The sequence below is a fragment of the Triticum urartu genome, chromosome 2A (assembly GCF_056163025.1).
Source record: "Triticum urartu cultivar PI428250 chromosome 2A, HENAU_Tu73, whole genome shotgun sequence".
NCBI classification, from domain to species: domain Eukaryota; kingdom Viridiplantae; phylum Streptophyta; class Magnoliopsida; order Poales; family Poaceae; genus Triticum; species Triticum urartu.
Genome location: NC_141874.1, coordinates 59,110,356 through 59,175,076, shown reverse-complemented (window position 1 = coordinate 59,175,076; position 64,721 = coordinate 59,110,356). Strand labels below are relative to the sequence as shown.

The following is a 64,721-nucleotide window of genomic DNA, read 5'->3' as shown; positions in this document are numbered from 1 at the left end:
AAAGAAGGGAAATAGATGAAGTATTCTTTAAACAAGAACCCATCATGAAACACAATTTGCCTATTGAAATCCTAGGGGATCCTCCTCCACCCAAGGGTGATCCCGTGTGTGAGCTCAAACCGTTACCTAATACTCTTAAATATGCTTATCTTGATGAGAAAAAGATATATCTTGTTATTATTAGTGCTAACCTTTCAGAGCATGAAGAAGAGAGATTATTGAAAACTCTGAAGAAGCACCATGCTGCTATTGGATATACTCTCGATGATCTTAAGGGCATTAGTCCCACACTATGTCAACACAAAATAAATTTGGAGAAAGATGTCAAACCAGTTCGTGATCACCAACGACGACTGAATCCTAAGATGAAAGAAGTGGTAAGAAAGGAAATACTAAAGCTCCTTGAGGCAGATATAATTTATCCCGTTGCTGATAGTCAGTGGGTAAGTCATGTCCATTGTGTCCCTAAAAAGGGAGGTATTACTGTCATTCCTAATGATAAAGATGAATTGATTCCGCAAAGAATTATTACAGGTTATAGGATGGTAATTGATTTCCACAAATTAAATAAGGCTACTAAAAAGATCATTACCCCTTACCTTTTATTGATCAAACGCTAGAAAGATTATCCAAACATACACATTTTTTTCTTTCTAGATGGTTATTCTGGTTTCTCTCAAATAACCGTGTCAGCTGATGATCAATCTAAGACCACTTTTACTTGCCCGTTCGGTACTTTTGCTTATAGACGTATGCCTTTTGGTTTATGTAATGCACCTGCTACCTTCCAAAGATGCATGATGGCTATATTCTCTGACTTTTGTGAAAAGATTTGTGAGGTTTTCATGGACGATTTCTCCGTTTATGGATCCTCTTTTGATGATTGCTTAAGCAACCTTGATCGACTTTTGCAGAGATGTGAAGAAACTAACCTTGTCTTGAATTGGGAGAATGATACGTCTCCGTCATACCTACTTTTCCAAACACTTTTGCCCTTGTTTTGGACTCTAACTTGTATGATTTGAATGGAACTAACCCGGACTGACGCTGTTTTCAGCAGAATTGCCATGGTGTTGTTTTATGTGCAGAAAACAAATATTCTCGGAATGACTTGAAACTCCATGGAAAATCTTAGAAAAACAATAAAAAAATCCTCGCCAAAGATGAAGACCGGGGGCCCACACCCTTCTCACGAGGGTGGGGGCGCGCCCCCCTACCTCGTGGGCCCCCTGTTGCGTCTCCGACTCCAACTCCACCTCCATATATTGAGTTTCGATGAGAAAAAAATCAGACAGAAGAAATCATCGCATTTTACGATACGAAGCCGCCGCCAAGCCCTAAAACCTCTCGGGAGGCCTGACCTGGAGTCCGTTCGGGGCTCCGGAGAGGGGGATTCGTCGCCGTTGTCATCATCAACCATCCTCCATCACCAGTTTCATAATGCTCACCGCCGTGCGTGAGTAATTCCATCGTAGGTTTGCTGTACGGTGATGGGTTGGATGAGATTTATCATGTAATCGAGTTAGTTTTGTTAGGGTTTGATCCCTAGTATCCATTATGTTCTGAGATTGATGTTGCTATGACTTTGCTATGCTTAATGCTTGTCACTAGGGCCCGAGTGCCATGATTTCAGATCCGAACCTATTATGTTTTCATGAATATATGTGAGTTCTAGATCCTATCTTGCAAGTCTATAGTCACCTACTATGTGTTATGATCCGGCAACCCCGAAGTGACAATAATCAGGACCACTCCCGGGGATGACCATAGTTTGAGGAGTTCATGTATTCACTATGTGCTAATGCTTTGTTCCGGTTCTCTATTAAAAGGAGGCCTTAATATCCCTTAGTTTCCAATAGGACCCCGCTGCCACGGGAGGGTAGGACAAAAGATGCCATGCAAGTTCTTTTCCATAAGCACATATGACTATATACGGAATACATGCCTACATTACATTGATGAATTGGAGCTAGTTCTGTGTCACCCTATGTTATGACTGTTACATGATGAACCGCATCCGACATAATTATCCATCACTGATCCGGTGCCTACGAGTTTTCCATATACTGGTTCTTGCTTATTTACTTTCCCGCTGCTACTGTTACAATCACTACAAAATACCAAAAACATTACTTTTGATGTCTTTACTTTTGTTGCCGCTACCACCACTATCATATTACTTTGCTACTAAACACTTTGCTGCAGATACTAAGTTTCCAAGTGTGGTTGAATTGACAACTCAGCTGCAAATACTTGAGAATATTCTTTGGCTCCCCTTGTGTCGAATCAATAAATTTGGGTTGAATACTCTACCCTCGAAAGCTGTTGCGATCCCCTATACTTGTGGGTTATCAAGACCAATTTTTGGCGCCGTTGCCGGGGAGCATAGCTCTATTCTTTGAGTCACTTGGGATTTATATCTGCTGGACACTATGAAGAACTTGAGAGATCCAAAAACCAAGATTTATCCCTCAACTACGAGGGGGGGTAAGGAACTGCCATCTAGCTCTGCACTTGATTCACCTTCTATTATGAGTAAGTTAGCGACACCTACACCTGCTTCTGCTATTCGTTCTAATATGTCGCATGTTATTGATGATGCCACTTCTGCTATGCATGATACTTATGATGAAACTGCTTCTATGCCTGATACTACTGTACCCCTTGGTGAATTTCTTGCTGAACAAATTGCTAGGGCTAGAGAAAAAGAAATTATTGAATCTGAATACGATGATGATAGTGATGATGAAAATATCCCTGTTATTCCTGAGATTTATCTTTTTGATATGGAATCTTCTGCCGCCATTTTTGCTTGCAAAGATAGATATGAGCTTAAGAGGTTATTAATTAAATGGAACAAAGAATCACTTAGAGATAAAATGAGACCCGACCCTGCCTTTGCTACTTCACCTATATGTGTTCCTGATAAGGATTATGAATTCTCTGTTGATCCTGATATAATTACTTTGGTTGGATCTGATCTGTTTTATGGCGCTATGAATCTGAAACTGTTGTGGCACATATTACTATGTTAAATGATATAGTTGCCCTGTTCACTAATGATGAGAGATCGCATTACCTTTATATACTCAAAATATTTCCGTTCTCATTAAAGCGTGATGTTCAGATATGGTTTAATTTTCTTGATCCTGGTTGTGTGCGTAGTCCCCAGGATATGATTTATTACTTCTCTGCTAAATATTTCCGCTCATAAGAAACAAGCTGCCTTGAGGGAAATATACAACTTCGTGCAAATTAAAGAAGAGAGTCTCCCACAAGCTTGGGGGAGGCTTCTCAAATTACTTAATGCTTTGCCTGATCATCCTCTTAAGAAACCTGAAATACTTGATATCTTTTATAATGGACTAACCGAAGCTTCCAGAGATTACCTGGATAGTTGTGCTGGTTCTCTTTTCAGGGAAAGAACACCGGATGAAGCTGAAATTCTATTGAATAATATGTTGACAAATGAAAATAATTGGGCACCTCCTGAGCCAGCTCCTGAGCCAACTCCTGCTCCAATTACTGAACCTATTCCTAAACCAACTTTGAAGAAGAGAGGTGTTCTATTTCTCAGTCCCGAAGATATGCAAGAGGCAAAGAAATCTATGAAAGAAAAAGGTATTAAAGCTGAAGACGTTAAGAATTTACCTCCTATTGAAGAAATACATGGTCTTAATTCACCGCCTATTGAAGAAACATATGATCTTAATTATTTATTTACTAAAGAACCTCCTGATCCCGATATCCTGACATAGGTAGTAAAGGTAAATTCTCTCTATAGATATGATAAAGCTGAAGTCCCTCCTACTAAAATTGCTAGTCAATGCTTGGATGAGTTTGATAACTTTATGTATAAGCAATATGACGTCAATGCTTATTTTGGTAGACAATTAAAAGAAAATGCTTATATGATTAGACGCTTGGGTGATTATATGGCTGATATTAAAGGTGAACTTAAACTTGTTAGCAAACATGCTTCTATGGTTACCACTCAAGTAGAACAAGTACTTAAGGCTCAAAAAGAAGTGCTTGATGAAATGAATAGTAAGAAAAATGATTATGCTGTTAAAGTGGCTACTAGAACTGGTAGAATGACTCAGGAACCTTTGTATCCTGAAGGCCACCCTAAGAGAATCGAGCAAGATTCTCAAAGAAATAATATTGATGTTCCTAGTTCTTCTAAAAAGAAGAAGAAGAAAAATGATAGAACTGTGCAAACTTCTAGTGAACCTATTGCTGAACCACCTTATAATCCAAATGATATTTCTATGTCTGATGCTGAAACACAATCTGGTAATGAACATGAACCTAGAAAAAATATTAATGATGATGTTCATGATGATGCTCAACCTAGTAATGATAATGATGTAGAAGTTGAACCTGATGTTGATCTTGATAACCCACAATCAAAGAATCAACGTTATGATAAAAGAGACTTTGTTTCTAGGAAACATGGTAAAGAAAGGGAACCTTGGGTTCAGAAACCCATGCCTTTTCCTCCGAAACCATCCAAGAAAAAGGATGATGAGGATTTTGAGTGCTTTGCTGAAATGATTAGGCCTATCTTTTTGCGTATGAGATTAACTGATGTGCTTAAAACAAATCCTTATGCTAAATATATGAAGGATATCATTACTAATGAAAGAAAGATATCGGAAGCTGAAATTTCCGCCATGCTTGCTAATTACACTTTTAAGGGTGGAATACCAAAGAAACTTGGAGACCCCGGAGTACCTACTATACTTTGCTCCATTAAAAGAAATTATATTAAAACTGCTTTATGTGATCTTGGAGCTGGTGTTAGTGTTATGCCTCTCTCTTTATATCATAGACTTGACTTGAATAAGCTGACACCTACTGAAATATCTTTGCAAATGACTGATAAATCAACTGCTATACCTGTCGGTATTTGTGAGGATGTGCCTGTTGTGGTTGCAAACGTTACTATCTTAACGGACTTTGTTATACTTGATATTCCCGAGGATGATAGTATGTCTATTATTCTTGGAAGACCTTTTCTTAATACTGTAGGGGCTCTTATTGATTGCAACAAAGGCAATGTCACTTTTCATGTTAATGGTAATGAGCATACGGTACACTTTCCGAGGAAACAACCTCAAGTTCAGAGTATCAATTCTATTGGAAAAATTCCATTGATTATATTTGGTGGTTTTGAATTTCCTCTTCCTACTGTCAAGAAGAAATATGATATTCTTATTGGGGATGTGCATATCCCCGTTGAGGTAAATTAGTGTTATTCGAAATTTCTCCGGTTTCATGATTATCGGAATGAGTTTGTTAACAAGACTTGATCAACCTTGTTAGTGGATTCCTTTTGATGAGGATGTGATGGATGAAACTAGAAGCACAAACTTCTGTACCCTCTTTATACTTTCTGTTATTTATATTAAATAAAGTAAAAATAGTATTTTATGTCTGTTTCCTGACTTCTACGTGCAATGTAAAAATATCCCGAAAATAAAAGTCCTCAGAATGCCATGCCAATTTAATATGATTTTTTCGGGAATATTTGAGGATTTATTGTGCAAAAATAACCGCGGGAGGAGCTGCCACCTGGTCACGAGGGTGGTGGGTGCCCCCCCTATAGGGCGCGCCCCCTGTCTCGTGGGCCCACGGTGGCCCTCCTCCACTTATCCCAACACCCATCTTCTTCCTCTATCTCACACAAACCCGAAAAACCAACTTAAGCACGAGTTCGAGCCACTTTTGCTGCGATTTTCGATCTCCTTGCTCAAAGCACCTCTCACAAAACTGCTTGGGGAGATTGTTCCTTGGTATGTGACTCATCCATTGGTCCAATTAGTTTTTGTTCTAGTGCTTTATTCTTTGCAAATTTGTGCTGCATAAGTGACCATGTTCTTGAGCTTGCATGTCAAATTTATATGGTTCTAAGTAGTTCTAATACTTCATATAGGCTCTAGGCACTTGTAGGAGTAGTTGCTATCAGTTTTATTGAAGTTGGTTCATTTTTGTTTGAAGTTACTAAAAATTTCAGAATTTTTCAGAGAAAAACAATATGTTTAGGAAGATGTTCCAAGGTGGTTCCTCTAAGAAGCAAGGACCCAGGATTGCTATGCGCGATGCTGACGAGGATCCACCAAGAGACGCTCCAGTACGGCCTTGCGAATGGCCGTCGGAAAATTTTATGGACCGTGCGGGAATTAAAGAAGAATTCAAAGCATATTTGCTAATGCCGGTCTTGAGGATTTTGAGGGTAACAAATGCCCCCAGTATCATGATCTCACAAGTTCATTTGTGAGGAGGTTTGAGTATTCATCTTCGCGTAATTCTCCTTCAGTCATGTTTGATCTCTATGACAAATCTTATACCATGGACCTAGAGGATTTCACTTCTGCTTGCGAACTTCCATCATGGGGTAGTCTTAGGGATCCCCCTAAATCTGAATTTAGAAACTTTCTTGCTAGTATAACTGTGGGGGAATCTAGATATATAACGCAGGCTACCATAGGGAGCATTCACTTTCCTGCTATACATTATTTTGCTCTCTACATTGGTAGATGCATAAATGCTAAGGATGAAGCATGCCACATGTGTGTCCCTGATCTTAGCATTCTCAGGAGTGCTGTGTTAGGAGACCAATCTTATCATATGGGAGCCATTGTAGCTCGTAGGTTGCATCATAATAGACATAATGAAGATTTCTTTGGAGGAATTTATGCAACCCGCTTAGCTCATTTTCTTGAAATAGACATTCGTGAGGGTGATATGGAGTTGCCTCCTTTATATTTAGATTATAACTCTATGGCTTCGCACCAGTTTGTCGAGAGGCCTGAATCACCTCTCTTATATCGCTTAATTTTTGATAAACGACGTGTTTTCCGTATTACTCTCCCTGCTCCTGCCTTCTTTGATTCACAGACAAAAGGAAGATATGTTATTACCAGAGAGGAGGCAGAAGAGTACGAGAGGAGAGCGGAGGCAGCTCGACTCCACGCTGCAGCTCAGCAGGCGATAACCGCTGCACATCAGTATGATCCCAACTATTCCTCCTCATCACAGTATGACCCCAACAACTATTATTATGGATATCCGCCAGGCCAGCCATGGCCATAGACCAACTTAGGCCAAAAGCCTAAGCTTGGGGGAGTACGTATCTCTCACCGACATTACATTTATGTTCACACACACTCATTGCTAGATGTCGGTGCTCATACTTTTTCACAGTAATATCCATGCTAGTTTATTTTCTTTTTTCTTTTTTCTTCTTGTGTGTATGTTAAACCTTAAGAAAACCAAAAAAATTATTAGTAATTTATTTTTCTGCTGTAGTAGTAATAATTAAAAAGAAAACTCAAAAATATTTCCCGTTCTTCTTTTGCTTGTTGGGAGCTTTCCCGTGTAAATAGTTTTATTTCTTTTCTTTGGGGGTCAGTAAATTGTTGAAGTGGCTCTTATATGCATTATTGTTGATTTAACCAAGAGCCCATATTGCCTTGTCTTTTCCTGTTTATTGAATGCTCGTAGATTCCAGCTTAGTCCAATGCACGTACACTCTTATTATTATTCACACCGTTTGGTCGTGCAAGTGAAAGGCAATTATGATGATATATGATGGACTGATTGAGATGAGAAAAGCCGGTATGAACTCGACCTCTTTTGTTTTTGTAAATATGATGAGTCCCTCGTTCTTGATTCAGCTTATTATGAATAAACATGTTTGCAATGACAATTAGAGATCATAGTTGCTTGTGCCATGCTTGTTTAGCTATGAGTTATAATGATTTACCTTGTGTGACAACATGCTATTGAGATGATTATGATGTGGTATGATGGGGTGGTATCCTCTTTTGAATGATTTAAGTGACTTGACTTGGCACATGTTCACGCATGTAGTTGAAACAAAATCAACATAGCCTTCATGATATTTATGTTCATGGTGGATTATATCCTACTCATGCTTGCATCCAATGTTTATTAATTTTAATGCATGTACATGGCTATTGTCGCTCTCTAGTTGGTCGCTTCCCAGTCTTTTGCTAGCCTTCACTTGTACTAAGCGGGAATACTGCTTGTGCATCCAATCCCTTAAACCCCAAAGTTATTCCAGATGAGTCCACCATACCTTCCTATATGCGGTATCTACCTGCCATTCCAAGTAAATTTGTATGTGCCAAACTATAAACATTCTGTTTTGTATGCTCGAATAGCTCATGTATCAACAAAGGATGTCCTTATCTTCCGTGTTAGGCAGGTTATTCTCAAGAGGAGTGGACTCCGCTCCTCACTCACGAGAAAATGCCTGGTCACCGGGATGCCCAGTCCCATGCTTTATGCAAACTAAATCAAAATTAATTGCAAACAAAACTCCCCCTAGGACCCGATGTATGTTGGAGGCACTCGTTGTTTCGAGCAAGCCATGGATTGATGCTTGTTGGTGGAGGGGGAGTATAAACTTTACCATTCTGTTTGGGAACCCCCTATAATGTGTTTAGCATGGAAGATATCACCATCTCTTAGTTGTTACGTTGACAATGAAAGTATACCGCTCAAAATACAATTTATCTCTATTTCAAAACCGAGCTCTGGCACCTCTACAAATCCCTGCTTCCCTCTACGAAGGGCCTACCCATTTACGTTTATGTTGAGTCATCACCCTCTTATTAAAAAGCACTAGCTGGAGAGCGCAGCCGTCATTTGCATTCATCACTGTTAATTTATATTGGGTATGACTATGATTGGATCTCTTTTACCATGAATTACAATGTCTAGTCAGTCCTTGATCTTTAAAGGTGCTCTGCATTTATGTTTTGCGGTCTCAGAATGGGCTAGCGAGATACCATCTTGTTATATCATATTATGATTGTTTTGAGGAAGTGTTATCATCCGAGATTTATTATTATGACTTGCTAGTTGATTATGCTATTGATATGAGTAATCATGAGACCTGAGAATTATTGCAAATGTGGTTAGTTATGATCTATGCTGAAAACATGAATGCTGGCTTGACATAGTTACAACAACAAGAGCAAATAGAGTTTGTAAAAGTTTTTCTTTCTTTTAGTTTGTCAACTGAATTGCTTGAGGACAAGCAAGGGTTTAAGCTTGGGGGAGTTGATATGTCTCCATCGTATCTACTTTTCCAAACATGTTTGCCCTTGTTTTGGACTCTAACTTGTATGATTTGAATGGAACTAACCCGGACTGACGCAGTTTTCAGCAGAATTGCCATGGTGTTGTTTTATGTGCAGAAAACAAATATTCTAAGAATGACCTGAAACTCCACGAAACATCTTAGAAAAAACAATAAAAAATCCTCGCCAAAGATGAAGACCGGGGGGCCCACACCCTTCTCACGAGGGTGGGGGCGCCCCCCCTTGGGCGCGCCCTCCTACCTCATGGGCCCCCTGTTGCATCTCCGACTCCAACTCCACCTCCATATATTGAGTTTCGATGAGAAAAAAATCAAGGAGAAGAAATCATCACGTTTTACGATACGGAGCCACCGCCAAGCCCTAAAACGTCTCGGGAGGGCTGATCTGGAGTCCGTTCGGGGCTCCAGAGATGGGGATTCGTCGCTGTCGTCATCATCAACCATCCTCCATCACTAATTTCATGATGCTCACCGCCGTGCGTGAGTAATTCCATCGTAGGCTTGCTGGACGGTGATGGGTTGGATGAGATTTATCATGTAGTCGAGTTAGTTTTGTTAGGGTTTGATCCCTAGTATCCATTATGTTCTGAGATTGATGTTGCTATGACTTTGCTATGCTTAATGCTTGTCACTAGGGCCCGAGTGCCATGATTATGTTTTCATGAACATATGTGAGTTCTAGATCCTATCTTGCAAGTCTATAGTCACCTACTATGTGTTATGATCCGGCAACCCCGAAGTGACAATAATCAGGACCACTCCCGGTGATGACCATAGTTTGAGGAGTTCATGTATTCACTATGTGCTAATGCTTTCTTCCGGTTCTCTATTAAAAGGAGGCCTTAATATCCCTTAGTTTCCAATAGGACCCCGCTGCCACGAGAGGGTAGGACAAAAGATTTCATGCAAGTTCTTTTCCATAAGCACGTATGACTATATACGGAATACATGCCTACATTACATTGATGAATTGGAGCTAGTTCTGTGTCACCCTATGTTATGACTGTTACATGATGAACCGCATCCGGCATAATTATCCATCACTGATCCGGTGCCTACGAGTTTTCCATATACTGGTTCTCGCTTATTTACTTTCCTGCTGCTACTATTACAATCACTACAAAATACCAAAAACATTACTTTTGATGTCTTTACTTTTGTTGCCTCTACCACCACTATCATATTACTTTGCTACTAAACACTTTGCTACAGATACTAAGTTTCCAGGTGTGGTTGAATTGACAACTCAGCTGCTAATACTTGAGAATATTCTTTGGCTCCCCTTGTGTCGAATCAATAAATTTGGGTTGAATACTCTACCCTCGAAAGCTGTTGCGATCCCCTATACTTGTGGGTTATCAGAGAAGTGCCACTTTATGGTTAATGAAGGTATTGTCTTGGGGCATAAAGTTTCTGAAAGAGGTATTGAAGTTGATAAAGCTAAGGTTGATGCTATTGAAAAGATGCCATGTCCCGAGGACATCAAAGGTATAAGAAGTTTCCTTGGTCACGCCGGTTTTTATAGGAGGTTCATTAAGGACTTCTCAAAAATTTCTCGACCTCTAACTAATTTATTACAAAAAGATATACCATTTGTTTTTGATGATGATTGCGTAGAAGCATTTGAAATACTTAAGAAAGCATTGATCTCTGCACCTATTGTTCAGCCGCCTGATTGGAATTTACCTTTTGAAATTATGTGTGATGCTAGTGATTATGTTGTAGATGCTGTTCTAGGGCAAAGAGTTGATAAGAAATTAAATGTTATTCAATATGCTAGTAAAACTCTGGACAATGCTTAGAGAAATTGTGCTACTACTGAAAAAGAATTCTTAGCAGTTGTATTTGCTTGTGATAAGTTCAGACCTTATATTGTTGATTCTAAAGTAACTATTCACACGGATCATGCTGCTATTAAATATCTTATGGAAAATAAAGATGCTAAACCTAGACTTATTAGATGGGTTCTCTTGCTACAAGAATTTGGTTTGCATATTATTGATAGAAAGGGAGCTGAGAACCCCGTTGCAGACAACTTGGCTAGGCTAGAGAATGTTCTTGATGACCCACTACCTATTGATGATAGCTTTCCTGATGAACAATTAAATGTCATAAATGCTTCTCGTACTGCTCCATGGTATGCTGATTATGCTAATTATATTGTTGCTAAATTTATACCACCTAGTTTCACATACCAGCAAAAGAAAAAGTTTTTCTATGATTTGAGACATTAATTTTGGGATGACCCACATCTTTATAAAGAAGGAGTTGATGGTGTTATTAGACGTTGTGTACCTGAGCATTAACAAGAACAGATCCTACACAAGTGTCACTCCGAAGCTTATGGAGGACACCACGCTGGAGATAGAACTGCACACAAGGTATTGCAATCCGGTTTTTATTGGCCTACTCTCTTCAAGGATGCCCATAAGTTTGTTGTATCTTGTGATGAATGTCAAAGAATTGGTAATATTAGTAGACGTCAAGAAATGCCTATGAATTATTCACTTGTTATTGAACCATTTGATGTTTGGGGCTTTGATTATATGGGACCTTTTCTTGCCTCCAATGGATACACACATATTTTAGTTGCTGTTGATTATGTTACTAAGTGGGTAGAAGCTATTCCAACTAGTAGTGTTGATCATAACACATCTATTAAGATGCTTAAAGAAGTTATTTTTCCAAGGTTTGGAGTCCCTTGATATTTAATGACTGATGGTGGTTCACATTTTATTCATGGTGCTTTCCGAAAAATTCTTGCTAAATATGATGTTAATCATAGAATTGCATCTCCTTATCACCCACAGTCTAGTGGTCAAGTAGAATTGAGAAATAGAGAGCTCAAATTAATTTTGTAAAAGACTGTTAATAGATCTAGAAAGAATTGGTCCAAGAAACTTGATGATGCATTATGGGCTTATAGAACCGCATATAAAAATCCTATGGTATGTCTCCGTATAAAATGGTCTATGGAAAAGCATGCCACTTACCTCTCGAACTAGAACATAAGGCTTATTGGGCTATTAATGAGCTCAATTATGATTTCAAAATTGCCGGTGAGAAGAGGTTATTTGACATAAGCTCACTTGATGAATGGAGAACCCAAGCCTACGAGAATGCCAAATTATTTAAAGAAAAAGTTAAAAGATGGCATGACAAAAGAATACAAAAACATGAGTTTAATGTAGGTGATTATGTATTGCTATACAACTCTCGTTTAAGATTTTTTCAGGAAAACTTCTCTCTAATGGGAAGGTCCTTACATTATCGAGGAGGTCTATCATTTCGGTGCCATAAAAATCAACAACTTCGAAGGCACAAATCCGAAGGTGGTAAACGGTCAAAGAATTGAACATTATATCTCATTTAATCCTATAAATGTTGAAACAAATGTTATTGAAACCGTAACCCCGGAGGAATACATAAGGGACACTTTCCGGAACGTTTTAGACTCCGAAAAGGAATAGGTATGTGGTACGGTAAGTAAACCGACTTCAAAACAGTTCTAATGGCAATTTTCTTCTGTTTTGGAATATTTAGAAAAATAGAAAAATAAGAAGCAGTCTGGGAAGGACACGAGAGCTCCACGAGGGTGGAGGGCACGCCCTACCCCCTGGGCGCGCCCCTACCTCGTGGGCACCTCGTGTGCTCTACAGACTCCATTTTCTTGCACGTTACGTATTTTGGTCGGTAAAAATTCATTATATAATCTCCTGAAGGTTTTGACCACCGTATCACGCAAATATCTCTTGTCTTTGTTTCGAGCTGTCCTGCTGCAAATTAGAGCAACATGTCATCCCAGGATTCAGAAGGAGAGAGCTATGTGGCTGATTACCTTGCAGATCCTAAGGTCTATGGGGATGTGGAGCATTGTGGTTGGACTACGAAAGAAGAAGAGGACTATGAACCCAAGGGAAGGGAAGAGACGAGCTCAGAAGAAGATGAAGTCCCATTACCTCAACATGGGGATATGCATGTGGAGTTCAAAAATTCAAGCCTCCCGGATAGAGTAAAGAAACCTAATATCAAGTTTACCCCTTTTCGCCTCTTGCAGGAAAACAAGCAGGAACTATGCAAAAAGATACTGAGCCTGGAGCAGGAGATCTATGACCTGAGGGACCAAAATTCTATCCTCAAGCACAAAAGGAAGAAGCCTACATCATCAACAACTCCACCCTCTCCACCAACAAAGAATAATTGAGTATCTGGTATGGGCACTCCCCTTGGCAACTGCCAAGCTTGGGGGAGTGCCCTGATATCGTATCACCATCACTTTTATCTTTACCGTTTTTCTTAGTTCGATCCTTTTGATAATATATTGATCTAGTAGAATAAAGTTTTTGTATGATCTAATTGTGAGTTTTGCTTTATGATCCTTCTATGGAATCGAGTCCGTGAGCTATATATAATAAAGATTAGTGTTGAGTAAAGGGCTTGATTATTTTGCCATGATCTTGAATAAAAGAAAAGAGAAAGAATAAAAAGAATAAAAGAGATCATAGTGATCTTATGGAGAGTAATGACTTCGCATATAAAGAGTATGATAAATAAAAGTTGTTGAGAGTTGACAAACATAGTTTTGGTCATCATTGCAATTAATAGGAAGTAATAAAGAAAGAGAGGTCTTCACATATAAATATACTATCTTGGACATCTTTTATGATTGTGAGCACTCATTAAAATATGACATGCTAAAGAGTTGACGTGGGACAAGGAAGACAACGTAATGGGTTATGTTTTCTTACATCTGAGATAAATTATATTGTCATGGATCATCCAACATGATTGAGCATGCCTTTCCCCCTCATGCTAGCCAAATTCTTGGCACCAAGTAGAGATATTACTTGTGCTTCCAAACACCCTTAAACCAGTTTTGCCATGAGAGTCCACCATACCTACCTATGGATTGAGTAAGATCCTCCAAGTAAGTTGTCATCGGTGCAAGCAATAAAAATTGCTCTCTAAATATGTATGACTTATTAGTGTGGGAGAAAATAAGCTTTATACGATCGTGCGATATGAAAGAAATAAAAGCGACGGACTGCATAATAAAGGTCCATATCACAAGTGGCAATATAAAGTGACATTCTTTTGCATTAAGATTTTGTGCATCCATCCATAAAAGTGCATGACAACCTCTGCTTCCCTCTGTGAAGGGCCTATCTTTTACTTTTATCTCCTACCTTACATAAGAGTCTTGGTGATCCTCACCTTTCCTTTTTACATTTTATCCTTTGGCAAGCACAATATGTTGGAAAGATCCTGGTATATATGGCTAATTGGATGTGAGTTTTCATGAACTATTATTGTTGACATTACCCTTGAGGTAAAACATTGGGAGGCAAAACTATAAGCCCCTATCTTTCTCTGTGTCCGATTAAAACTCCATACCCATGAGTATAGCATGAGTGTTAGCAATTGTGAAATACTATATGATAGTTGAGTATGTGGACCTGCTGAAAAGCTCTTATATTGACTCTTTCCTATGTTATGATAAATTGCAATTGCTCCAATGACTGAGATTATAGTTTTTTAGTTTTCAATAAAGCTTATGATTCATACTTGAAATTGTGATTTAATTGTTACTCTAGCATAAGAGATCATATGACAAGAATTATATAAGTTGTTGTTCTAAGATTGATCATGATGCCCTCATGTCCGTATTTATTTTTTATCGACACCTCTATCTCTAAACATGTGGACATATTTTTCGATTTCAGCTTTCGCTTGAGGACAAGCGAGGTCTAAGCTTGGGGGAGTTGATACGTCCATTTTGCATCATCCTTTTATATCGATATTTATTGCATTATGGTCTGTTATTACACATTATGTCACAATACTTATGCCTATTCTCTCTTATTTTACAAGGTTTACATAAAGAGGGAGAATGCCGGCAGCTGGGATTCTGGGCTGGAAAAGGAGCAAATATTAGAGACCTATTCTGCACAGTTCCAAAAGTCCTGAAACTTCACAGAAGTCATTTTCAGAATATATAATAAATACTGAGCGCAAGAAGTTCCTGAGGGGAGCCACACCCTGCCCACGAGGGTGGGGGCGCGCCCTACCCCCCTGGGCGCGCCCCCCTACCTCGTGGCCCCCCTGGTGGCCCTCCGATGCCCATCTTCTACTATATGGAGTCTTTCTTGAGGAAAAAATCATAAGCCAGCTTTCGGGACGAGACTCCGCCGCCACGAGGCGGAACCTTGGCGGAACCAATCTAGGGCTCTGGCGGAGCTGTTCTGCCGGGGAAACTTCCCTCCGGGAGGGGGAAATCATCGCCATAGTCATCACCAATGATCCTCTCATCGGGAGGGGGTCAATCTCCATCAACATCTTCACCAGCACCATCTCCTCTCAATCCCTAGTTCATCTCTTGTATCCAATTATTGTCTCCAAGTCTGGGATTGGTACCTGTGGGTTGCTAGTAGTGTTGTTTACTCCTTGTAGTTGATGCTAGTTGGTTTATTTGGTGGAAGATCATATGTTCAGATCCTATATGCATATTAATACCCCTCTAATTATGAACATTAATATGCTTTGTGAGTAGTTACGTTTGTTCCTGAGGACATGGGAGAAGTCTTGCTATTAGTAGTCATGTGAATTTGGTATTCGTTCGATATTTTGATGAGATGTATGTTGTCTCTCCTCTAGTGGTGTTATGTGAACGTCGACTACATGACACTTCACCATTATTTGGGCCTAGAGGAAGGCATTGGGAAGTAATAAGTAGATGATGGGTTGCTAGAGTGACAGAAGCTTAAACCCTAGTTTATGCGTTGCTTCATAAGGGGCTGATTTGGATCCATATGTTTCATGCTATGGTTAGGTTTACCTTAATACTTTTGTTGTAGTTGCGGATGCTTGCAATAGAGGTTAATAATAAGTGGGATGCTTGTCCAAGTAAGGGCAGTACCCAAGCACCGGTCCACCCACATACCAAATTATCAAAGTACCGAACGTGAATCATACGATCGTGATGAAACCTAGCTTGACGATAATTCCCATGTGTCCTCGGGAACGCTTTTCTTTATATAAGAATTTGTCCGGGCTTGTCCTTTACTACAAAAAGGATTGGGCCACCTTGCTGCACTTTATTTACTTTTGTTACTTGTTGCTCGTTACCAATTATCTTATCACAAAACTATCCGTTACCTATAATTTCAGTGCTTGCAGAGAATACCTTGCTGAAAACTGCTTATCATTTCCTTCTGCTCCTCGTTGGGTTCGACACTCTTACTTATCGAAAGGACTACGATAGATCACCTATACTTGTGGGTCATCATTCATCACTAAGTTCTATTAACTTGGTGATAGTGACTAGAGAACTTTGTCAATTACTATCTTATCTGGAAGATTAACTCCACTTGATTCAAGCAATTGTAGTACCGAGACAATATGAGCTTATGCTCACTAGTTGAGCTATTCTCCTCCATCTTTGTAGGCAAAGTACTGTCAGAGGTCTCCTACCTCTCGACACGGGCATGAGTATGAAATACTAATTTCAACTCTTGGAACATCTTATATGCTCCGTGGCGTTCAAAGCATTTTTGAAGTCCCGGTTCTAAGCCGTAAAGCATGGTGCACTAAACTATCAAGTAGTCATAATACCGAGCTTTGCCAAACGTTCATAACGTCTGCATATGCTCCTGCAATAGGTCCGTCACCTAGCGGTGCATCAAGGACATAATTCTTCTGTGCAGCAATGAGGATAATCCTCAGATCACGGATCCAATCCGCATCATTGCTACTAACATCTTTCAATTTATTTTTCTCTAGGAACATATAAAAAATAAACGGGGAAGCTATGTGCGAGCTATTGATCTACAACATAGATATGCAAATAATATCAGGACTAAGTTCATGATAAATTTAAGTTCAATTAATCATATTACTTAAGAACTCCCACTTAGATAGACATCCCTCTAGTCATCTAAATGATCAGGTGATCCAAATCAACTAAACCATGTCCGATCATCACGTGAGATGGAGTAGTTTTCAATGGTGAACATCATTATGTTGATCATATCTACTATATGATTCATGCTCGACCTTTTGGTCTCCAGTGTTCCGAGGCCATATCTGCATATGCTAGGCTCGTCAAGTTTAACCCGAGTATTTCTGCGTGTGCAAAACTATCTTACACCCATTGTAGATGAACGTTGAGCTTATCACACCCGATCATCACGTGGTGTCTCGTCACGATGAACTTTGGCAACGGTGCATACTCAGGGAGAACACTTTTACCTTGAAATATATTGAGAGATCATCTTATAATGCTATCGCTGAACAAAGCAAAATAAGATGCATAAAGGATAAACATCATATGCAATCAAAATATGTGACATGATATGGCCATGATCGTCTTGCGCCTTTGATCTCCATCTCCAAAGTACTGTCATGATCTCTATCGTCACCGGCATGACACCATGATCTCCATCATCTTGATCTCTATCAATGCGTCGTCACATGGTCGTCTCGCCAACTATTGCTATCGCATAGCGATAAAGTAAAGCAATTACATGGTATTTGCATCTTATGCAATAAAGAGACAACCATAAGGCTTCTGCCAGTTGTCGATAACTCCGTTACAAAACATGATCATCTCATACAATAAATATAGCATCTTGTCTTGACTATATCACATCACAACATGCACTGCAAAAACAAGTTAGAAGTCCTCTACTTTGTTGTTTCAAGTTTTACGTGGCTGCTACGGGCTGAGCAAGAACCGTTCTTACCTACGCATCAAAACCACAACGATAGTTCGTCAAGTTAGTGATGTTTTAACCTTCTCAAGGATCGGGCGTAGCCACACTCGGTTCAACTAAAGTTGGAGAAACTGACACCCGCCAGCCACCTGTGTGCAAAGCACGTCGGTAGAACCAGTCTCGCGTAAGCGTACGCGTAATGTCAGTCCGGGCCGCTTCATCCAACAATACCGTCGAACCAAAAGTATGACATGCTGGTAAGCAGTATGACTTGTATCGCCCACAACTCACTTGTGTTCTACTCGTGCATATAACATCTACGCATAAACCTGGCTCGGATGCCACTGTTGGGGAACGTAGTAATTTCAAAAAATTCCCTACGCACACACAAGATCATGGTGATGCATAGCAACGAGAGGGGAGAGGTTGTCCACGTACCCTCGTAGACCGAATGCGGAAGCGTTAGCACAACGCGGTTGATGTAGTCGTACGTCTTCACGATCCGACCGATCCAAGTACCGAACGCACGGCACCTCCGAGTTATGCAAACGTTCAACTCGATGACGTCCCGCGAGCTCCGATCCAGCAAAGCTTCACAGGAGAGTTTCGTCAGCACAACGGCGTGGTGAAGGTGATGATGATGCTACCGACGCAGGGCTTCGCCTAAGCACCGCTACGATATGATCGAGGTGGATTATGGTGGAGGGGGGCACCGCACACGGTTAAGAGATCAATGATCAATTGTTTTGTCTATGGGGTGCCCCCTGCCCCCGTATATAAAGGGGCAAGGGGAGGAGGCGGCCGGCCAGGGAGAGGCGCGCCAAGATGGGGAAGTAGGACTCCTCCTTTTCCTAGTAGGAGTAGGAGAGGGGGAAGGAAAAGGAGAGGAGGAGAAGGAAAGAGGGGGTCGGCCCCCTTGCCCTAAACCAATTCGGTTTGGGCCTTGGGGGGCGCCCCACACTCCCCTTGCTGCCCTCTATTTCCACTAAGGCCCATGTAGGCCCATTAAGTCCCCCGGGGGGTTCCGGTAACCCCCCGGTACTCCGGTATATGTCTGAAACCTTCCGAAACCTTTCTGGTGTCCGAACATAGTCGTCCAATATATCGATATTTACGTCTCGACCATTTTGAGACTCCTCATCATGTCCGTGATCATATCCGGGACTCCGAACTACCTTCGGTACATCAAAACACAAAAACTCATCATACCGATCGTCACTGAACTTTAAGCGTGCGGACCCTACGGGTTCGAGAACTATGTAGACATGACCGAGACACGTCTCCGGTCAATAACCAATAGCGGAACCTGGATGCTTATATTGGCTCCCACATATACTACAAAGATCTTTAGCGGTCAAACCGCATAACAACATACGTTGTTCCCTTTGTCATTGGTATTTTACTTGCCCGATATTTGATCGTCGGTATCTCAATACCTAGTTCAATCTCATTACCGACAAGTCTCTTTACTCATCCTGTAATACATCATCCCGCAACTAACTCATTAGTTACAATGCTTGCAAGGCTTATAGTGATCTGCATTACCGAGTGGGCCCAGAGATACCTCTTTGACAATCAGAGTGACAAATCCTAATCTCGAAATATGCCAACTCAACAAGTACCTTCAGAGACACCTGTAGAGCACCTTTATAATCACCCAGTTACGTTGTGACGTTTGGTAGAACACAAAGTGTTCCTCCAGTAAACGGGAGTTGCATAATCTCATAGTCATAGGAACATGTATAAGTCATGAAGAAAGCAATAGCAACATACTAAACGATCAAGTGCTAAGCTAACGGAATGGGTCAAGTCAATCACATCATTCTCCTAATGATGTGATCCCGTTAATCAAATGACAACTCATGTCTATGGCTAGGAAACATAACCATCTTTGATCAACGAGCTAGTCAAGTGGAGGCATACTAGTGACACTCTGTTTGTCTATGTATTCACACATGTATCATGTTTCCGGTTAATACAATTCTAGCATGAATAATAAACTTTTATCATGACATAAGGAAATAAATAATAACTTTATTATTGCCTCTAGGGCATATTTCCTTTAGATCATGCCTAGATATTCTCATAATTATTTGCTTTTCTATCGATTGCTCGACAGTAATTTTTTTACCCACCGTAATACTTATGCTATCTTGAGAGAAGCCACTAGTGAAACCTATGGCCCCCGGGTCTATTTTCCATCATACAAGTTTCCAATATAATTTATTTTGCAATCTTTACTTTCAATCTATATCATAAAAATACCAAAAATATTTATCTTATTATTATTATCTCTATCAGATCTCACTCTTGCAAGTGGCCGTGAAGGGATTGACAAGCCCTTTATCGCGTTGGTTGCGAGGTTCTTATTTGTTTGTCTAGGTATGACGTGACTCGCGCGTGGTCTCCTATTGGATTGATACCTTGGTTCTCAAAAACTGAGGGAAATACTTACGCTACTTTACTACATCACCCTTTCCTCTTCAAGGGAAAACCAACGCAGTGCTCAAGAGGTAGCAGGGCGCGCCTAGGAGGCCAGCCCCTCCCCCTCCTCCACTCCTTTATATACGGGGGAGAGGGGCACCCCATAGACACACAAGTTGATCATTGATCTTTTAGCTGTGTGCGGTGCTCCCCTCCACCATAATCCACCTCGGTAATATCGTCCACCATAATCCACCTCGGTAATATCGTAGCGGTGCTTAGGCGAAGCCTTGTTCCGGTAGCAACATCATCATCATCATCACGCCGTCGTGCTGACGAAGCTCTCCCTCGAAGCTCCACTAGATCGTGAGTTCGCGGGACGTCACCGAGCCGAACGTGTGCAGATCGTGGAGGTGTCGTACCTTCGGTGCAAGATCGGTCGATCGTGAAGACGTACAACTACATCAACCGTGTTGTCATAACGCCTCCGCTTATGGTCTACAAGGGTACATAGACGATACTCTCCCCTCTCGTTGTTATGCATCACCATGATCTTGCGTGTGCGTAGGAATTTTTTTAAATTACCGTGTTCCCCTTCAGCCACTTCATCCAACAATACTACTGAATCAAGAATCAACTAGTGACGGCAAGTAATATGTATATACCCACGCACACAACTCCTTTGTGTTCTACTCGTGCATATAGCATCTACGCATAGACCTGGCTCAGATGCCATTGTTGGGGATGCCACTCGCACAGGTAAGATCCATCTAGGTAATGCATAGCAACGAGAGGGGATAGAGTTGTCTGCGTACCCTCGTAGACTGTAAGCGTTATGACAAGGCGGTTAATGTAGTCATACGTCTTCACGATCCGACCGATCATAGCACCGAAAGTACGACACCTCTGCGATCTGCACACGTTCAGCTCGGTGACGTCCCACGAACTCTAGATCCAGTTGAGTGTCGAGGGAGAGCTTCGTCAGCACGACGGCGTCATGACGGTGATGATGAAGTTACCGACGCAGGGCTTCGCCTAAGCACTACAATGATATGACCGAGGTGGAAATCTGTGGAGGGGGCACCGCATACGGCTAAACAATCAACTTGTGTGTCTATGGGGTGCCCCCTCCCCGTATATAAAGGAGTGGAGGAGGGGGGGCCGGCCCTCTATGGCGCGCCTCAAGGGGGGAGTCCTACTCCCGGTGGGACTAGGATTCCCCTTCCCTTGTTGGAGTAGGAGAGAAAGGAAGGGGGAGATAGAGGGAAGGAAGGGGGGCCCCACCCAATTCGGATTGGGCTAGGGGGGCGCGCCCTCCACCTTGGCCACCTCCTCCTCTCTCCCACTAAGGCACATTAATGCCCATACACTCCCCAGGGGGTTCCGGTAACCCCCCGGTACTCCGGTAATTGTCCAAACTCACCCGGAACCATTCCGATGTCCAAACATAGCCTTTCAATATATTGATCTTTATGTATCGACCATTTCGAGACTCCTCGTCATGTCTGTGATCATATCCGGGACTCCGAACTACCTTCGGTACATCAAAACACATAAACTCATAATACCGATCGTCACCGAACGTTAAGCGTGCGGACCCTACGGGTTCGAGAACTATGTAGACATGACAGAGAATCATCTTCGGTCAATAACCAATAGCGGAACCTGGATGCTCATATTGGTTCCTACATATTCTATGAAGATCTTTATCGGTCAAACCGCATAACAACATATGTTGTTCCCTTTGTCATCGGTATGTTACTTGGCCGAGATTCGATCGTCGGTATCTCAATACCTAGTTCAATCTCGTTACCGGCAAGTCTCTTTACTCGTTCCGTAATGCAACATCCCGTAACTAACTCATTAGTCACATTGCTTGCAAGGCTTATAGTGATGTGCATTACTGAGAGGGCCCAGAGACACCTCTCCGATACACAGAGTGAAAAATCCTAATCTCGATCTATGCCAACTCAACAAACACCATCAGAGACACCTGTAGAGCATCTTTATAGTCACCCAGTTATGTTGTGACGTTTGATAGCACACTAAGTGTTCCTCCGGTATTCGGGAGTTGCATAATCTCATAGTCATAGGAACATGTATAAGTTATGGAGAAAGCAATAGCAGTAAACTAAACGATCATCGTGCTAAGCTAACGGATGTGTCAAGTCAATCACATCATTCTCTAATGATGTGATCCTGTTCATCAAATGACAACTCTTGTCCATGGCTAGGAAACTTAACCATCTTTGATTAACGAGCTAGTCAAGTAGAGGCATACTAGTGACACTCAGTTTGTCTATGTATTCACACATGTACTAAGTTTCCAGTTAATACAATTCTAGCATGAATAATAAACATTTATCATGATATAAGGAAATATAAATAACAACTTTATTATTGCCTCAAGGGCATATTTCCTTCAAGCGGGTACTCTCAACCTCCCGTCTTTCTTACGGTCTTCTTTGTGCCATCGCAGCAAGTTGGCATGCTCTTTTGTTTTGAAACAAACATTTTCAACCGTGGTATTATAGGAGCATACCACATCACCTTGGCAGGAATCCTCTTCCTGAGGCACTCGCCCTCAACATCATCAGGGTCATCGCGGCTGATCTTATAGCGCAATGCACCGCATACTGGACATGCATTCAAATTCTCGTACTCCTCACTGCGGTAGAGGATGCAGTCATTCGGGCATGCATGTATCTTCTGCACCTCTAATTCTAGAGGGAAGACAACCTTCTTTGCTTCGTACGTACTGTCGGAAAATTCATTGTCCTTTGGAAGTATCTTCTTTAACATTTTCAGCAACTTTTCAAATCCCTTGTCAGATGCACCATTCTTTGCCTTCCATTGCAGCAATTCCAGTGTGGTACCCAGCTTTTTCTTGTCATCTTCGCAATTTGGGTACAACAATTTTTTGTGATCCTATAACATGCGCTGCAAATTCAACTTCTCATTTTTCACTTGCGCAGTTTTTTTTTTGCATCAGCAATGGCCCGACCAAGATCATCAGCGGGCTCATCTGATGCCTCTTCTTCAGCTTCTTCCCCATTGTAGTACGATCGTATTCAGGGAACCCAGGATAGTTGTCATCATCCTCTTCTTCTTCATTCTCTTCCATTGGACCCCTCTTTCTCCGTGCTTGGTCCAACAGTTATAGTCGGACATGAAACCGGACGTAAACAGATGGACGTGAAGGACTTTTGAGCTAGAGTAATTCCTATCATTCTTACAGACACCACATGGACAACACATAAAACCATCCCGCTTGTTTGCCTCAGCCGCACACAGAAAACTATGCACGCCATTAATGAATTGGGGTGAGCGTCGGTCATCCTACATCCATTGTCGGCTCATCTTCATTACGCAACACCGAAAAGATCAAATTAATACAAGTTCATACATAAAGTTCATACACACTTATTCTCATAAAATAACATACAACTATCTAGATAAAGCATTTAAATACAACAACAAATACGATCAAAATTGCAACTAAGGTCATAATTGATCCAACAACATAATGATACCAAACCTCTTTATTAACGACATGTTTTCTAATCTTTCTAATCTTCAAGCGTATTACATCCATCTTGATCTTGTGATCATCGACGACATCGACAACATACAACTCCAATTTCATCTTCTCTTCTTCAATTCTTTTTAATTTTTCTTTCAAATACTCGTTTTATTTTTCAACTAAATTTAACTTCTCAACAAGAGGGTCGGTTGCAATTCTCGATTCACATACCTCCTAGATAAAAATATCTATGTCAACTTAATGGGCATAATTGTCATAAACACGAAATGCAACAAATAATTATAAAAGATATTATACTGCATCTGAATCATAAACTGGTTGAGGGCCGACGGGGATGGATATCAAAACCATGGCACTACGTATAACAAACAATCATACAAGTAAGAAAATTATACAAGCAACTATATAAATCATACAAATAAGATTTTTTTTCACAAAAAGGATAAGAACAAGAGCCTCACCAAGGTGGTGCCGGCGACGGGACGGCACGGGCGATCGACGACGCTGAGGACGGGGACGGGAAGGCACTAAGTAAACCACACGTACACATATGAACTAAGAAGTTAATTTGAGCTCAAATTGCATATAAATAAATAAACTCTCACATAATTACTCCAAACTAAAACCCACAAATGACCATTCTTATAGAGCATTACACGAGCTAAACTAGCAATGAGAGATGAAAGGACAAATTTGCTAACCTTTTAGGACACTTGGATAGATGGGGTGCCTCATATCTTGGCAAAAATGAAGGATGAGCTTGAGCTAAGGGGAAGAATAGAGAGGAGAAAGGAGAAAACAGAGAGGATGAGCTTGAGCTCGGGCTGGACGAAGCAGGGGTTTATATAGGAACATATTTAGTCCAGGTTGGTGATACAAACCGGGACTAAAGGTCCACATATAGTCTCGGTTTGTGATACCAGCCGGGACTAAAGAGGCTCGTGGGGGCCCCAGCCTGACGCCAGCCTGCCACCACCCATTTAGTTATGGTTGGTATCACCAACCAGGACTGTATGTCAAAAATGAACCGGGACTCATGATGGCCGTGCCCCCGTCCGCTCCTAGTCGTTGGGACCGAGACTAATGATCACATTAGTACAGGGCAAGCTTTCAAAAAAAAAACATTAGTGCAGGGCCCAAACTAGGCCAGGAATAATGCTCCGGACGAAAGGTCTATTTTCTACTAGTGTATATACACAAGAACGTATCTCCAGAGAACAGGACTAAGGCTTTTATCTCCACCGTAGATGATTGAACCTATATACATCTTGTGTCACCCTCCTGCGCCTCACTAGATCAAGCCTCGTTTCCTTCCCTCTTTTACTGCCAGATTTCACACCACCACAGTTGACGCCCAGCTTAGGGCTGCATATCTTGCGATCCATAGCGCAGGTGGTTTCTTCTTCACTTTCCGACGTTGAGATTATCCCAGGGAGCGTCGTCCGCTTCGGACTCAGCGAGGCATCTCGCTGAAGTGCGACGCGTTGCCTGCTCGCTATAGTCTGCAGTTATGTAACACAAGGTTCATCTAACCTATTTGGTGCGCTCAACGCCAGTTATTGGCTAGTACATAAACCGGCACACCCCCATTTTGTACTGGACTTGGCCTATTAACTTTTTAAAACCTTTTAAAAAAAATTGATGCACGGCATGAGTTTCAAACTCCCGACCTCACGGTTTAGTACCACACACAGTAATCCACTAGGAAGCTTACCCAATGTGCCTACTTATTCTTTTTTTATTTCTTGTTTTTCCTCAAATATAATGCTAAAAAACACAACGCTTCCCCTTTATGGTTTCCTTTTTTCGGTTTGTTTGGCCGGTTTGTTTGGCTTCTTTTTTATTTTTCTTTTATTCTAAATGCGTAGGCAATTTATATCTTTCCTTTTCATTTTCCTTTTCTTTTTGTAAATTCATGTAACTTTTTAACCGCGAACTCTCAAATTCATAACCGCGAACTTTGTTTTATTTGTGATTTTTTTCTTCATATTTTCTGAACCTTTTGAAATTCAGAAACATTTTGCAAAATTTGCAAACTTTTCTCCGATGCATGGGCTTTTTTAAAAATCTAAATATTTTTTGAATTTCCAAAGAAAATAAAAATGTGAAGAAAAAAAAGGAAAAGTAGGGGTGGCATCAGTTTGATGTTAATAGTTGCCTTCACTATGCTGGCCCATTTGCGGTCCCAGGTTCTCCCATAAGACGTCTCTCTCATTATTTGGGGATTATAAACTACTCCCTCCGTCCCATAATATAAGAACGTTTTTCAAACTAACAAACTTTGAAAAATGTTCTTATATTCTAGGACAGAGGGAATAATTACTAGTAGCCTACAAAAAAAAATTTGGGGGGGGGGTCTTATTTTTTAAATTGAGGAGGGGCAGCTTATTTTGTTAAGCCACTCAAAAGAACCGGCCCCAGGAATCAGTATGGGCGATTTAAATTACTGACGTCGACAGCACACAGGCCGGCAGACCCCCAAAGAACGGCCCGAAGCCAATACAAACCAGCCCAACATCTTATTCGTTTCCTTGCTTAAAATCTCCTGTCTTCCCGCCATCTCCATCAGATTCTTCAGGACCAGCGTAAAGCAGCAGGGATGCTTTGCTTGCAGAGATCGATTATTTTACGGTTCGTCAAGTGCATGGGTCAGTGAAGCAAAGTACTAGCTACCACGCGCGCACGGCTTGCAAACCTAATTATCCGAGGCGTGTGCATGGGTCAGAGAATTCATGCAGCTAGGGCCAGCCAATGTATATTGGTTCCGAAGGAATTAGACTTTTTAGAGAATTCTTTTTTGAACTGGACTTTTTAGAGATTTTGATGGGTTCCACAGCTAATGCAACCTGCATGCATGGATCTGGTGCTTTGCTTGCAGATTTATTCAGAGGGCGGAAGCTTCGGGCCAGGGATCATTCTTAGCTGAAACGGCGGCTCTGGAATAAGCTCGCTGGCGGCAAGCTTTTGAGGTCGACCATATGCATGCACGTCAGGCGCAAGCAATGAAATTCCATTCCAGCCAAAGATGAACTCGGCGCCATCGGCTATATACATGATGTACTTCTCCATCTCCACGCACTACATCGTCGCAGCATTGCCCCGTCAGCCATGGCTGCGCCCGGCGGCCCGGCCGCATCCCCTCCACCTCCACCCCCACCTCCACCGAAACCTGACCAGGCCGTCGGCGATGCGTCGGCGTCACCCCCTCCACCCCCACCAGCAGAGACAGAAATGGTCGCCCCAGCACCACCACCGCCACCGCCACCGAAACCTGACCAGGCCGTCGGCGACGCGTCAGTGACACCCCCTCCACCACCAGAGACAGACACGGCCGGCCAAACACCACCCCCGCCGCCGCAAAACAAAACACCAGCGGGAGAAACGGTCAGCCCGCCACAGGCTGACACGCAGAGGCAAACCGGGACCGGCGACATCGCCGGCATGTCTGAGAAAACACAGGCTCCGTCGCAGGAGACGGCGGCCACCACCAGTGCCGAGGACCACCTTCCTGCACCACCACCGCCGCCGCCGCCTCCTGAGGAGCAGAAGCAAGGCGGTACTGCCAAAGACGGGAAGGACTCTGCCACGGCAAACTCGCCCCGAGCAGAGGAGAGGAAGCCGGGCACAAGTCGCTGGACCCGCGTTCGGTCGCCGGTGCTGTTGCTTCTCTCCCTCTTCCGCCTCCGCCTCGGGAAGCCGAGCCAGGCGATCGAGCAGCCTAAGGTGGAGGACGAGCTGGCCGCACAGAAGGAGGAAAGTGAAGGGAGCAAGCGCCGTCGCCATGAAGCCGAGGCCTCATTGTCGCCGGCGGGGCGGAAGGAGGCGCCGCCCGGGGAACCGCACCAAACCAAGCGCCGCAAGAGCCTGCAGCGCACCGAGAGCGTCCGGCCTCCCGAAGGTGTCGTCGCCTCTGCAGGCGAAGCTGACGCCAACCGAACTCCCATGAAAAAGAAACTTCATAATGCGTTCGTGCTCGTGAAGGACACCTTGGCCTGGTACGGCCGGCATCGCTCCCCGAAGAATGCGGAGAAGCCGGAGGAGGACCAGTCGGCTGCGGAGAAGGAGAAAGGTGGGGAAACCAAGGCGTCGACGTCGTCACCGCCGGAGGAGGAGGCGGGGACGAAGTCGAAGCAGGACGACAAAACTGAAGAGACCACCAAAACCAAAGAGCCGTCGACGGCAGCGCAAGAGGAGGATAAGGAGAAGGCGCGCCGGCGGTGGGAACGGGCGGAGGTGCGTCTGGAGAAGATCCTGGAGGACGCGTGCACGAGGCTGACGCTCGCCGAGTTCAGGAAGCTCCCGAACCACAAGCAGCAGCCGCACCAGCAGTGCCTCCTCACCTTCTCGGTGTTCCCGCTCGGCGAGCAGGTGAAGAAGCAGGCCGTGACGTACTGGTGGTCCACGCGGTTCAACCTTCCGTCGGAGAGGGCGGGAGGCGCGGACGGGATCTTCTCGAAGCTCTCCGGCGGCGGCTTCCTGGAGCCGATCAACAACGGCAGCACCAGGGTCATCTACGGCTGCCGGGTGAACCCGCTGGTGCACTGGATGGCGAAGCGGCTGGCGAGGGAGAAGGAGTGCGCCGACCTTGACGACCCCGGTGGCCCGGCTTTCAGCCAGCCCAAGTCGGAGGTCCTCTGCCTCACGGCGGCCAACCGTGCCCGGATGCAGAAACTGCGCGAGGAGGACGGCTTGCGGCCCCGGACCCGGCCCAAGCCCAGCCAAACAAAGGAGCCTCCTCCGGCCACGCAAGCAGTCGGGGGCCCATCACAGGTACTCCACCTCCTTTCTCCGGACATGGCTAATACTCTCTCCGTTCCAAGTCATCTATTTTAGAACAGAAGGAGTACTAGTGTATTGGAATCGTTACATCTCAGTGGATGCTATATTGGACAACGCTACACCTACGGAAGTTTTGCACGGGAGTGAGGTTACGAGATGAGCTGTCAATATGTGATTAGAAAATCAGAAGAAGAGGGGGCCACCACTAGGAATCGGGGGGAGATAATTTGTGGGGAAACAAGTCCGTAAGTAAAATCCGCAGATGCCACCCGTAAGTCTAGCATTTTTGATGCTATATTCGTAGGATCTTACATGAAGATTCATGCAAACTTTTCTTTTTTCTTTTTACATATTATGTCACTTGACTTAGTCTTGGTTAAGTCTTAGTCGACTAAGACCTAGCTAGCCACATCTCTCAAAGAAAAGTAGCACTAGACCATTTCCCTTCGGCAATCACTCTTATAATTAGTTAGCTATAAAATCGGCTGTTACTACATTGGTCATCTTTTTACAATTTTCTCCTTTTCTTTCCTTTATATATCATTCTACTTGTTTTGAAGCACTTGTTGTGGTGGTCTTTTGCATGAGAGTCCGCTTTTTTGCATTTCTCTCCTCCACATGGACCAAAGTGACATGTAAACATGTTATAGACCTTTTATTATACGTATTCTCAGTATCAATAGCTAGTCCAACTTGACTAGGAAATGGGACCATAATTATTGCAGGGTACAACCCTTTAGGATCCCCTTCAGAAAACATTTCCTTGCAATATATTTCCTAAATGCAAAATAAAGTATTCCCTTGATTATTGTTTGAGAAACTTCCCCTAAATAATAAATACTACCAATCTCCCGACTGCAGAAGCTCCAGGAGGACAATGATTCGCAGACCCAGTTGAAACCCAGTCCATCAAAGGTGCCTCCAGGTGGGCTCCCATCCCAGGTTAGCTCCCTTGTGTACCCGTAATTTCAGTCTTGCCCACCTAACTAGAAAATTTGTCTCAAAAAAAAAACTAACTAGAAAATTACATGATCTAAAAGAGTGTCGCTAAAAAATGCTCTCAGAACTAGAAATTACCAAAATTATCATGGGTAACTTGGTATGCCCTTAAGATGTTTAAAGAACACTTGGTATGTCCTTAGAGAAAATTCTTGTGTATACTTGGTCAGTACATCAGCTAAAATCACTTCATATAACTAGAACACAATTTCAAATTCTAAAAAATGAATGATATACATTGCGTAATGCAGTAGCGAACTATACATTATGGGCTACAAGAAGTTGACGATCCTGGGAAGGGGGTGGGGAAGGGGGGTGTCTAGTATTTTCTTTTTGTACATATATTCCTAAAATTATATATAAAATTTCAATGCATGCACCCTTTGACTTTTAAGACATATAATGCACATTTTAACTAAGACAAAAGATTTACCTTTTACTAATTAATAAAATAATTGTCTAGTTACTTAAATAAAATTGGGGTGCCTAATATGCATACGTTTCTTATAACTCAAGAGACTAGAGCTTTTCTCAAATAGGAAAATCCAACTTATGGATTCGACATCAGGAATATAGTCATGAACTCAAACAAATTGACGACACCCCAAGCTTTTTGCGGGAATTGATTACAATGTAATCCAATGAATTTTGATTGTATGAAATGTAAAATTTTGGATTAATAATATGAGAACTGAAACAAAGAAGACATATTATTTTCTGTACATTATTGTTATATAGTTGTAATACATACTTAATATAAGTAACATAGTACTATGCGTTGCATGGTGGGGTGGACATTTCCCACGTAAGGTTGCATGTTATGAAAAATAAATTTCGTGTGGACAAAACATAAATTTGATTTGAGTTTCCCACTTAATTAATTTTGAGCACCCCATAAAAATGTGTTTGCAATGTTGCAAGAGAGGAGGGAGGAGGGAGACTATACATGGCTGCAACTTCACTGGGGACAAACAGAAAAGTCTATTTTAACTACAAGACAATTGTTAGTTCCAAGGACTTTTTTAAAGATTAGTTCCAAGGATTAGTGGGCAGATTTAAGACTCACAGATAAATGAATAACCATATTAGTACAATGTCTAGGAGAGATATGAAATATTTGACTAAGACTGGATTTCATTCCACTTTCCTATTTCTGAACAACAACTTATGTCATCAACTATTTCGTGTTTTCAAAGTTATTAATTGTCTCATACCCTATTTTTGATTTCGATGGTATGGTGTAGCGTATCTTATGCAAACGGAATTCTAAGGATTCTTTATTTTATTATGCAATAAGCCAATAAGAAGAACTCTTCCAATTTTCTTTTTCTTTAGTTGCGGGAAAACGCAAATTAAAACTTTTATTTTATGCGAGCACAATTTCTAGTAAAAAAAATCATGTATCCTTCCACTTAGATATATAATATCTGGTTATTTTCTAATAATATAATGGGGCCAGGTTCTATTTGATAAAAATCATCTTGAGTGCAACTCTACATTGCAATTTAATTCTTGTTAGTTTTATTTTTGTACATTGAGTTCCCATTACTTAAGTTTTTTATGTATTAATGTATAGTTCATATTAGTTCTCATTTTTCTTAAGCAAGATACAAGCCATCTTTTTTTTTTGGAAAAGGAGGCATAAACTTTGCCTCATCCTTAAAGAGTGTTATGGTTATAGGCCGACGCCCAAGCGTCCAAACACACAAAATGATCACTACTCTCCCTGCATGGTTTCGCCCAATCATTTTGCACCCACAATATGACAGTTCTCTAGCCTATAAAGAAATGTGAAGTTCAAGATGATTGGCCAAGACTTAAGATTTTTTTTTTTCAAACAATCGTACATGCATTAGCAATCTTTCTTTAAATGAAACATTATCCCCTTTATATAAGTAAGGTTAGCTACCCAACCGTGAAAATATGTTTAGCTGTATTAATCTTTTGTTGTACTATTAAATATTGTTACATCATGATTTTAAACAATAAACTCTAGTTATTTGTTAATATCAAATGATAGAAAATATTCCTTGGCAAATTGTCAAAAGAAAGAGTCTTGCATTAATCAATAAGTCTCCATCTAAAAATTAACAACTTAGGATATAGCTAAGTTCTTGGTCAACATCAACAACTTGGTGGGTTGCGTGGGCACAACTTCACTGACTCTTGTTTAAACTTCGGTATATATTTACACACAACATAAGAGTCCTTACTTCTAAACATATGCTCACTCAAGAAACAATAGGTTTAGTGACTTAACATGCCATTTAAAATCTATACATTGTCATTTGTTATTATCGTTGTCTTACATCAGTTAAATGTTTTCCCGATAGGTGTACACACTAGGATAATGGCGACTATAGATGAAAAAGGCAATGACACCCAAGTTAAAAATCATTACTCAATCTTCATGCCATGATTTGAAGAGGGGGAAAACATTGAAATATACCAGATTTGTTTTTTTTTTTCTTGCCTTGAATTATAATCATAAGCTACATTATAGAAGTCTTGGCTCTTGTTTTGACTGCGATAATTATTTCTGTTACAATATTATTCGTAAATAAAAATCATTGTGAACATACTTTTCAAGACAAATTCGCATGTATGATTATCACCCCCCCCCCCCTCTCTCTCTCTCTATTTTTTTTCATAGATGTAGCATTTGTCCAATCTAATTCTTACATGATTTTAAATAGGATCAACAAGATGAGACCAAACGGGATGATGAAATGTTGGAGACTGCGATACTACTCATCGAGTTTGAAAGGAAGAAAGTCATCCTCAACATTGATGCACACGTGTACCGACTCCCGGAGCCCTTGCTCACAAAGCTCGCCGACGGCCTGGAGGTGCTGCAGCTCGGCCGGTGGGGGAACACCGACGACGAGACATACATGGAGGTGGAAGCTCTTGAGTCGCTGAGCGCCATCGGCAAGCTGAAGAACCTCCGGTACCTGAGCGTGCGCGGGTTGTCGCGGCTGACGGAGCTCCCAAGTGAGGTCCGGAGGCTCCGGAAGCTGGCCATCTTGGACGTGCGCGGGTGCCAGAACCTGGTCAAGCTGCCGTCGTCCACCGTGAAGAAGCTTGTGGGGCTGACCCACCTGGACCTCACCGAGTGCTACATGCTGGAGCACATCGGGCGGGGGGTCGCCGCCCTGCCGGAGCTGCGCGTGTTCAAGGGCTTCGTGTTCGGCGTCGGCAAGCGGCGGCGCGACGCGTGCAGGCTACAGCACCTCGCCAAGCTGAAGAAGCTCTGGAAGCTCAGCGTCAACGTCACCACCGACGCCAACGTGGAGCAGGACGAGATGAAGCAGCTCGCGAAGCTCGCCGGGCTCCTGTCGCTCACGGTTACGTGGGGCGAGAGGCCGAGCATATTGCTGGATAGTAGCCCGAAAATTCAGAAGCAGCTGCAAGATCTCCTTGATACCTGGACCTGCCTCCGGCTACCGCCGCAGCTCGATAAGCTGGACGTCCGGTGCTACCCCGAGGGCAAGCTGCCATTGGCGACGTGGCTCAACGGCAACAAGAAACTCAAGAAGCTCTACGTGAGAGGCGGGGAGGTGAAGGAGCTCGACATCCCCGGAGACAACGTCATCGAGACCCTGCGCCTCAGGTACCTCAAAGAGTTCGAGCTGAAATGGACGACTGACCTGCTCCCTAAGTTGAATGGGAACACCATTAAGTGTGTGGAGGTTGTCGATAAGGATTCTAAAGTGGTGAAGGCTCAAACCAAAGGTAAGGGTGAGCTGAATGAGAAGGAGGGGACAGAGAAAGAGAAGCTGATTCCCATTAAGAAGCGGATGAAAATACCGGTGTGTACCGTGGACGAACATGGGGTGTGGGTGAGGGATCTCAAGGAAGAAGACGCCGGCGGCCAAACTCCAGGTAAAGCAGAAGGTGCTACCGGCGTTGCCAAAGCTGAAAATGGTGTCGACGATGCTGGCAAAGCGCAAAAAGGTTCGGCCCTACTCCATTTTTGAATTTAAGTGTCGGAAATATTTTGGCCATAGCTGAAATAATTCAGTGATTTTGGTTTTCATTTTAGTCAGATGACCGACATTTCGAAAAAAAATTATATTTATGTGTACTGCCGTAATTGCTAAAATATTTTGACTAAAAGGTGATTGCTTCAATATCTGCCGCAATTAATGAATTTTAAAATTTTCAACGAAATTAAACTGAAAACGAGTTTGAAAACCATGCCTACTCTAGTGATAAAAACAAAGCAGGGTCCAAATTCAAGTGAAAACCATGCCTTGTTAGTAAGATATATATATTGCATCCGAAACCGAGATGCTTCCAATTTTCATCTGAACATTCTTACTTGTTTGTAGAAGTGAAAAAGGAAGAGAAGCCAAGCAACCTCAAAGGCACCCAAGGAGAAAATGAGCAACCAGCACCAGCCAAGGAAGACAATGGAGCTACTGATGAGATAAAAAAAGTTGACGGCGGAGATAAGAACCATGAGATTGTTAATAAAGAGAACGACATCAAGAGAGAGGCAAAAGATGAAGAGCACGATCCCATGAAGAAGGGTCCGCAAGTACATGAGCCTAACGTAGATGGGAATAAGGTGCAGGCGAGCAATGAGAACGAGGAACTCAAAGAGGTCGTGGAGAAGCAAGTGTCACCTACTCTCGCTGTCGATCAGACAGCGGTTCCAACGAGCGAGGGAGATATCAAGAAAGGTGCCGTCACCGATAAGACCCACAAAGACAAAATAAGTGGTACATTGCCTAACTTTGCCACATCTTCCCATACTTTAATTTTTTTTAAAGGAGGTTAATTAAAACCCCACACATGAAGCATAATAATTTTGCTTCTTGACCCCCAACTGGGATTTTGCTAACCAGTAAACCCTTACTGGCTAAGGTCTAAATAAATGGTTTTTTTCTCCTGCATTTTCATGTTTCAACTCAATCATGTGTTTGTGTTTTACTGCATTATTTCTACTGTATCAATCAATCAATAATACTTGCTTTGCAAAAGCTATGGAAAGCGATCTATCAATAATACTTGCTTTGCAAAAGCTATGGAAAGCGATCTATCAATAATACTTGCTTTGCAGAAACCAAAGAAGAAAGGCAAGACGAACCGAGAGATGCCAAAGGACAAGATGAGCCACCTAGCAAGCAAGACACAGAAAACACCGATGAACCACAAACAGGTCCCGCCCTCTTGATTTCCAACAGCACCGATAAGTGTGCGCTTGCTTCCCACTTATATAAAGGCTGTCTAAATCTAACGATAGCGCGCGCTTGCTTCCGCAGAAGGTGAAGACAAAGGCAAAGACGATGAGCAGCCCGCCGACGAAGACGGAGGCGGCGGCGGCGGCGGCGATACAACCACCGGTGATGCGTCGAGCTCGCAGGCGTCGAAGCCTAAAGAGGAGACCCCTGCCACAGTAACCCCAGCTACTGAAACAACCGCTTCTCCCCCAGCATTACCGCTTGCAACTACCACCGCTGCTCCGGCTGCCGTGGACGCCAAGGAACCTGGGAAGGCTGGCCAAGATGATGGACCAGGCACAGGCGCAGCGGTAGAGAATAATTGAAGATCAAAAGCATGCAGCACATCTGCCTAAGGTACTGAAAAATTCTTTGATCCAGTAGAATTATACTCCCTCCGTTTCAAATTACTCGTCACAGAAATGGATGTATCTAGAACTAAAATACATCTAGATACATCCATACCTGCGACAAGTAATTCGAAACGGAGGGAGTATGTAACCCGAACCCGCTTTGCCACAAATCAGGTAGTTGTTCGATCAGGGTAAGAATGAGATAACACGTGTAATTGCTCGGTTGATTTTGCAGGTGCAGAAAATTAAGGGGGGAGGATTGTTCTGATGGCCACCTTCTTCTTCTGGTTGGACCGTTCAATCGCCCGGAAGTTGACATTTGGAAGAAATAACAACAGGCTGCTCGTACTTGTTACCAGCGATATATGTATACTTACCTATATGCTTATTCTTGAATTTAAATTTGTGAACTCGAATTCTATCAATAAATCTTCACGCGAATAAGATGCGGCTTTCTTACGCTCAATCTTCATGGCAAAGTAAAGATTGTAACATAAAAAGAAGGGAGAAATATATTCAACTACTCTGAAAGTCTAGATTTGGCCCCTCAACTTCAAAACCAACAAATCTTGGCCTCTTAGCTTTTCAAACCGGACAGTTTAGTCCCCTCGTCTCAGCTGACCCGGTATCGCTGCCGACTCATCCCGGTTTTGGACGGCCTTCGCTGACGCGGCAAAAAAATTCTCTCTTCGAACCTGCCTCCTTGCAGAATTTATGCAAAGGTAAGGCTGTTTAGAAATTCCCTTCCCCAGACCCCATCTTGCGTGTGACCTTTCAGCACTGGTGGGCATTTGATCGAGCAACTCGGGTGCATGTTGCACTGCCGCAGCTGGGGCACTATCTTGGAGCACACCACTGACCGGACCTACACGCCGCGGGCTGGTCTTAAACGACGACCGCCGGGTCCCAGGGCTCGGCCTCTCGACACATCAATGATGGGCCCCATTGTAGACACCGGTGAGGCGTTTGGGTTCGTCGGCTTCGTCCTCGTCGCGGAAGCGAGAGCCCGACGTGTCTACCCTGCTGGTAGGAGGCTCCACCCGATCCCTACGTTTTTTTTTGCGAATACACCCGATCCCTACGTTGTTGACAAGCACGTCGATGTTGTTAAGGTCGCGCAGCATGCGTCACACGACGGCGGCGACGCTGCCGTCGGAGGTGACGTCGAGCTTCCGCGGTGCTCAGGTGCGACTGCGAGGACGGGGAACGCGTCGCCCACCCGGGGAAAGCACGTACGCATGCGTGCTGGCGAGCAGGCAAGTACGTGCATGCTGGTGGTTCACAGTTCACCGTTGTCACCCAGTGCACGCCCGTACCTCGTCTGAGCTCGAGGTGGCACGCACGGTGACTGAGCTCGAGGTGCCCCGCACCATGGCCAAGCTCCACGTCGCCATTCGTGTGGACATACAATGACTGAGCTCGAGGTTCATGGCCAAGCTCCATGTCACCATTCTTGTGTCTACATGTTTGATCCTTACGATTTACACTTTCACTTCATCGGCGACGGTTGTTGCAAATGACTTTCCAGTCGTCTATTATAATAGGGTTTGTTTGGCTCCGGCGAGGGAGGGGCGCTGATGACAGGGTGCCTTCGGTTCGTTCCAGTGCTTGTAGGATTCATCTTTTCCATCCAAGTTTAGAAGTGAAAAGTGAATTAAAGGTTTGCTCACTTCAATGCTTTCCCAAGTATGGAAAGTTCCCTTCAAACCGTCTTGTAGGATTCATCTCAACCCTCCCAGCAATGTCAACCCTCCAAGCCAACCGGTCCACAACACGTCTCCTTGCGCTAGAGATACGGGATACTGTGTATTTCAGTCCAAACCACAACCTTTCCAACTTCAGTGACTCTAGTGCAACCCTATCATCAAATTCTTCGATCAAAATCATCAAATCCTGGAAAATCCTTAACCCTTATGACATCATCTTTTTTAGTTGCCGAGACAAGACATCTGAATGACGAAGAGGTTGTCATCAACCCCACGAATCTCCGGTTCATGCGCAAGACTCCATGCAAATTTCAGAGCGTCGTTCAGCACGACACATTTGAGCGACTTGTTCGTTTTGACCTTCGGCACTGCACACCTTTGTTGGCTCTCCAATCTCCCCTCCTCGACAAAGATGTCATCCAGCTCTCCCTCTTTTAGATTTATGTTCCTCATTGCCACTTTCAGTCTTCCAGTCCTCCATCATCACCTGATGCCTTCTTACCCTCCTCCACCTCCCTAAAGTTCGATCCCGTCGACACCATTATCGCCGCTTCGACAATCCAATATGGCCTCTCTCGTCTGATCTTACCACGGAACACCAAGGGCGAGAAGATGAGCGGGTCATCCCTCAGGTCAGCCCAAGCGTCTGCGCAAGCCTGGGATAGGGCAGGGATTGGGATAGGTGGCAAACAAGACCTCAACGTTGGTGGGACGTCGACGGAGTAAGCAAACCCTAGCCGCCTACCGTGAAAAACAGGACCATCCTCCACATGCAAGTACTAAGTGAAATATGTTTTTTTGACGGGATAAGTGAACGACGTCCATACTAAACCACTTTTAGTGTGGCGATCAAGATGGCTCAGCAAAAGAAGCAAATAAGTTTTTTTTTCTTTAGACATAAAAGAAAATAAAGAAACATTTTTTTGAGGGGTAAAAAAAACCCAAATAAGTGACTGAATCGTGGGTCCGTGAGCAACTTGTGTCGGGCTTTGGCCCAACCAAGTAACAACATTCCAGGGCCACCACAGAGAGACTGCTTCGGTCTCTTTTATAAGACGAACGGCCCACCATCGCCACACAGTCCACCACCCACACCCAGTCGAATCCCCAAACCCTCGCCGGCTCGTCCGCCGGCGCCGCCGTCTGACCATGGCCGACCCGAGACCGTTCACCAACGTCGATCCTGCGACGGCGGCCGCATTGCGGCGCAATGGCTGTGACCCGCACGAGGTGGACCAATTCGTGGAGCACGTGCTAGCGTACATCTACCCCCTCGTCCCCCGCCCGCCGTTCACCCACAGCGGCCGGCTCACGGCCCTCGCCGCCTCCACCGACGGCGTCGACCGCTTCAGCAGCCTCCCCGACGAGCTCCTGCGCAACATCGTCGCTCGCCTCCCCGTCAAGGACGCCGCGCGCACCGCCGTGCTCTCCACCTGCTGGCGCACGCTCTGGCGCTCCACGCCCCTCGTCCTCAGCGACGCCCACCTCCTCCCCGACGGCCACGTCTGGCCTCCTACGCGCGCCAACTCGCCGGCCGTCACCGCGGCCGTGTCCCGCATCCTCGAAGCGCACCCGGGGCCCTTCCACTGCGTCGATCTCGTCTGCAGCCACATAATGGCTACCTTGCCCGGCTCGCGCGCTGGATCCAGCTCCTCGCCGCCAAGGGCGTCCAAGATCTCGTCCTCGTCAACCGACCGTGGCCGCAAGACGTGCCCCTCCCCGCCACTCTCTTCAGCGTCAGCACCCTCACCAGCCTCTACATCGGCTTCTGGAAATTGCCGAGCATGGACGTCCTGCGCGGTGCCTCCTTTCCCCACCTTGTCGAGCTCGGCATATGCAGCGTTGAAATGGAGCACGGCGCCGTCGAGTCCCTCGTCGCCAGGAGCCCTGTCCTGGAGATCCTCAACATCGAGGGATGCCGAAGGGAGCTGCGTCTACGCCTCGTCAGCCAGAGCCTACGCTGCGTGCAAATCTGCAGCTCGGTTGTGGAGAACATCACCATGGTAAAGGCTCCATGCCTCGAGCGGCTTATCCTCTCTGGCAGAGTTGGTCGTGGTGCCTTCAGAGTCAGGATTGTCGATGCCCCCAAGCTGCACACGTTTGGATTCTTAGAGCCAGGACAGGTCCTAGAGGTTGGGAAAACGGCCATCATGGTACATCCCCTGGTCTCCCATGTCTCTGTTAGTTCAGTTAGCAAATATGTTCAGCTGATGACTCAATTAGTTGTGTGATGTTCTTATTGAATTGTGAAAATTTCAGCCCGGGATAAAGGCAAGCACAAGTACCATGCTCACAACCGTGAAAATTCTGAGCTTGAATGTGCGTTTCGGGGTTCGCAGTGACGTCGAGATGGTGCCCACCTTCCTCAGATGCTTTCCCAACGTTGAGAGACTGCACATTATGGTATTTGTCACCAATTCATGTTCTGCTTACATTTCTAGGGATTTCTTACCTGTTATTTACTTCCAAGTCTGTTATTATCTGTCATTGTTATTACCTGTTTTTTTTTTCTCTGCAGCCTGCACTACTAGGCTATTTCGTAATGTGTACAGTCTGGTACTTCCACCCATTGAAATATAGAGTTGTCGTTTCTACTAGTAAAAATCAGATCCAGCATTTAGTTATGGACCAGTATAGATTCCAGTATTTAGTGTTGAGCAGTTAGCACTGCATGCAGTGTAGATTCTGAATCTTAGCCTAAAAAAATGCTCCATTTCCTCACAAAAAGGGAATTATAATACCATTTTCTTTTCTAACCTTTTTCTTCCTGACAGCTAATGGAAACTACAAACTTATTTATCTCAGCTTATTATTCTTAACAATTTCCTCCACACGTCAATTGAAAAACTTGTTCCATCTTGCAGCATATTTAGTTGCTTGCAGTGTTCTCACTTATTTGCATATATCTGTCAAGTCAATTATCATTAAAGTCCTTTATGGCCTTTTTATTTTCTTCTACTGTGAAGTGTGAGCCATGTATTGTGTTATGCATGCTAAGCTGAGTAATTTGCCCATGAATAACAGAATAAGATGATGATAACGGCGTTATTATGACTAGGCATACCTGACAAATTATCATATACAGTACATTCTTATTCTTGACCAATATAGCTAAAATAAGCCAAGCATTACCATTTGTTCTCAACAATCAGGTCGTCTGTACCTTGTTCATCTGTTTATGTTATGATATTTGTTACTGATATTTTGATTTATATTGCTTTGCCTCTTGACTTCTGGTACGTCCAACTGTTGACCGATCTAATCTGTTTTTTGCAGAGCAAAAGATGCGATCAACCCATTGGTAACCACCTCACCCGCAAGTTCTGGGAGGAGTCTGGTCCCATCGAAAATGTCGTCTCGCGCATCCACACGATGTGCCTCCGCGAGTTCAGAGGGGACACTGGTGAGGTTGGCTTCCTGGAGTTCTTCTTCGGTAGCGCGCGCTCGCTGCGGTCCGCGTTCATTTTGATGGCCAATCCACTTTTCACACCGTACTCGACCAAGGAGGCGGACGCCAAGGTGAGACACAGCTGCAGAAACATGGCATCTGAGTCCAGCTACCAGTTTGTGGTTGTGAACCAAGGACAACCAGGGGGTGCTCCCTGGAACTTCAAAACCGGGGCGGATTTCTCTTTCCCTGACCCATTTTCGTTCGCCGCGGGGGTCTTCCAAGCTTAGCCTCTGTAGAGTAGTGCGGTGTCGTGTTTTCGTTGCAAGCCATGGAGTGGACGTGGTATATCTATTGCTACCCGCGGCCTTATGTTGGTCTATTGAATTTGCGGCTTGGTGTCTGATGCTATCAACTGATATTTTACTTGCCCTGTAGCCCATGCTACCAATTTCCCTACCTACCTACCTACCTACCTACCTACCTACCTACCTATCTATGCTCCTCGGACCATTTCATTGTGGCTAAATGTTCCATTCCTGGTGTGTGTTTTTTAGATAAATGGGTAGCCGAAAATGGCTCCCCCTGTTCCGTTCCATCTCTTGAATGGAACATGATAGATAGTTGAGGTTCTTTTCAATCATGAAAGGTGTAGAAAAACTAGGGTAACAGTAGCAAAGCATTACACTTGAGGCAGGGGAAGCAACATAACCAAATAGAGGAGCTTCAGCTCCGTCCTCATGGCGTCTTTGCATAGGTGTTGTACATCCATCCATGTGCAGCCGCCCCTTGACCACAATGTGTGTGTATTCAGGGATGGTATGGTTGGGGTTCCTGGGATGGCTCTGCTCAAACCCAATCTCACGGCATTTTACATTCTGATTTGCTGGAGTATCTGGAAGCAAAGGAACAGAGTTTTTTGGAAGCAAAGGGACTGGCTGCTGGGGAAAGGGAAATTGTATGCCATTTGTTTAAAATCATGATGTAGTACGAAGTCAATTTGTTTGATCATGTAATATTGGTTGAGCTGGGGAGTGGATTCTCACCCACCTGGTGGTTTCCTTAGTTTCTTTGGGAACACACCAAGCCACACAACCTGGTGAACAATGGGAGTTTGCCGCAACCAATCAACGTTGACGATGACGCTAATGGTGACCATTGTGCAAGGACTGAAAAACTCCTGATATCGACATAACAGGAGCTTCGACTGGTAAGTTTTTTTAGTATGCATGCTGGCTCCATGTGTTGCATTACTAGCACGACGATAAACCCCTTTTGATAATATTGCAGGTCAGTGTCTGGTTGAATAATTCAAACAGACCCGATCTAATCGAATTACAAGAAGAACGACCAATATTGGAATGATGTTGATGTTGTCTACAACAATATCATCCCCAAAAATGTGAAGGGTCGCTTTGGAAGAATTAAGAAAAGGGTTGTGGTTTTGTGAGAGCTATAAGGAGGCTGATGCTGTAGTGGTGAAAATGATGCAGATTTAAAGAAGAGGGCAATGCAAACTTATAAGGCAGATCACAAACAAGACGGTCCATTTATGTTTGAGCATTGTTGGGAGTTTCTAAAAGACCAACAAAAATGGGATGCCTATTTGAAACACATAGAAGATCTAGAAGCGGACAAAAGAAAGTATAGTGTTTGATGATGAAGTGGGGTAGCATTTCACTCTAGATGAGCTCAATATGAACGTCCACTAGGTGGCAAGCAACCTAAGGAGTAGCAGAAATGGAAAACAAAGGATGAATGTTGTATAATAGATTGCAGATGAGCTTAGCAAGTTTGTAGATGCTCAATCTCCAAGGTGGAAGATGAGAGCATCCTTGTACATTCTTTCACCTCCTATTGGGCAAAGTAAACACAATCTATTGAACTCTGCAGTTTCCTCCATCTTGTGCAAGTCAGCGCCATGGCACCGTGCATTGCCCGCCGTCGTGAAGGGTGCCACCTGCTCGGCCATGGCCAATGGCGGCGCCGGCGAGGGTTTGTGGATTTCGGGGTTTCTGAGCGGACTGTGGAGGCGACTTGTTGGTTCTGCGGTGGTCTCGATGTCTGCTTGGGACGAATTTGAACACACGGTTGCTCACGGGCCCATAGTGAGTATGGACCCGCGAGTCAGCCACCCATTTGTTCATTTTGCTAAGCTCCTCTCTCATCACTAAAAATATGCCATCTCTCATCGCTCAAACGCTTGGTTGGGTTAGCTTAATAATGCTACGTGTCACTTCAGTTAAAATTATACTCCCTACATCCAAAAATAAGTGTCGTGATTTTAGTTCAAATTTGATCACAAAGGAAGTACGTTCTATATCGGTATAGATTGTAGAACAGTCCTTACACAAAATTTCTTAGAAAACATTCTTAATAACCAGATTGATTATAGCACGCCGCCGCCCTCCACCGCAAGTGTCCTGCACACATACCTTTCCCCGTTCCCAGAACTTTATTTATTTTATTTCGATCTTATCCTTTTACGAGATACTTTCTTCTTTCCAAAATATAAGGCACGCTTGACTTTGCACAGTCTTTGATGCATGACTTTGACCATAATATATACCAAAGTACATGAGTTGAACATGTATTGTCATCGTATTTGTCTTGCAAAACAATTGTGTTTCATACTCCCTCCGTCCGAAACATAACCATTTCTAGGACAAGTATTTTCGGATGGAGGGAGTATGTCTTTATAATAATTTTGTAGGCATACAGTAAGTGAAAATCATAGTCCAAGTTGTGTGATGAAGATCAAAAAGGTCAACGCACACCTTATATTTTGAAAAGGACGGAGTACTTCTTGTCGCGTGTGTCATACAACCAACACACCTTCATGAATGCATAACCTCATCACGTCACCCGTCTATTTCACAACAGTGTGCCCATGTGTGTTACTCCCTGCATTCATCCTCGCGTGGGCTCCAGGCTCTTCACAATTGCTACAACATTAATATTGGGAGGGGGGCGGGCACCCGAGATGCGTCGATGATGCGGGAAGGACGCCAACATCTCCCATTGCTGCGAGCGGGATGACACGCAATGTCGCGAGCCGGCCGTGTGCTGCAACAAGCGGTGGCTAGCTAGTGTTGCAACCTTAAGGGGTGGAGTAGGCGACGCAAAGGGTTGGGGTGAGTGTGCGCGGGGAGAGTGTGTTGCTGTATTCGACGGGCGTGCCAACGCCGCCACAAGGTTGGGCACTGAGGTAGTGATGCTGTGAGGTCACCGACATGTTGCAATGCAACATGCGCGGGGGGGGGGGGGGGGGGGGGGATGGTGAACGTCGCTTGCCACAGTGCTGCAACACGGCACGAAGGGAGAGGCTGAAGGCAGGCGCCCCTCACCACAGTGCTGCAATGCAACACTCAATGGGAGACCGGAGGTGGGTGCCGTTCATCGCAGTGTTGCAACGCATAATGCAAGGGGGTTGGGGCCGCTAGCCGTATTACTGTAACACACTAGTCGCACTACTGCAACACAGCACAGGGGAGCTTGCTGGAGACAGGGCCGCTAACTGCTACAATCTGGGGCTCCCCTCATGACGGCCGCATGGGATGCTGCAACCATGTATCTCGCCTACACTTCAAGGGTAGTTGATTCTACCACAATGGACAAACATATCTCGCCAGCGGAATCCCGAAACCGGCGATACGTTTGGGACGCTGGTTCCAACTCTCAGTCGAGTGGATAGGCTGATAGGCAGTTAGGAGGGAGGTGCCCTATCCATGAAGGGAAGGGACAACGACGTCTACGGGTGGAGGTCGGTGGTGTGGGTGCGAGGTGGGGACAATGACATCGGGGTGGGAACTCCACTAAAAAAAGGTTAATCCAGGAACTTCAGAAAATTAATGCTCCTAAATTTGAATTGTTTGAAAACACAATAATCTATTATTGCTCCCTTATTTGATGATATATACTTTATTAGGGTTTATTTGATGATATATAGTTTCTTAGGCTTTATAATTGCTCCAAGGACCTCATTTCAAATTTGACAAAGGCCGCTCTCGCCAAGCTTCAGGTTGTGCCCGTTGTGTCCCAGCTGCCTGAGATTCAAGTTGGTTCTGCCGATGGGGATGCAGTCATGTATGGAGATCTTGAAGGAAATATGCCCTAGAGGCAATAATAAAGCTATTATTTATTTCCTTATATCATGATAAATGTTTATTATTCATGCTAGAATTGTATTAACCGGAAACATAATACATGTGTGAATACATAGACAAACAGAGTGTCACTAGTATGCCTCTACTTGACTAGCTCGTTGATCAAAGATGGTTATGTTTCCTAACCATAGACATGAGTTGTCATTTGATTAACGGGATCACATCATTAGGAGAATGATGTGATTGACTTGACCCATTCCGTTAGCATAGCACTTGATCGTTTAGTTTGTTGCTACTACTTTCTTCATGACTTATACATGTTCCTATGACTATGAGATTATGTAACTCCCGTTTACCGGAGGAACACTTTGTGTGCCACCAAACGTCACAACGTAACTGGGTGATTATAAAGGTGCTCTACAGGTGTCTCCGAAGGTACTTGTTGGGTCGGCGTATTTCGAGATTAGGATTTGTCACTCCGATTGTCGGAGAGGTATCGCTGGGCCCTCTCGGTAATGCACATCACTTAAGCCTTGCAAGCATTGCAACAAATGAGTTAGTTGCAGGATGATGTATTACGGAACGAGTAAAGAGACTTGCCGGTAACAAGATTGAACTAGGTATTGAGATACCGACGATCGAATCTCGGGCAAGTAACATACCGATGACAAAGGGAACAACGTATGTTGTTATGCGGTCTGACCGATAAAGATCTTCGTAGAATATGTGGGAGCCAATATGAATATCTAGGTTCCGCTACTGGTTATTGACCGGAGACGTGTCTCGATCGTGTCTACATTGTTCTCGAACCCGTAGGGTCCGCACGCTTAAGGTTTCGATGACAGTTATATTATGAGTTTATGAGTTTTTGATGTACCGACGGAGTTCGGAGTCCTAGATGAGATCGGGGACATGACGAGGAGTCTCGAAATGGTCGAGACGTAAAGATCGATATATTGGACGACTATATTCGGACATCGGAAAGGTTCCGAGTGATTCGGGTATTTTTCGGAGTACCGGAGAGTTACGAGAATACGTATTGGGCCTTATTGGGCCATACAGGAAAGAAGGAAAAGGGCCTCAAGGGTGGCCGCACCCCTCCCCTTGGTCTGATCCGAATTGGACTAGGGAAGGGGGGCGCTGTTGGGGAACGTTGCAGAAAACAAAAAATTTCCTACGGTTTCACCAAGATCCATCTATGAGTTCATCTAGCAACGAGTGATCGGATGCATCTACATACCTTTGTAGATCGCGCGCGGAAGCGTTCAAAGAACGGGGATGAGGGAGTCGTACTCGACTTGATCCAAATCACCGGAGATCCTAGCGCCGAACGGACGACACCTCCGCGTTCAACACACGTACAGTCAGCGTGACGTCTCCTTCTTCTTGATCCAGCAAGGGGGAAGGAGAGGTTGAGGAAGATGGCTCCAGCAGCAGCACGATGGCGTAGTGGTGATGGAGCTGCAGTACTCCGGCAGGGCTTCGCCAAGCTCTATGGAGGAGGAGGAGGTGTTGGAGAGGGAGAGGGAGGCACCAAAGGCGTAGGTCTGAGGTCCTCCATCCCCCCCACTATATATAGGGGGCCTAGGGGGGGCGCCGGCCCTAGGAGATGCAATCTCCTAGGGGGGCGGCGGCCAAGGGGTGGGGGCTTGCCCCCCAAGCAAGGGGGCGCCCCCCTTTAGGGTTTCCCCCACCCTAGGCGCATGGGCCCTAGGGGAAGTGGCGCCCCAACCCACTTTGGGCTGGATCCCTTCCCACTTCAGCTCATGGGGCCCCCGGGATAGGTGGCCCCACCCGGTGGACCCCCGGGACCCTTCCGGTGGTCCCGGTACAATACCGGTGACCCCGAAACTTGTCCCGATAGCCGAAATAGCACTTCCTATATATAATTCTTTACCTCGGACCATTCCGGAACTCCTCGTGACGTCCGGGATCTCATCCGGGACTCCGAACAACATTCGGGTTACTGCATATACATATCCCTACAACCCTAGCGTCACCGAACCTTAAGTGTGTAGACCCTACGGGTTCGGGAGACATGTAGACATGACCGAGATTGCTCTCCGGTCAATAACCAACAGCGGGATCTGGATACCCATGTTGGCTCCCACATGCTCCTCGATGATCTCATCGGATGAACCACGATGTCGAGGATTCAAGCAACCCCGTATACAATTCCCTTTGTCAATCGGTATGTTACTTGCCCGAGATTCGGTCGTCGGTATCCCAATACCTTGTTCAATCTCGTTACCGGCAAGTCACTTTACTCGTACCGTAATGCATGATCCCATGACCAGACACTTGGTCACTTTGAGCTCATAATGATGATACATTACCGAGTGGGCCCAGTGATACCTCTCCGTCATACGGAGTGACAAATCCCAGTCTTGATCCGTGTCAACCCAACAAACACTTTCGGAGATACTCGTAGTATACCTTTATAGTCACCCAGTTACGTTGTGACGTTTGGTACACCCAAAGCACTCCTACGGTATCCGGGAGTTACACGATCTCATGGTCTAAGGAAAGGATACTTGACATTGGAAAACTCTAGCAAACGAACTATACGATCTTGTGCTATGTTTAGGATTGGGTCTTGTCCATCACATCATTCTCCTAATGATGTGATCTCGTTATCAATGACATCCAATGTCCATAGTCAGGAAACCATGACTATCTGTTGATCAACGAGCTAGTCAACTAGAGGCTTACTAGGGACATGTTGGTGTCTATTATTCACACATGTATTACGATTTTCGGATAACACAATTATAGCATGAATAAAGACAATTATCATGAACAAGGAAATATAATAATAATGCTTTTATTATTGCCTCTAGGGCATATTTCCAACAGTCTCCCACTTGCACTAGAGTCAATAATCTAGTTACATTGTGATGAATCGAACACCCATGGAATTCTGGTGTTGATCATGTTTTGCTCTAGGGAGAGGTTTAGTCAACGGATCTGCTACATTCAGGTCTGTATGTACTTTACAAATATCTCTGTCTCCATCTTGAACATTTTCATGAATGGAGTTGAAGCGACGCTTGATGTGCCTGGTCTTCTTGTGAAACCTGGGCTCCTTGGCAAGTGCAATAGCTCCAGTGTTGTCACAGAAGAGTTTGATTGGCCCCGACGCATTGGGTATGACTCCTAGGTCGGTGATGAACTCCTTCACCCAAATTGCTTCATGCGCTGCCTCCGAGGCTGTCATGTACTCCGCTTCACATGTAGATCCCGCCACGACGCTCTGCTTGCAACTGCACCAGCTTACTGCCCCACCATTCAAAATATACACGTATCCGGTTTGTGACTTAGAGTCATCCAGATCTGTGTCAAAGCTAGCGTCGACGTAACCCTTTACGATGAGCTCTTCGTCACCTCCATAAACGAGAAACATTTCCTTAGTCCTTTTTAGGTACTTCAGGATATTCTTGACCGCTGTCCAGTGTTCCTTGCCGGGATTACTTTGGTACCTTCCTACCAAACTTACGGCAAGGTTTACATCAGGTCTGGTACACAGCATGGCATACATAATAGAACCTATGGCTGAGGCATAGGGGATGACACTCATCTCTTCTATATCTTCTGTCGTGGTCGGACATTGAGCTGAGCTCAATTTCACACCTTGTAACACAGGCAAGAACCCCTTCTTAGACTGGTCCATATTGAACTTCTTCAATATCTTATCAAGGTATGTGCTTTGTGAAAGACCTATGAGGCGTCTTGATCTATCTCTATAGATCTTGATGCCTAATATATATGCAGCTTCTCCAAGGTCCTTCATTGAAAAACTCTTATTCAAGTAGGCCTTAATGCTGTCCAAGAGTTCTATATCATTTCCCATCAAAAGTATGTCATCTACATATAATATGAGAAATGCTACAGAGCTCCCACTCACTTTCTTGTAAACGCAGGCTTCTCCATAAGTCTGCGTAAACCCAAACGCTATGATCATCTCATCAAAGCGAATGTTCCAACTCCGAGATGCTTGTACCAGCCCATAAATCGAGCGTTGGAGCTTGCACACCTTGTCAGCATTCTTAGGATCGACAAAACCTTCTGGATGCATCATATACAATTCTTCCTTAAGGAAACCATTAAGGAATGCCGTTTTGACGTCCATTTGCCATATCTCATAATCATAGAATGCGGCAATTGCTAACATGATTCGGACGGACTTTAGCTTCGCTACCGGTGAGAAGGTCTCATCGTAGTCAACCCCTTGAACTTGTCGATAACCCTTAGCGACAAGCCGAGCTTTATAGATGGTCACATTACCATCCGCGTCTGTCTTCTTCTTAAAGATCCATTTATTTTCTATGGCTCGCCGATCATCGAGCAAGTCAGTCAAAGTCCATACTTCGTTTTCATACATGGATCCTATCTCGGATTTCATGGCTTCTAGCCATTTGTCGGAATCCGGGCCCGCCATCGCTTCTTCATAGTTCGAAGGTTCACCGTTGTCTAACAACATGATTTCCAAGACAGGGTTGCCGTACCACTCTGGTGTGGAACGTGTCCTTGTGGACCTTCGAAGTTCAGTAGCAACTTGATCTGAAGTTTCATGATCATCATCATTAACTTCCTCTCTAGTCGGTGCAGGCACCTCAGGAACATTTTCTTGAGTTGCGCCATTTTCCGGTTCAAGAGGTAATACTTCATCAAGTTCTACTTTCCTCCCACTTACTTCTTTCGAGAGAAACTCTTTCTCTAGAAAGGAACATTCTTGGCAACAAAGATCTTGCCTTCGGATCTGAGGTAGAAGGTATACCCAATAGTTTCTTTAGGGTATCCTATGAAGACGCATTTTTCCGACTTGGGTTCGAGCTTTTCAGGTTGAAGTTTCTTGACATAAGCATCGCATCCCCAAACTTTTAGAAACGACAGCTTAGGTTTCTTCCCAAACCATAATTCATACGGTGTCGTCTCAAAGGATTTCGACGGAGCCCTATTTAAAGTGAATGCGGCAGTCTCTAAAGCATAGCCCCAAAAAGATAGCGGTAAATCGGTAAGAGACATCATAGATCGCACCATATCTAATAGAGTGCGATTACGACGTTCGGACACACCATTACGCTGAGGTGTTCCAGGCGGCGTGAGTTGTGAAACTATTCCACATTTTCTTAAGTGTGTGCCAAATTCGTGACTCAAGTATTCTCCTCCACGATCTGATCGCAAAAACTTGATTTTTCTGTCACGTTGATTCTCAACCTCACTCTGAAATTCCTTGAACTTTTCAAAGGTTTCAGACTTGTGTTTCATTAAGTACACATACCCATATCTACTCAAGTCATCAGTGAGGGTGAGAACATAACGATAGCCACCGCGAGCCTCAACGCTCATTGGACTGCACACATCAGTATGTATGATTTCCAATAAGTTGGTTGCTCGCTCCATTGTTCCTGAGAACGGAGTCTTGGTCATTTTACCCATGAGGCATGGTTCGCACGTGTCAAATGATTCATAATCAAGAGACTCTAAAAGTCCATCTGCATGGAGCTTCTTCATGCGTTTGACACCTATGTGACCAAGGCGGCAGTGCCACAAGTATGTGGGACTATCATTATCAACCTTACATCTTTTGGTACTCACACTATGAATATGTGTAGCATTACGCTCGAGATTCATTAAGAATAAACCATTCACCATCGGAGCATGACCATAAAACATATCTCTCATATAAATAGAACAACCATTATTCTCGGATTTAAATGAGTAGCCATCTCGAATTAAACGAGATCCTGATACAATGTTCATGCTCAAAGCTGGCACTAAATGACAATTATTAAGGTTTAAAACTAATCCCGTAGGTAAATGTAGAGGTAACGTGCCAACGGCGATCACATCGACCTTGGAACCATTCCCGACGCGCATCGTCACCTCGTCCTTCGCCAGTCTCCGCTTATTCCGCAGCTCCTGCTTTGAGTTACAAATGTGAGCAACCGCACCGGTATCAAATACCCAGGAGCTACTACGAGTACTGGTAAGGTACACATCAATTACATGTATATCACATATACCTTTCGTGATGCCGGCCTTCTTGTCCGCTAAGTATTTGGGGCAGTTCCGCTTCCAGTGACCACTTCCCTTGCAATAAAAACACCCAGTCTCGGGCTTGGGTCCATTCTTTGGCTTCTTCCCGGTAGCTTGCTTACCGGGCGCGGCAACTCCCTTGCCGTCCTTCTTGAAGTTCTTCTTACCCTTGCCTTTCTTGAACTTAGTGGTTTTATTCACCATCAACACTTGATGTTCCTTTTTGACTTCTACCTCTGCTGATTTCAGCATTGCAAATAATTCAGGAATGGTCTTTTCCATCCCCTGCATATTGAAGTTCATCACAAAGCTCTTGTAGCTTGGTGGAAGCGACTGAAGGATTCTGTCAATGACTGCGTCATCCGGGAGATTAACTCCCAGCTGAGTCAAGCGGTTATGTAACCTAGACATTGTGAGTATGTGCTCACTGACAGAACTATTTTCCTCCATCTTACAGCTGAAAAACTTGTCGGAGACTTCATATCTCTCAACCCGGGCATGAGCTTGGAAAACCATTTTCAGCTCTTCAAACATCTCATATGCTCCGTGTCGCTCAAAACGCTTTTGGAGCCCCGGCTCTAAGCTGTAAAGCATGCCGCACTGAACGAGGGAGTAATCATCAGCACGTGTCTGCCAAGCGTTCATAAAGTCTTGGTTCTATGGGACGGGTGCGTCACCTAGCGGTGCTTGTAGGACATAATCTTTCTTGGCAGCTATGAGGATGATCCTCAGGTTCCGGACCCCGTCCGTATAGTTGCTGCCATCGTCTTTCAGCTTGGTTTTCTCTAGGAACGCGTTGAAGTTGAGAACAACGTTGGCCATTTGATCTACAAGACATATTGTAAAGATTTTAGACTAAGTTCATGATAATTAAGTTCATCTAATCAAATTATTCAATGAACTCCCACTCAGATAGACATCCCTCCAGTCATCTAAGTATAACATGATCCGAGTTAACTAAGCCGTGTCCGATCATCACGTGAGACGAACTAGTCAACGTCGGTGAACATCTTCATGTTGATCGTATCTTCTATATGACTCATGCTCGACCTTTCGGTCTTCTGTGTTCCGAGGCCATGTCTGTACATGCTAGGCTCGTCAAGTCAACCTAAGTGTTTGCATGTGTAAATCTGTCTTACACCCGTTGTATGTGAACGTTGGAATCTATCGCACCCGATCATCACGTGGTGCTTCGAAACAACGAACTGTCGCAACGGTGCACAGTTAGGGGGAACACTTTCTTGAAATTATTATGAGGGATCATCTTATTTACTACCGTCGTTCTAAGTAAACAAGATGTACAAAACATGATAAACATCACATGCAATCAAATAATAATAGTGACATGATATGGCCAATATCACATAGCTCCTTTGATCTCCATCTTGGGGCTCCATGATCATCTTGTCACCGGCATGACACCATGATCTCCATCATCATGATCTCTATCATCGTGTCTCCATGAAGTTGCTCGCCAACTATTACTTCTACTACTATGGCTAACACGTTTAGCAATAAAGTAAAGTAATTTACATGGCGTTTCTCAATGACACGCAGGTCATACAAAAAATAAAGACAACTCCTATGGCTCCTGCCGGTTGTCATACTCATCGACATGCAAGTCGTGATTCCTATTACAAGAACATGATCTCATACATCACATATATATCATTCATCATTCATCACAACTTTGGCCATATCACATCACAGAACACTTGCTGCAAAAACAAGTTAGACGTCCTCTAATTGTTGTTGCAAGTTTTACGTGGCTGGAATAGGGTTCTAGCAAGAACGTTTTCTTACCTACGTGAAAGCCACAACGTGATTTGTCAACTTCTATTTACCCTTCATAAGGACCCTTTTCATCGAATCCGCTCCAACTAAAGTGGGAGAGACAGACACCCGCCAGCCACCTTATGCAACTAGTGCATGTTAGTCGGTGGAACCGGTCTCACGTAAGCGTACGTGTAAGGTTGGTCCGGGCCGCTTCATCCCACAATACCGCTGAAGAAAAATAAGACTAGTAGCGGAAAGAAAGTTGACAACATCTACGCCCACAACAAATTGTGTTCTACTCGTGCAAAGAGAACTACGCATAGACCTAGCTCTGATACCACTGTTGGGGAACGTTGCAGAAAACAAAAATTTTCCTACGGTTTCACCAAGATCCATCTATGAGTTCATCTAGCAACGAGTGATCGGATGCATCTACATACCTTTGTAGATCGCGCGCGGAAGCGTTCAAAGAACGGGGATGAGGGAGTCGTACTCGACGTGATCCAAATCACCGGAGATCCTAGCGCCGAACGGACGGCACCTCCGCGTTCAACACACGGTACAGTCAGCATGACGTCTCCTTCTTCTTGATCCAGCAAGGGGGAAGGAGAGGTTGAGGAAGATGGCTCCAGCAGCAGCACGACGGCGTAGTGGTGATGGAGCTGCAGTACTCCGGCAGGGCTTCGCCAAGCTCTATGGAGGAGGAGGAGGTGTTGGAGAGGGAGAGGGAGGCACCAAAGGCGTAGGTCTGAGGTCCTCCATCCCCCCCACTATATATAGGGGGCCTAGGGGGGGGCGCCGGTCCTAGGAGATGCAATCTCCTAGGGGGGGCGGCGGCCAAGGGGTGGGGGCTTGCCCCCCAAGCAAGGGGGCGCCCCCCTTTAGGGTTTCCCCCACCCTAGGCGCATGGGCCCTAGGGGAAGTGGCGCCCCAGCCCACTTTGGGCTGGGTCCCTTCCCACTTCAGCCCATGGGGCCCCCCGGGATAGGTGGCCCCACCCGGTGGACCCCCGGGACCCTTCCGGTGGTCCCGGTACAATATCGGTGACCCCGAAACGTGTCCCGATAGCCCAAATAGCACTTCCTATATATAATTCTTTACCTCCGGACCATTCTGGAACTCCTTGTGACGTCCGGGATCTCATCCAGGACTCCGAAAAACATTCGGGTTACTACATATACATATCCCTACAACCCTAGCGTCACCGAACCTTAAGTGTGTAGACCCTACGGGTTCGGGAGACATGTAGACATGACCGAGATTGCTCTCCGGTCAATAACCAACAGCGGGATCTGGATACCCATGTTGGCTCCCACATGCTCCTCGATGATCTCATCGGATGAACCACGATGTCGAGGATTCAAGCAACCCCGTATACAATTCCCTTTGTCAATCGGTATGTTACTTGCCCAAGATTTGATCGTCGGTATCCCAATACCTTGTTCAATATCGTTACCGGCAAGTCACTTTACTCGTACCGTAATGCATGATCCCGTGACCAGACACTTGGTCACTTTGAGCTCATAATGATGATGCATTACCGAGTGGGCCCAGTGATACCTCTCCGTCATACGGAGTGACAAATCCCAGTCTTGATCCGTGTCAACCCAACAAACACTTTCGGAGATACCCGTAGTATACCTTTATAGTCACACAGTTACGTTGTGACGTTTGGTACACCCAAAGCACTCCTACGGTATCCGGGAGTTACACGATCTCATGGTCTAAGGAAAGGATACTTGACATTGGAAAACTCTAGCAAACGAACTATACGATCTTGTGCTATGTTTAGGATTGGGTCTTGTCCATCACATCATTCTCCTAATGATGTGATCTCGTTATCAATGACATCCAATGTCCATAGTCAGGAAACCATGACTATCTGTTGATCAACGAGCTAGTCAACTAGAGGCTTACTAGGGACATGTTGGTGTCTATTATTCACACATGTATTACGATTTCCGGATAACACAATTATAGAATGAATAAAGACAATTATCATGAACAAGGAAATATAATAATAATGCTTTTATTATTGCCTCTAGGGCATATTTCCAACAGGCGCCCCCTTCCTTCCTTCTCCTTTTCCCTTCCTCTTTTCCTATTCCATATGGGAGGTGGAATCCTACTAGGACTAGGGAGTCCTAGTAGGACTCCACACTTGGCACGCCCCCTCCTAGGGCCGGCCTCCTCCTCTCTTGCTCCTTTATATACGGGTGCAGGGGGGCACCCCAAATACACAACAATTGATCATTGATCTCTTAGCCGTGTGCGGTGCCCCCTTCCACCATAATCCTTGATAATATTGTAGCGGTGCTTAGGCGAAGCCCTGCGACAGTAGAACATCAAGATCGTCACCACTCCGTCGTGCTGACGGAACTCTTCCCCGACATTCTGCTGGATCGGAGTCCGGGGATTGTCATCGAGCTGAATGTGTGCTAGAACTCGGAGGTGCCGTAGTTTCGGTGCTTGATCCGTTGGGCCGTGAAGACGTACGACTACATCAACCGCGTTGTGCTAACGCTTCCGCTTTCGGTCTACGAGGGTACGTAGACAACACTCTACTCTCTCGTTACTATGCATCACCATGATCTTGCGTGTGCGTAGGAAAATTTTGAAATTACTACGTTCCCCAACAGTGGCATCTGAGCCTAGGTTTTATGCGTTGATGTTATGCACGAGTAGAAAACAAGTGAGTTGTGGGCGATATAAGTCATACTGCTTACCAGCATGTCATACTTTGGTTCGGCAGTATTGTTGGATGAAGCGGCCCGGACCGACATTACGCGTACGCTTACGCGAGACTGGTTCTACCAACGTGCTTTGCACACAGGTGGCTGGCGGGTGTCAGTTTCTCCAACTTTAGTTGAACCGAGTGTGGCTACGCCCGGTCCTTGCGAAGGTTAAAACATCACCAACTTGACAAACTATCGTTGTGGTTTTGATGCGTAGGTAAGAACGGTTCTTGCTAACCCCGTAGCAGCCACGTAAAACTTGCAACAACAAAGTAGAGGACGTCTAACTTGTTTTTGCAGGGCATGTTGTGATGTGATATGGTCAAGACATGATGCTAAATTTTATTGTATGAGATGATCATGTTTTGTAACCGAGTTATCGGCAACTGGCAGGAGCCATATGGTTGTCGCTTTATTGTATGCAATGCAATCGCGCTGTAATGCTTTACTTTATCACTAAGCGGCAGCGATAGTCATGGAAGCATAAGATTGGCGAGACGACAATGATGCTACGATGGAGATCAAGGTGTCACGCCGGTGACGATGGTGATCATGATGGTACTTCAGAGATGGAGATCACAAGTACAAGATGATGATGGCCATATCATATCACTTATATTGATTGCATGTGATGTTTATCTTTTATGCATCTTATCTTGCTTTGATTGACGGTAGCATTATAATATTATCCCTCACTAAAATTATCAAAGTATAAGTGTTCTCCCTGAGTATGCACCGTTGCGAAAGTTCTTCGTGCTGAGACACCACGTGATGATCAGGTGTGATAGGCTCTACGTTCAAATACAATGGGTGCAAAACAGTTGCACACGCGGAATACTCAGGTTAAACTTGACGAGCCTAGCATATAACAGATATGGCCTCGGAACACAGAGACCGAAAGGTCGAGCGTTAATCATATAGTAGATATGATCAACATAGTGATGTTCACCATTGAAACTACTCCATCTCACGTGATGATCAGACATGGTTTAGTTGATTTGGATCACGTGATCACTTAGAGGATTAGAGGGATGTCTATCTAAGTGGGAGTTCTTAAGTAATATGATTAATTGAACTTTAATTTATCATGAACTTAGTCCTGGTAGTATTAGCATATCTATGTTGTAGATCAATAGCTCGCATTTAGCTCCCCTGTTTTTATTTTTGATATGTTCCTAGAGAAAACTAAGTTGAAAGATGTTAGTAGCAATGATGCGGATTGGATCCGTGATCTGAGGTTTATCCTCATTGCTGCACAGAAGAATTATGTCTTTGATGCACCGCTAGGTGACAAACCTATTGCAAGAGCAGAAGCAGATGTTATGAACATTTGGCTAGCTCAATATGACGACTACTTGATAATTTAGTGCACCATGCTTAAACGTCTTAGAATCGGGACTTCAAAGACGTTTTGAACGTCATGGACCATATGAGATGTTCTAGGAGTTGAAGTTAATATTTCAAGCAAATACCCGAGTTGAGAGATATGAAGTCTCCAACAAGTTCTATAGCTAAAAGATGGAGGATAATAGCTCAAGCAGTGAGCATGTGCTCAGATTGTCAGGGTACTACAATCGCTTGAATCAAGTGGGAGTTAATATTCCAGATAAAATAGCGATTGACATAATTCTCTAGTCACCATCACCAAGTTAGTAGAACTTCGTGATGAACTATAATATGCAAGGGATAACGGAAACGGTTCCAAGCTCTTCGTGATGCTGAAATCAACGAAGGTAGAAATCAAGAAAAGCATCAAGTGTTGATGGTAAACAAAACCACTAGTTTCAAGTAAAGGGACAAAGGGAAGAAAGGGGAACTTCAAGAAGAACGGCAAGCAAGTTGTTGCTCAAGTGAAAAACCCAAGTCTGGACCTAAGCCTGAAACTGAGTGCTTCTACTGAAGGAAATATGCCCTAGAGGCAATAATAATGTTATTATTTTATTTCCTTATGTCATGATAAATGTTTATTATTCATGCTAGAATTGTATTATCCAGAAACATAATACTTGTCTGAATAGATAGACAAACTAAAACATCACTAGTATGCCTCTACTTGACTAGCTCGTTAATCAAAGATGGTTATGTTTCCTAACCATAGACATGTGTTGTCATTTGATTAACGGGATCACATTATTAGGATAATGATGTGATTGACATGACCCATTCCATTAGCTTAGCACCCGATCGTTTAGTATGTTGCATTGCTTTCTTCATGACTTATATATGTTCCTATGACTATGAGATTATGCAACTCCCGTTTGCCGGAGGAACACTTTGTGTGCTACCAAACGTCACAACGTAACTGGGTGATTATAAAGGAGCTCTACAGGTGTCTCCAAAGGTAAATGTTGGGTTGGCGTATTTCGAGATTAGGATTTGTCACTCCGATTGTCAGAGAGGTATCTTTGGGCCCTCTCGGTAATGCACATCACATAAGCCTTGCAAGCATTGCAACTAATGAGTTAGTTGCGAGATGATGTATTACGAAACGAGTAAAGAGACTTGCCGGTAACGAGATTGAACTGGGTATTGAGATACCGACGATCGAATCTTGGGCAAGTAACATACCGATGACAAAGGGAACAACGTATCTTGTTATGCGGTCTGACCGATAAAGATCTTCGTAGAATATGTGGGAGCCAATATGAGCATCCAGGTTCCGCTATTGGTTATTGACCGGAGACATGTCTCGGTCATGTCTACATTGTTCTCGAACCCGTAGGGTCCGCACGCTTAAGGTTTCGATGACAGTTATATTATGAGTTTATGAGTTTTGATGTACCGAAGTTAGTTAGGGGTCCCGGATGTGATCACGGACATGACGAGGAGTCTCGAAATGGTCGAGACATAAACATTGATATATTGGACGGCTATATTCGGACACCGGAAGTGTTCCGGATGATTTCGAAGAAAACCGGAGTGCCGGAGGGTTACCGGAACCCCCCGGAGAAGTAATGGGCCTTATGGGCCCTAGTGGAGAGAGAGAGGGGCGGCCAGGGTGGGCCGCGTGCCCCCTCCCCCTCTGGTCTGAATTGGACTAGGAGAGGGGGGGTGGCGCCCCCCTTTCCTTCTCCCTCTCCCCCTTCCTTTCCCCCTCCTAGTAGGAGTAGGAAAGAGGGGAGTCCTACTCCTACTAGGAGGAGGACTCCTCCTCCTTGGCGCGCCCTAGGGCCGGCCGGCCTCCTCCCCTTGCTCCTTTATATACAGGGGCAGGGGGCACCCCTAGACACACAAGTCGATCCACGTGATCGTTTTCTTAGCCGTGTGCGGTGCCCCCTTCCACCATACTCCTCGATAATATTGTAGCGGTACTTAGGCGAAGCCCTGCGATGGTAGAACATCAAGATCGTCACCACGCCGTCGTGCTGACGGAACTCTTCCCCGACACTTTGCTAGTTTGGAGTCCGGGGATCGTCATCGAGCTGAACGTGTGCTAAAACTTGGAGGTGCCATAGTTTCGGTGCTTGATCGGTCGGGCCGTGAAGACGTACGACTACATCAACCGCATTGTCATAACGCTTCCGCTGTCGGTCTACGAGGGTACGTAGATCACACTCTCCCCTCTCATTGCTATGCATCACCATGATCTTGCGTGTGCGTAGGAATTTTTTTTAAATTACTACATTCCCCAACAGTGGCATCCGAGCCTAGGTTTCATGTGTTGATGTTATATGCACGAGTAGAACAAAAGTGAGTTGTGGGCGATATAAGTCATACTGCTTACCAGCATGTCATACTTTGGTTCGGTGGTATTGTTGGATGAAGCGGCCCGGACCGACATTACGCGTACGCTTACGCGAGACTGGTTCTACAGACGTGCTTTGCACACAGGTGGATGGCGGGTGTCAGTTTCTCCAACTTTAGTTGAACCGAGTGTGGCTACGCCCGGTCCTTGCGAAGGTTAAAACATCACCAACTTGACAAACTATCGTTGTGGTTTTGATGCGTAGGTAAGATTGGTTCTTGCTTAAGCCCATAGAAGCCACGTAAAACTTGCAACAACAAAGTAGAAGACGTCTAACTTGTTTTTGCAGGGCATGTTGTGATGTGATATGGTCAAGACATGATGCTAAATTTATTGTATGAGATGATCATGTTTTGTAACCGAGTTATCGGCAACTGGCAGGAGCCATATGGTTGTCGCTTTATTGTATGCAATGCAATTGCGCTGTAATGCTTTACTTTATCACTAAGCGGTAGCGATAGTCGTGGAAGCATAAGATTGGCAAGACGACAACGATGCTACGATGATGATCAAGGTGTCGCGCCGGTGACAATGGTGATCATGACGGTGCTTTGAAGATGGAGATCACAAGCACAAGATGATGATGGCCATATCATATCATTATATTGATTGCATGTGATGTTTATTTTTTTATGCATCTTATCTTGCTTTGTTTGACGGTAGCTTAAGATGATCTCTCACTAATTATCAAGAAGTGTTCTCCCTGAGTATGCACCATTGTGAAAGTTCTTCGTGCTGAGACACCACATGATGATCGGGTGTGATAGGCTCTACGTTCAAACACAACGGGTGCAAAACAGTTGCACACGCAGAATACTCAGGTTATACTTGACGAGCCAAGCATATACAGATATGGCCTCGGAACACGGAGACCAAAAGGTCGAGCGTGAATCATATAGTAGATATGATCAACATAGTGATGTTCACCAATGAAACTACTCCTTCTCACGTGATGATTGGACATGGTTTAGTAGATTTGGATCACGTAATCACTTAGAGGATTAGAGGGATGTCTATCTAAGTGGGAGTTCTTTAGTAATATGATTAATTGAACTTAAATTTATCATGAACTTAGTACCTGATAGTATCTTGCTTGTTTATGTTTGATTGTAGATAGATGGCCCGTGCTGTTGTTCCATTGAATTTTAATGTGTTCCTTGAGAAAGCAAAGTTGAAAGATGATGGTAGCAATTACACGGACTGGGTCGGTAACTTGAGGATTATCCTCATTGCTGCACAGAAGAATTATGTCCTGGAAGCACCGCTGGGTGCCAGACCTGCTGCTGGAGCAACACCAGATGTTATGAATGTCTGGCAGAGCAAAGCTGATGACTACTCGATAGTTGAGTGTGCCATGCTTTACAGCTTAGAATCGGGACTTCAACGACGTTTTGAACGTCATGGAGCATATGAGATGTTCCAGGAGTTGAAGTTAATATTTCAAGCAAATGCCCGGATTGAGAGATATGAAGTCTCCAATAAGTTCTATAGCTGCAAGATGGAGGAGAACAGTTCTGTCAGTGAGCATATACTCAAAATGTCTGGGTATAATAATCACTTGATTCAATTGGGAGTTAATCTTCCAGATGATTGCGTCATTGACAGAATTCTCCAATCACTGCCACCTAGCTACAAGAGCTTTGTGATGAACTATAATATGCAAGGGATGAATAAGACTATTCCCGAGCTCTTCGTAATGTTAAAAGCTGCGGAGGTAGAAATCAAGAAGGAACATCAAGTGTTGATGGTCAACAAGACCACTAGTTTCAAGAAAAAGGGCAAAGGGAAGAAGAAGGGGAACTTCAAAAAGAACAGCAAGCAAGTTGTTGCTCAAGAGAAGAAACCAAAATCTGGACCTAAGCCTGAAACTGAGTGCTTCTACTGCAAGCAGACTGGTCACTGGAAGCGGAACTGCCCCAAGTATTTGGCGGATAAGAAGGATGGCAACGTGAACAAAGGTATATGCGATATACATGTTATTGATGTGTACCTTACTAATGCTCGCAGTAGCACCTGGGTATTTGATACTGGTTCTATTGCTAATATTTGCAACTCGAAACAGGGACTACGGATTAAGTGAAGATTGGCTAAGGACGAGGTGACGATGCGCGTGGGAATGGTTCCGAAGTCGATGTGATCGCGGTCGGCACGCTACCTCTACATCTACCTTCGGGATTAGTATTAGACCTAAATAATTGTTATTTGGTGCCAGCGTTGAGCATGAACATTATATCTGGATCTTGTTTGATGCGAGAATGTTATTCATTTAAATCGGAGAATAATGGTTGTTCTATTTATATGAGTAATATCTTTTATGGTCATGCACCCATGAAGAATGGTCTATTCTTATTAAATCTCGATAGTAGTGACACACATATTCATAATGTTGAAGCCAAAATATGTAGAGTTGATAATGATAGTGCAACTTATTTGTGGCACTGCCGTTTAGGTCATATCGGTATAAAGCGCATGAAGAAACTCCATACTGATGGACTTTTGGAACCACTTGATTATGAATCACTTGGTACTTGCGAACCGTGCCTTATGGGTAAGATGACAAAAACACCATTCTCCGGTACTATGGAGAGAGCAACAGATTTGTTGGAAATCATACATACAGATGTATGTGGTCCGATGAATGTTGAGGCTCGTGGCGGATATCGTTATTTTCTCACTTTCACAGATGACTTAAGCAGATATGGGTATATCTACTTAATGAAACATAAGTCTAAAACATTTGAAAACTTCAAAGAATTTCAGAGTGAAGTTGAAAATCATCGTAACAAGAAAATAAAATTCCTACGATCTGATCGTGGAGGAGAATATTTGAGTTACGAGTTTGGTGTACATTTGAAACAATGCGGAATAGTTTTGCAACTCACGCCACCCGGAACACCACAGCGTAATGGTGTGTACGAACGTCGTAATCGTACTTTACTTGATATGGTGCGATCTATGATGTATCTTACTGATTTACCGCTATCGTTTTGGGGTTATGCTCTAGAGACAGCCACATTCACGTTAAATAGGGCACCATCAAAATCCGTTGAGACGATGCCTTATGAACTGTGGTTTGGCAAGAAACCAAAGTTGTCGTTTCTGAAAGTTTGGGGCCGCGATGCTTATGTGAAAAAGCTTCAACCTGATAAGCTCGAACCCAAATCGGAAAAATGTGTCTTCATAGGATATCCAAAGGAAACTATTGGATACACCTTCTATCACAGATCCGAAGGCAAGACTTTTGTTGCTAAATTCTGAAACTTTCTAGAGAAGGAGTTTCTCTCGAAAGAAGTGAGTGGGAGTGAGGGAGTCCTGGATTAGGGGGTGTTCGGGTAGCCGGACTATACCTTCAGCCGGACTCCTGGACTATGAAGATACAAGATTGAAGACTTCGTCCCGTGTCCGTATGGGACTTTCCTTGGCATGGAAGGCAAGCTTGGCGATGCGGATATTCAAGATCTCCTACCATTGTAACCGACTCTATGTAACCCTAACCCTATCCGGTGTCTATATAAACCGGAGGGTTTTAGTCCGTAGGACAACTTCATCAACTCCATAGACAACAATCATACCATAGGCTAGCTTCTAGGGTTTAGCCTCCTCGATCTCGTGGTAGATCCACTCTTGTACTACCCATATCATCAATATTAATCAAGCAGGATGTAGGGTTTTACCTCCATCAAGAGGGCCCGAACCTGGGTAAAACATTGTGTTCCCTGCCTCCTGTTACCATCCGGCCTAGACGCACAGTTCGGGACCCCCTACCCGAGATCCGCCGGTTTTGACACCGACATTGGTGCTTTCATTGAGAGTTCCTCTGTGTCGTCGCCGTTAGGTCCGATGGCTCCTTTGATCATCAACAACGATGCGGTCCAGGGTGAGACTTTTCTCCCCGGACAGATCTTCGTCTTCGGCGGCTTCGCTCTGCGGGCCAATTCTCTTGGCCACTTGGAGCAGATCGAAAGCTACGCCGCTGGCCATCAAGTCAGGTTTGGAAGCTTAAACTACACGGCTGACATCCGTGGAGACTTGATCTTCAACGGGTTCGAGCCACGGCCAAGCGCGTCGCACTATCTCGAGGGGCGTGATCTAGCTCTGCCTCCGGGTAGTGTCCTGGAGGCCGCACACGCATCGGTTTCGACCTCTAACTCGGAACCTATTGCGCCAATTGAGGACGAGCGGTTGGACACCACCTCGGGGGCTGCGATCTTAAAGGTGATCGAGCCGAACGCTAGCCCCGCACTCTGCATGATCCGTGACTCCGAGGATCCGGACTCCTCCCCGGACTCCGAACCCCCCGCGCCCCTGCCAATCGAATCCGATTGGGCACCGATAATGGAGTTCACCGCCGCAGACATCTTTCAGCACTCGCCTTTTGGCGTCATCCTGAATTCTCTTAAGTCTCTCTCTTTATCAGGAGAGCCCTGGCCGGATTACGGTCAGCGAGGATGGGATGCGGACGATGAAGAAATTCAAAACCCACCCACTACCCACTTTGTAGCCACTGTCGACGATTTAACCGACATGCTTGACTTCGGCTCCGAAGACATCGACAGTGTGGACGACGATGTAGGAGACGAACAGGAACCAGCGCCTGTAGGGCGCTGGAAGGCCACCTCGTCATATGACATATATATGGTGGATACTCCAAAAGATGGAGATGGCGATGGAATAGTGGGGGAGGACACCCCCAAGAAACAGCCAAAGCGTCGGCGTCAGCGGCGCCGCTCTAAATCCTGCCAAAGCAAAAACGGTGATTCCGGCACGGGAGATAATACTACCCCGGACAGCACCGAAGAACACCCACCTCAGCAAGATTCGGCACAGGAAGATGGAGAAGCCAGCCCTCATGAGAGAGCGGCAGACCAAGAGGTTGAGGATGATAACTATATGCCTCCCTCCGAAGACGAGGCAAGCCTCGATGACGACGAATTCGTCATACCATCAGACCCCGCCGAACAAGAGCGTTTTAGACGCAGGCTTTTAGCCACGGCAAGCAGCCTCAAGAAAAAGCAGCAGCAGCTTAGAGCTGCTGTAGGATCGAAAGTATGTCTAGAGGGGGGGTGATTAGACTACTTGACCAAATAAAAACTTAACCTTTTCTCAATTTTAGTTCTTGGCAGATTTTAGCTATTGTAGGACAAGTCAAGCAATCATCACACAATTCAAGCAAGCATGCAAAGAGTATATTGGCAGCGGAAAGTAAAGCATGCAACTTGCAAGAATGTAAAGGGAAGGGTTTGGAGAATTCAAACGCAATTGGAGACACGGATGTTTTTCCCGTGGTTCGGATAGGTGGTGCTATCCTACATCCACGTTGATGGAGACTTCAACCCACGAAGGGTAACGGTCGTGCGAGTCCACGGAGGGCTCCACCCACGAAGGGTAATGGTTGTGCGAGTCCATGGAGGGATCCACCCACGAAGGGTCCACGAAGAAGCAACCACCCACGAAGGGTCCACGAAGAAGCAACCTTGTCTATCCCACCATGGCCATCGCCCACGAAGGACTTGCCTCACTAGCGGTAGATATTCATGAAGTAGGCGATCTCCTTGCCCTTACAAACTCCTTGGTTCAACTCCACAATCTTGTCGGAGGCTCCCAAGTAACACCTAGCCAATGTAGGAGACACCACTCTCCAAGAAGTAACAAATGGTGTGTAGGTAATGAACTCCTTGCTCTTGTGCTTCAAATGATAGTCTCCCCAACACTCAACTCTCTCTCATAGGATTTGGATCTGGTGGAAAGAAGGTTTGAGTGGAAAGAAACTTGGGGAAGGCTAGAGATCAAGATTCATATGGTAGGAATGGAATATCTTGGTCTCAACACATGAGTAGGTGGTTCTCTCTCAGAACATATGAGTTGGAATTGTGTATGTGTTCTGATGGCTCTCTCCACGAATGAAGAGGAGGTGGAGGGGTATATATAGCCTCCACACAAAATCCAACCGTTACACACAGTTTCCCAATCTCGGTGGGACCGAATCAACAAACTCGGTCGGACCGAAAAGGTAAACCTAGTGACCGTTAGAGATTTTCGGTGGGACTGACAT

At 44.4% G+C, this 64,721-nt stretch overlaps 1 protein-coding gene and 1 pseudogene across 2 annotated transcripts; both read left to right on the top strand.

Annotated features, from left to right (window-relative positions):
- Positions 1 to 26,908: 26,908 nt before the first annotated feature.
- LOC125535558 (uncharacterized) lies at positions 26,909 to 35,633 on the top strand. The gene is made up of 7 exons (XM_048698622.2): positions 26,909 to 28,585; positions 29,456 to 29,536; positions 32,290 to 33,550; positions 33,928 to 34,320; positions 34,662 to 34,760; positions 34,864 to 35,178; positions 35,410 to 35,633. Exons 1-6 carry the CDS (start codon positions 26,924 to 26,926, stop codon positions 35,145 to 35,147), a joined length of 3,780 nt encoding a protein of 1,259 aa, XP_048554579.2. The 5' UTR covers positions 26,909 to 26,923; the 3' UTR covers positions 35,148 to 35,178; positions 35,410 to 35,633.
- A 2,309-nt stretch (positions 35,634 to 37,942) lies between these two features.
- On the top strand, positions 37,943 to 41,751 carry LOC125535557 (putative FBD-associated F-box protein At5g53635; annotated as a pseudogene). The gene is made up of 5 exons (XR_015615728.1): positions 37,943 to 39,033; positions 39,140 to 39,283; positions 40,157 to 40,399; positions 41,335 to 41,478; positions 41,559 to 41,751. The product of XR_015615728.1 is annotated as a putative FBD-associated F-box protein At5g53635 (transcript).
- Positions 41,752 to 64,721: the final 22,970 nt, after the last annotated feature.

Excerpts from the sequence above, each read along its gene's own strand:
- LOC125535558 (XM_048698622.2), top strand. The coding sequence starts at position 26,924 with ATGGCTGCGCCCGGCGGCCCGGCCGCATCCCCTCCACCTCCACCCCCA. Across the intron at positions 34,321-34,661 it reads CCACAAAGACAAAATAAGTG|AAACCAAAGAAGAAAGGCAA; the intron begins GTACATTGCCTA and ends CTTGCTTTGCAG. Across the intron at positions 34,761-34,863 it reads CACCGATGAACCACAAACAG|AAGGTGAAGACAAAGGCAAA; the intron begins GTCCCGCCCTCT and ends TTGCTTCCGCAG.